Source organism: Colossoma macropomum, unplaced genomic scaffold (assembly GCF_904425465.1).
Source record: "Colossoma macropomum unplaced genomic scaffold, Colossoma_macropomum, whole genome shotgun sequence".
Taxonomy (NCBI): Eukaryota; Metazoa; Chordata; class Actinopteri; order Characiformes; family Serrasalmidae; genus Colossoma; species Colossoma macropomum.
The window spans coordinates 21,617,261-21,689,349 of record NW_023494810.1 but is presented as its reverse complement, the minus strand read 5'-3'; the positions used below and the strand labels follow the sequence as shown (position 1 = coordinate 21,689,349).

Genomic DNA, 72,089 nt, shown 5'->3' with positions numbered 1-72,089 from the left:
CTCACCATCAATTTGTTCTCTTGTTTTAAGAGATTGTAAATATGCATTTAATTTCATTATTCGTATAGTATAATGCATAGCATAGTATATATGTATATTATATGTAATTATATACGTTATGTACATACAGTCTCATAAATTAGGGTTCCTAAAAGCGTTCTATTCCATAGAATATTTTTGTAAATGAGATGTACGAGTATAGAGAACCTTTTTAAAGTAACCCCCACATAACGTAAAGCCTCTCTAGGAATTCAGGTTTTTTCCTAGAACCACACATCCAAGCAAGACCCAGTACAGTCATATGCAAAAGTTTGGGCACGCGTAGTCAAATTATATGTTTTGTTGATTTTCTAAGTACACATCCTCTTGACTGAAGGGTGTTCAACCTTATTCACTTATTCCTATGTTCATGTTTTAGACAGTATATGTATTATAGTATATATCATTGCAAATGCTTTGTACATATATTATTATAAGAGCATTAAGGCTGTTAAGTTGCTATGATAATTGATCATACTACTAGTTCTGCCGACATCATACGTTATTTTGTTCTTTGTACTTGAATATTTATGCTAAGCAGAGTCTGGTATTCACTGTTATTTCCTCAATCATCTCTTTATGTCAGTCTTACAGTAAATTTAGTTGTCTCTCTTTCTGTGATTTGATCTATAGTTCTGGTCCTGGTACTGTATACCGAGCTGGACCTTCACTGTCCCTGACCCCAAAAAATGAGTTAGCCTCTCCGGAGGCTGGAAATCCCTAATGGATGTGTCTGGCCTCATAGCTCACATGCTGATTCTGATGAGCTTCCGTTTGGAACCTCTAATGAAGCACACAGGCTTATTTATGGTTACTGATGCCGCAGTAGCTATTTGAGCCTCGTGCAATACACGGCGAAGGGGGTTTTTCACCATTCGGCTTTGGCACGACTCGTACCCTCTCCATCTTCACGTTGTCAGGGATCAGTGTTTGCTAAGTGCTTGTGGAAGTTTCATTGCTCATCTGAGAATCGGTTCGAATTTTCGCACATAATCAAGTGTTCAGGATCAGGTGTCAGATTTGCATGCTGGTGGTCACTCCCATAAAATATCCTAAATGTTTGTCTCAAGTTAAATACTGGCTTACGCTTATGCTAAGCTGTGTACTTAGATGCAGTGCATTCATCTTAACTGCTCTTCTTAGTTAAGGGTCATACTTAAACGTTTTACAGCACACGATCACTTGCGCGTCCATGAAACACACGGTTTCCATAGAAAACAAATTTAAACCAGAGACGTTATAAAGGAGGAGACCGGTCACTGTATAAAATATGAAGAGGAAAACTCCTAATGCTCAACATGACATCTGTTTACACTCAATAGAATGAGTCAGTCAGCTTGCAGTTTCAGCAGCAAGTAGGAAAAGCCCCCCTTCCTTGTGGACATGCAGAACAACCTGCAGAAAACACTTTTGTGCATTTGAGCAAAACATCAAAGTATTTGTGCTGTTTTTGTCAGATTTTATCAGTGTTTTCAAATATGTATTTGAAATGTTGATGGCTTACGGCTTCAGTTTTATACCTCTCTCCCGATTCAAAGAGATAGGAGCCTGGTCTTTTATGACTGGAAACTAACTGCTCGGCATCGTTGCCAAGATGGCCATTGAGTGGACAGACTTTTCTATAGTGACTTTGTTTAAACCCATAATGTGAAGAAAGCTTTATGTAGGCCTTTGCTTTACATTAGCCAACATGAAGTAATGTATGAACCCTGCTACATAACATTGACATAACCATAATCATAAACATGGAAGATATCATATGTTATCTTGAGAATTTGTTATAATAGTAATGTTAGTAAAACAGTGTCATGCTGCCATTACTGTTTATTCCAGTTAGCTGTTAACATTATGATGTCTGTCATGACAATTACCGGTAATTACTGACCATAAGCCGACAACTATTAATGAGTGTATAAATAATATGACAACTCATGATGGCATATGATGTCAATTTTATGTAGCAGGGTTCAAGTTACATTCCACCCATTAATTTAATGGAATCTCCTTGATGAATGGTTTTGTGTCCACAACTTCGAGAACAAATTGTGCGTACAAAACTTCAGCTCATACAAATTTACATCATTGTTAACTATAGCAATGTTTTAAATATTTTGTTCTGACTGGTTATAGATTAATACATAAACAAGAGGCAACATGGCACACAGGCGGTCAAGAGGCTGAAATGGATGGAATAATTATCTTCACTTTTGTGTTTTTACTATTTATGGTTGGCAAGGTAGCTGGCTTGGTAACTGGATCAAAGTTGCCGGTTTTGCAAGACAATGCAAACTGCAATTTTGTGACTTTAAGTTGTTTTATTTTACTACATTTAAAACTTAAATAATGAAGCCTAAACTTTATGTATGAAACTCAATTTGCCTTTCAGGTTTATTTTCATTTTCTGGTTAAGTATTTCCCTAAAATTCTTACATACTGTAATTCTTACATAATCCAATCATTGAGATGTAAACAAAGTAATTCAGAGCGGTTTGATGTGAAATGGTGCACTGTAGAGAAACGTACCAATTCTGACTTCTTTACAATGGTGGTGATAGCAACTAGGGATCAAAATGTCTAATATATATATATATATATATATATATATATATATATATATATATATATATATATATATATATAATACTTTATTTACTATGTTAAAATAGTGGTAAATCTGAAAAAACTAGTTTTCTTTGGGGACTATTTTGCCCTACAACACCCTGCATGTACCCCTCCACTATGAATGTGTTTTAGAAAATGTTTTAGGCCAAAATCCTATCTCCGTGTAAAGAAATTTTTAGGCATCGGTCAGTGTATTGGTAATCATTTCATGTAATAACTTTCTGTGAGGGAGCTTTAACAGGCATTAAACTTTTCAGTTGTCTGGTTCCCATCACCACCAACTTTGAATAATTCTGCCTCGCAAGTTTTTCTAGGACAGAGCATTTCACATCAGACCACTCTGAATGACTTTGTTCACATCTTAACCATTTAATTAGGTAGAGTTATTGAAAAATTAGTAGAGTAGAGATGTTACTGCCCCTCAACCAACCACCCAAGGCCGCACCTCAACTGACGCCTTCTGCCCATCATGCTTCGTCCACGGGTCTGAATGGAGGGCACTAGCGGCCCTCTCACTGCAGTAACCCAAGCTCGCCAGGCCTGGCAGGATTAGGAGGCTGTGCAGTTGGCTGTCAGGTTAAAATGTGATGGATGGCCACTGATGGCTGAAGGAGCACAATGGGGCCTCTGTGGCTGCAAGCTGGATGCAGCACTATGTCACACTCACTTCACCCGGCCTCCTTTTAACCCCATTGTCAGCACAAGCCTAGACCAAGATTGCAGTGTGACAGCCGCACGCACCCCAACACACACTCACATACACACTTACATCAGCAGAACCTTTGGAGGAGGAAAGAACTTCCTCAGCATTTTGGAGAGGTCGTCCATCTGCTGGACTGTGTTACAACCAAGTCTTAACGTTTTCTCTGTTGTGCTCACTCTGCCATGTGTTTAGTGTTTAGACTGAACAGTCATTCAGTGAGAAGTGATTCTGAAGTGGTTTCTAGGATATTATGCTGCACTCTTCATTTTATAATATTTTCATTAATTATACCCACCTGTTTAAAGTTGAGGAATGGCTTTACTTGTCCCCTTTACAGTTCACCATGCAGTGGATGTGTTTATAGGATGATGTATAATATTTCTACTTTAAGTTGTAGTTATTTAGTTCAAATTTACTTATTTTTATCTGTACTTTTTTAGCTCTACTTTATTTTTACATATACTTATATTTTACCTCTACTCTGTATACCTACCAACCAATTTATTATTATCTATCTATCTATCTATCTATCTATCTATCTATCTATCTATCTATCTATCTATCTATCTATCTATCTATCTATCTGTGTTTGTCTGCCTATCTATCTATCTATCTATCTATCTATCTATCTATCTATCTATCTATCTATCTATCTATCTATCTATCTATCTATCTGTGTTTGTCTGCCCATCTATCTGTCTATCTATCTATCTATCTATCTATCTATCTATCTATCTATCTATCTATCTATCTATCTATCTATCTATCTATCTATCTATCTGTGTTTGTCTGCCCATCTATCTATCTATCTATCTATCTATCTATCTATCTATCTATCTATCTATCTATCTATCTATCTATCTGTGTTTGTCTGCCTATCTATCTATCTATCTATCTATCTATCTATCTATCTATCTATCTATCTATCTATCTGTGTTTGTCTGCCTATCTGTCTGTCTATCTATCTATCTATCTATCTATCTATCTATCTATCTATCTATCTATCTATCTATCTATCTATCTATCTATCTGTGTTTGTCTGCCCATCTGTCTGCCTATCTATCTATCTATCTATCTATCTATCTATCTATCTATCTATCTATCTATCTATCTATCTATCTATCTATCTATCTATCTATCTATCTATCTATCTGTGTTTGTCTGCCTATCTGTCTGCCTATCTATCTATCTATCTATCTATCTATCTATCTATCTATCTATCTATCTATCTATCTATGTCTGTCTGTCTGTCTGTCTGTTTGTCCATGTTTGTCTGCCTATCTATCTGTCTGTCTGTCTATCTATCTATCTATCTATCTATCTATCTATCTATCTATCTATCTATCTGTCTTTGTCTGCCCATCTGTCTGCCTATCTATCTATCTATCTATCTATCTATCTATCTATCTATCTATCTATCTATCTATCTATCTATCTATCTATCTGTGTTTGTCTGCCTATCTGTCTGTCTATCTATCTATCTATCTATCTATCTATCTATCTATCTATCTATCTATCTATCTATCTATCTATCTATCTATCTATCTATCTATCTGTCTGTCTGTCTGTCTATCTATCTATCTATCTGTGTTTGTCTGCCTATCTATCTATCTATCTATCTATCTATCTATCTATCTATCTATCTATCTATCTATCTATGTCTGTCTGTCTGTCTGTCTGTTTGTCCATGTTTGTCTGCCTATCTATCTGTCTGTCTGTCTATCTATCTATCTATCTATCTATCTATCTATCTATCTATCTATCTATCTATCTATCTATCTATCTATCTATCTATCTATCTGTGTTTGTCTGCCCATCTGTCTGCCTATCTGTCTGTCTATCTGTCTGTCTATGTATCTATCTATCTATCTATCTATCTATCTATCTATCTATCTATCTATCTATCTATCTATCTGTGTTTGTCTGTCTGTCTGTCTGTTTGTCCATGTTTGTCTGCCTATCTATCTGTCTGTCTGTCTATCTATCTATCTGTGTTTGTCTGCCCATCTGTCTGCCTATCTATCTATCTATCTATCTATCTATCTATCTATCTATCTATCTATCTATCTGTGTTTGTCTGCCTATCTGTCTGTCTATCTATCTATCTATCTATCTATCTATCTATCTATCTATCTATCTATCTATCTATCTATCTATCTATCTGTGTTTGTCTGCCTATCTGTCTGTCTGTCTGTCTGTCTGTCTATCTATCTATCTATCTATCTATCTATCTATCTATCTATCTATGTCTGTCTGTCTGTTTGTCCATGTTTGTCTGCCTATCTATCTGTCTGTCTGTCTATCTATCTATCTGTGTTTGTCGGCCTATCTGTCTGTCTGTCTATCTATCTATCTATCTATCTATCTATCTATCTATCTATCTATCTATCTATCTATCTGTGTTTGTCTGCCTATCTGTCTATCTATCTATCTATCTATCTATCTATCTATCTATCTATCTATCTATCTATCTATCTGTGTTTGTCTGCCTATCTGTCTGTCTATCTATCTATCTATCTATCTATCTATCTATCTATCTATCTATCTATCTATCTATCTATCTATCTATCTATCTGTGTTTGTCTGCCTATCTATCTATCTATCTATCTATCTATCTATCTATCTATCTATCTATCTATCTATCTGTGTTTGTCTGCCTATCTGTCTGTCTGTCTGTCTGTCTATCTATCTATCTATCTATCTATCTATCTATCTATCTATCTATCTATCTGTGTTTGTCTGCCTATCTGTCTGTCTGTCTATCTATCTATCTATCTATCTATCTATCTATCTATGTCTGTCTGTCTGTCTGTTTGTCCATGTTTGTCTGCCTATCTATCTGTCTGTCTGTCTATCTGTCTATCTGTCTATCTATCTATCTATCTATCTATCTATCTATCTATCTATCTATCTATCTATCTATCTATCTATCTGTCTGTCTGTCTATCTATCTATCTATCTATCTATCTATCTATCTATCTATCTATCTATCTGTGTTTGTCTGCCTATCTGTCTGTCTGTCTGTCTGTCTATCTATCTATCTATCTATCTATCTATCTATCTATCTATCTATCTATCTATCTATCTATCTATCTATCTATCTATCTATCTGTGTTTGTCTGCCTATCTGTCTGTCTGTCTGTCTATCTATCTATCTATCTATCTATCTATCTATCTATCTATCTATCTATCTATCTATGTTTGTCTGCCTATCTGTCTGTCTGCCTATCTATCTATCTATCTATCTATCTATCTATCTATCTATCTATCTATCTATCTATCTATCTATCTATCTATCTATCTGTGTCTATCTATCTGTGTTTGTCTGCCTATCTCTCTGTCTGTCTGTCTATCTATCTATCTATCTATCTATCTATCTATCTATCTATCTATCTATCTATCTGTGTTTGTCTGCCTATCTGTCTGTCTGTCTGTCTATCTATCTATCTATCTATCTATCTATCTATCTATCTATCTATCTATCTATGTCTGTCTGTCTGTCTGTTTGTCCATGTTTGTCTGCCTATCTATCTGTCTGTCAGTCTATCTGTCTGTCTGTCTATCTATCTATCTATCTATCTATCTATCTATCTATCTATCTATCTATCTATCTATCTATCTGTGTTTGTCTGCCTATCTGTCTGTCTGTCTGTCTGTCTATCTATCTATCTATCTATCTATCTATCTATCTATCTATCTATCTATCTATCTATCTATCTATCTATCTATCTATCTGTGTTTGTCTGCCTATCTGTCTGTCTGTCTGTCTATCTATCTATCTATCTATCTATCTATCTATCTATCTATCTATCTATCTATCTATCTATCTATCTGTGTTTGTCTGCCTATCTGTCTGTCTGCCTATCTATCTATCTATCTATCTATCTATCTATCTATCTATCTATCTATCTATCTATCTATCTATCTACCTGTCTGCCTGCCTATCTATCTATCTATCTATCTATCTAATCAAAGAGCATGCTCTCCAGGTCAAGTGTCTTTGCCTAATGACGTGCTTTGATTCAGCAGGATCACTGAGTCACTCCTGAATGGGACAGATGATAGGAGTATATTGGGTGATTGGGTTTTAGGTGTGAAGCGACATGCTGTGCTGTGCTGCCACTGTGAAACAGTGCTTTACTCTTCCTCAGTGACAAGCAGCAGCACATTGCATGACAGCTGCTGCTGGGAGGAGGGGGAATTGGCCTCTTGCGAAGAAATGCCCAGAACGTGGCCGCATTAGCCACGGAATGTTCACTCTCCTCTCATGCTTGGCTCATGGGCCCCTAGAAAAAAAAGATTAAGGCCCCCGTTATTGCTTGGGCCGAGAGTGTCCCGTGCCTGTAGTGACTGCGACAGATGCTCAGCCCCTCCGTGGTTTAGAGATGGCCTGCTGCAGATTCACCACTCTGACGGGCCGCTTTTTGAGCTCATCTGCTATGGCTACTCAGCAGGTCGGACCGAGCATGTGGTGAAAGTGATTTGTATTGTGCCTCTCTGTGTTTGTTTGTATTGAACATTTTCAATCTTTCAGTTTGATTTTTTTTATCTCTTTTTGCCTTTATGTAATGTCTGGCCCTGTTTCATCAAAAACACTGTAGCATTAATCCCCTTAAACTCTAATCTTAATCTCAAAGTTTAGTCCAGTAAAGTAAGACAAATAATTCCTATTAATCCTATAAATTAATACGTAACATATGCAATTATGGGAGCAAGGAACTGAAGCCTGGACCTGCCAATGGGTACTTTTATGTGGGTTAAAAAAGTAGTTAAAAAAGCAGTGTAAAGCTAATGTTGCTAACAAAAAAATGGAAGTGAATGGTCACCAACTAGCATCATGCAAAATGCCGTGATGCTAATTGGTGGCAACCACGTTCCAATCATTATTAGCCATGTTATCATGTTTGATTGCGCTATTCCTATAAGATCATCTGTATGTATCTGTTAGAGAGTGATCAGAGTGATGCTTGCTCTGTCATTTCATTTTTTTTGTTGCACTCTGACATGAATGATGCTTACACATTAACACACACACCTATTTGTTATTTAGTCTATGTTTGAGAATACCCAGTTTTTTTACCCTCTTTCATCTCTTCTCTTTAATGAGAAAAGCCATTTCATGCATATTTCATAACACAAAAATAGAAATCAGATCCATTGCGGTTTATAGTTACTGGGTGCATCATTAAGATTCCAGAGCCTTTAGAATATATCCTGAAGCGCTCATGTTCACCATATTTGAAGGTAGGATGATGCAACCTGTGAGTAAGCAGCGGGTATTCCAGAGCTGTTATAATGTGAATCTCCCACTTTGCATTCTGGTCTGTCAGCACTGTGTTGCTAATGACTTGGTGGCAATCTGGTGCATTTACGTTCACAGATTTAGACCTTCTCTGGCTTTACTGACTGATTCAGCTCATCACTAGGTTCTTTTATTTTAGATCAAGCCTCCATTGGTTAAATATGCCCTTGCCAACTCCCCTGCTAGAAAACCCATCTTAGACCATCACCGGCAAAACCAGCATATGTTGTGTTTTGGGTGCAAAACCAGCACCAGACCAGCATAAATCAGCATAGTCCAGCTTAAACCATCATAAAACGCATGCTGGTATGTGCTGTTTTGTTCAGTAGGGTGGGAAGCGCAGACCACCTACACTTTTAGTCACTCGCAAGATAACAAAGCACATTTTTCAGTAGCAACACACTTGTCCTTGACTAGCCTATCCTCAGTGAGCTGATTCGCTCAAGCAAAGTTTGTGATGCAAGCTGTTCTTTTGAGAGGTCCAAGCATTGTGTATATAAAGTTTGTGAATATTACCTTCTCTGGTTTTAAGCTTCAGGTTTAGAATGAGAAAATACTCTGATTTGTTGTTTATTGCTTATCTTACTAACTAGTCAGCAACACTGTTGCTAGTTGTTTGGCCCTTATCTTGCTAACTAGCTAGTACGTAATATATAACAGATTTTGCTACATAAAGCCCAGTTTGAACACAGCAAAGCTGAATGTTTTGAAAAAAAAAAAAGTATTTTTTGCTCTGTCCTATAAAAAGTCAGTTGGCAGCGGTTTCTGGGCAAGTTCTTTTACTACCAAGTTCTACATTAATATTGTAGTGTCAGTGCAGAAGAAGAACCAAGGAACGCCATTTCCATCCAAGGAAATGCTCTTTTATTTAAACCAACAAAAGAGGCAAAACTGAGCACTACGAAGAAAAAGGAAACAGGTCAACAAAGTATAAACACAGCACAAAGACGGTAAAGAACACGATTTAACAAAACCAAAATGTAACACAACTTCAACTTACAAACAGCAGCATTTAAAACATTACATTTCAAACAAAAATAAAAACTGAACTAAAGACTGCGGAGAGATGCACGGCATTCTGGGAGTCGTTGCTGTGTTCGGTGGTGGTGCCACAATATTGACTCAATCTCTCCCTCCATAGAGTCATCTAAAAAATTTCACATGAGCTAATACAGTACTGAAACCCTTAGGATGCTGTCTGGGAAATTGTGAGACTAAGTTGATGAGCACATGTTAACACCAGTATTTAAAAGGGTGGCAGGACTTCATTGAACAGATTCTAATTACCAAACTGTTTTCTACTGTTTACTACACCATTGTCTTTAACTGGTCATTTCTTTTATGGACGTCATTTGGATACACCCAATTCAGTCATTCTTCCGAATGACCAGAGGCACCTGGGTACTTATACTACTCAGAAGGTCTTCTGAGAAGGCTTTTAAGTCTGGAATAAACAGTAGACTGTGCAGGGTCCTGCGATACCACAGTCACTGGGTCCTTTTATCAGCTAATAATCCCCTACAACAAACAGAATGGAAGGCATGCACATATGCAGCTGTCTGTGTCTTAGTGCAAGTGGTGTCATGTTAAGTCACAAGAATGATCCCAGCTCCCCGCGCGCCCTGCCTGCCTCACCCCGCACTGGCATGCTACTTACTGTTAGCTAAATGCTGCTATCCAAGCAACCACAAACAAATCGGCCATTTTGGGCCTGAGAAAAGGCCTGCTCATGCTTTTCCTGTGGTAGGACTGTATGTACCTGTAAAGGCTATATGTAGAAATGTGTACATATATCATATGCATGTATGTACGTATGTAAAAACAATAGGCCCAAATAATGGAAAAACATTTTTTTAAATAAAGGAGTATTAAGCAATATGTAAACACTGTAAAGTTACAAAATGTACCAGTCAATAAAGACCATATATGGAGAATAAAGTGCTAAAGTGGTACTTCATGGACTTCATGTGGCGTCAGATATACCAACAACTTAAAAAAGAACATTTTCCTCTACCAGCACCCCAATTATCTATTCCTTACAAATCCAAGAACACATCATTGAGACTCCTCTTTCAGTGAATAGTTTTAGTTACACTCTAAAAGGAGCAGGTACAGGATCCATCTATGCATCACATTAAGTCTGAAATATGGCCACCCTGTGGTCTTTCACAGCTCATTTGCAGAGGCTGTACTTACTGTCAACCACCCATCACTATATGAGTGGGCCGTAATGGCCAACGTCCATGTGGAAAGCTCGTTAAAGGGACTCTTGACACTGTGAGGTCCAGTGCTAGAGGACAGCTGACGGACCCCCATAGCAGCCCATTAGCTTGGAGGAAAAAAAGTGCCTCAGCGTTTTCTGTTGTTTACAATAGGCCAGGCAGCTAACGTTAGGCCACCTAAGGCTATATGGCCAGAGCTGCTGGAGTCAAATCCTGAGGCTGGTAACATGACAAAAAAGACTGTGAATAGACAGACATAGTATTTTATTTATCCCTGAACATTTTTGCTCCCAAATCATTTGAAAAATTGAATAAAACTACATCAAATTAGGGGTAGTTAAATCTACATTATACAAATAATTACTGTACACATTAAATTAGTTTAACAAAGAGAATGATTCCAAACTTACAACTGAAACATAGTCATTTCACTTTTGCTTGAGTTTGCTGCTAATTTAGGCTAATTTTTAATAACCATTCACCGTTCACAACTTTCAACCTCAGCTGTCTGACTGGTTAACTAATCTTAGCTAAATATCTACTGTGTTTTTTAAATGCTTCTTTTTATTTTTTTCATTTTAGAAGAACATGTATGACAGCTCATACAATTCAAACCAAAGCTGTTGCTTAGGTCTGTGTTTTAGTGTGAGTGCCTGTTAGCTAGCTAATTTAGCTAAGCTACCATTGAAGGTAAGCTAATGCGTTAGCTTAGCCAACAAACCAAGTGAAACCTTAAGCACTGGGCCTTCTTAAAGTAATTCAAAGTAATTACTCAATTGTTTGTCAATAAACAGCTTAATGTTACTTGAGTAGTTTTCTGTATTAATAATTTTACCTATGTTAAAGTGAATTATCACTATAGTAGAAGTCCTCTTACTTAAGCCAGAATTTGAAGTGCTCTCTTCACGCTCATTGACAAGCCTTTTTTCTTTGACCACACAATGACCACCATTTCTTTTTTGAGCGACCTGTATTCATGACTGGATGAACTGAACTCAGATCCATGAATAGATCTATGAATCTATGAACAGGGTCTGGAATCTGCTTTTAATTTTTTTTTCTTACAGTGTAGCTAAGTATAGTGTGAGGAATTCACATTCGACATTACAGAGACATGTCGCCATCCTGCCCTGGCTTTCAAGGGACGTTTTTCATTCTCAGCAGTGACACTGAATTCCAACTCAGGCATATTTCGAATGGTTGGAAATCAATATAGTTATGAATTCACACATCTGGGACTTGTGCTCATATTCATAAGCATGCCGTCCACTTTACAGTAGGGGTGAGGCCCGGGGGGCAGTGTCCGATTGTTTTGCGGAAACTATGGTTGCGATGGCCCAGATTTTGTTTGTCGTCCAAGTCCAAATTCCGGTTGGGACATTGACGAAAGCTGAGCCTCCTCCCAGGCTTTACCGGCTGAACAAAAATACGGCCTGCGAGCTTCTCTCCTTGCCTCTTCTGTGTTTAAATCTGGCCTCCGGCTCCACTGACCTTCTCCCATGTCAGCAAGTGGGACAAATTTAGTGCTCCAGTTTCTGGAGCGACCAAATAGTCTGACAACATTGAAATGGGGGTGAGAATGTTCACGCTTCTGGAGATATGGTTACTGACTCGAGGAGACAGGAACTGAATCGAATGTAAACAGCTCAGGGCCACTGACCTCCAGGAATGCAGTATCATTTTGCACACTCATAAACACAAAGGTTCCTAAATGGTTCTTGGCTTGTATGTATGGTTCTAGGAAAACGCTGGTATAGGTCTATTATAATATCTAGAGCTAGGGCCAAGTCCTACTCCTGAAGATCTACCCTACTACAAAGTTTGCTTCCAACTCTAATTTAACACACCTGTGTCTACTGTTCACATGTTCTTGGTCCTCTGTGATAAGTTGGATCAGTTGTGTGAGATTAAGGTTGTAACTAAACACTACAGGAGGTTCTTTAACCTCTTTCTGTGGGTCGCCATTCTGTCCGAAGAGTTTTGCCATAACTCTATTCAGATTAACAAGGACGCTGCTGGCTCTCTCTTTGTGAAATGTTGTGACTCTGTGTTGAGCTGCTAGTGAGCAATGAGGAGCAAAAGAACCCCCTGTTATGAAAACAGTTCACACCTCCTCACTGGTTGTGCTGAGATAAAACAGACAGCACAACTGCATCATTCCTCATATCAAAAAGATCTGTGCAACTGTGATAATAAAAAAATAGCATTTAAATACAATAAAAAACACGTTCCTAAATGATTATTTGCTGAAAGGCTCTGTAGAGAAATAAAAGTGGTTCTTCTATGGTACTCGCTCCAAGAAACCCTTTTAGGCACTTTTATTATAAGGACATTAATAGATTTATTGTTGATGTATTTTCTCATAAGATTCTAAAAGCTTGTCTGGGAGTAGCATGTGGCTGGGTGTTTTCCTGGACGGTTGGAATGGCATAGAATGGCAGTCATGTTGTAGCTGTGCTGACATGTCTGTGGCATGTTCATACCAGCACTGTGGCGTCTGCTACGTCACCATTCGGCTACTAATCTGTTATTCCACTCTTGCCTGGGTCAGTGGGTTTTAAATAACTGACCATGCCCTGAACTGCATGAAGGATACTCATACTGTAATACCCATGCAACAGTGTCATTCCAAAATATGTTCAAAGACCACCTGAGCATGTTCATGTACCATTTCTCATGAACTGACTATGCTTTCATATAGAGGAGCTAAAATTCTGAACTTTGCCATGTGATCTAGAGGAAAGCACTTAAACTAGGCTATGTTTGAAATTCTGCCCTGTTCACCAGCGCTGGAGGAGCGCAGTCACCCGTTTCAATGCCGGTTTAAAAAGCCCTTGTCCACTTGGCCTCGTCATTTCCTCTGAAGGGAATCCTGACGCTATCTCAAGGGGAGTTCCATTACTTTCTCTCTTAGCTCAAGTGAAATGTGTTCAATGAGCCCTTAGAGAGGGATCAAGTGAACACAAGGGTCAACCTGACGCATTTCCTTTTCAAACATGTTCGTAATCACAGACAAAGCTATTTATAAGCCATAGCAGTAAACTACTTTAAAATGCTTAAAATTTAAATCCATAACATTTCATTTGCTGGGCTTTTTTTGCAGACTACTCTGTCTGTTATACCTAACTGCTGATAAAACTGCATCACTTTACTCTGCTAGCTTGCCATTTAGCATGCTGAAGGCTAGTTGGCTAACATCTTGCATAGCAAAGTTTTCATGGCAAATGCATTTCTGAATGGTGAGTCAAAATAGGCAAGGGTATGTTATTTGATAAACTGTTAATAGCTAACTTTTTATCATCTACAACAGGGATGCCAACTCTCATGCATCAGCCATAAAACTCACACATCTCAGTGTAATCTCACGGTCTCAGTCCACATTTCTCACACACTTTCACAAAATGACCCACAATGCATCTGAACACTGCAAAGTTACCTTCTGCTGCTTAGTTTTCACTGTAATCATTTAAACTTGGAAATCAACAATGGAGTTTAAATAATTAAAACAAAGAACAGTTATAACAAATAAAATGAAGAAGTCTTCAAAACTCTGCACTATTTCTAGGTCACTACTCAAATTTAAAAATGTATGAAACTGACCCTGTTAAAGCCTTTGTACAAAAGGTTGAAACACATGTTCAGACGACTCTCAGGTGGATTTGATCTACTCATCAGAGGCTTTAGAACAAACTTATGGAGTCCAAGCCAGCTTGAGTGCATGCTGTCACTAAAGCAAATGGGGACACACCAAATACTAAGAAATTCTGAAATTTATGTAAACATTCAAAGGTTCTACTTTTCACTGAAATGTTGTAACACTGATAATATAATTTGTAATGAAAAATGTCATTCAGTTAGGGACTGACTGCAAAATAGAAGCATTTTCACCAGTGGTCTTAGACTTTTGGACCCCATTGTATATTCTATATTCTCTGTGATTGGGCTGTATTCTGCCCTCATTATAGTAGGTTGATCAGTTCAGGGGAGAGCTAACAACAAATTATCAGTGCTGAACGAGAACACAACTTATCAGCTTTTGGATTAATACTGCGTTGCTAAATTTGAACAGGCTAATCTACACCTGCTCTATGAGACAACAAACATTAGATCAGGGCTGTACCATTTGCTGGGCAGCCACTAATATAACCCATAAATTTAGACTGTAATGTTAACTTGTGTTTATATGTGTGTAAGGTTTATACACATTAGCCCTCGGTAACCAGCTCAAAACATTACCTGATCTCCTTGTTGGGAGCCATTTTGTAGTGGTGTCAGAAAACATTGTGGAAAACATCCAGTTCTCTTATAATCCCACAATGCATTGCAATATGTCATGTGCAAACAAAAAGAAAAAAAGCATTGCAGACTACTGCCTCAGAGTGATGAGCAAACTAGCGTACATTTGCTTGAATGAAGTGACCTCCTACTCGATTCCTTGCCTACCCCAGCCACATTGTTTTGTGTGCAAGACTGAAAAAGAAGTAATACTTCTTTGTAAGTATTAAGTATGAATAAGTGATTGCACAGCACTACAGGCTCTACCTTAACAGGTAGAAGTGTTAAGATGGGAGCAGAGTCATTCACAGTGGTTTGATGTGAAATGGTACATTGTAGAGAAACAGCCAACTCTGGTGGTGATAGGAGCCAGGAGTCATGATTTTCACAATACAAATGCAGCCATTTTATTGACATTGCAAAATGACCAGTTTTTAGATAATGCTGATAATGGTAACATAGAGGTGATGGGTACAATGTTCTGTATTGTTTTGTATATGTCCTGTACTTCTCTGCCATGAATGGATTGTTAAAATATATTTTAGGCCAAAACTTTATACATATCTGTAACCATTTCATATAACAGCTTTATGTGAAGGAGGTTTTAGAGACATTAAATGCTTTGGATATCTGGTTCCTTTCACAAACACTATGAACAATTTTAACTGAATTTCTCTAAAATTTCATATCAAACTATGCTGAATAACTTTGTTTGCATCTTAAAAATGTAACTACACAGAAATTTTATATAACCCTCTAACAAGTCCCTGGATCCTCCTGATTAATTGAGCTTCACATGAACAAATAAGACTAACATTACATTTACTAAAACTCAGGGTCTGAGTTTCTTGAATGTTTAAATGCCTTTTTATCTTTATGTATTTTCTGCATATTACTATCTGTTGTATGTTCTACTCATAAAATACCAGCAATTTCATGAATGTATGCAACTGGGAATGTGCTAGCTATCTAGGCAGTCGAGTGAAGAAATAGGCAGTATAGAGTTCATATTTTATCAGCCATATATGCTTAGATATTTTTAAAAAATCACTTTGTGGGGTCTCTTGATGGTGTATACCACTGATAGCAAAAAACAGCCCTGCTACTGTCAGTATAAGCATATCTGGCATCTCTTGGTGGTCTTTGATTACATTTACAACTATTACTGACAGACTAGAAGAAAGGTTTTTCGCTGAACAGGGCAGAGTGGCAATTAGCAATAAAGTAATGTGTTTTGGCAGTAATGCGAGGTGGGCTAGAGAGAGAGTCTGTTACCATACTTGGAGAACGGAGGGCAGGTGGCTGAGCAGGCCCTGTCGTGAGGAAGAGCAGAGAGGACAGCTGGGCCTGTCAAACAATGACTTATTCTTCACCATTCAACTGCTCAGCACTGTACGACACGCACCCAGCCACACTGATACTGTATCAACAAGCCGTATGTGTGTATGAGTGTGCCTGCATGCGTCTGTGTGATGAAATCAACCAGTTTATGACATTTCTAGCCATGTCGGAATACGTATGTTTACAAAGAAGGAGAGTGCAGAATGTTTTTGGAATGCTACTGAAATAACACCCCCCTAAAAAACATGTAAACCAGTAATATCCAGCTACAGCCTCGCAGACCAAGCCACAGGCAGGGTAAGGCCTCAGTTTGGGAGGAAGACAATATCAGCCAACTAGCAAGCTAGCTAAAGTGCTGGTGGGGTAGCTTACATTAACGTTATAAATAAACTAAGATTAGTAAATAAAATGGTCAGGGTTAGGTTTATGCTTAGTTACTCTCCCAAGCATGTTCACTAATGTAAATCAGTCCTTTAAAATGGTTAATGACAGCATTAGCCAGCTAACACACACCAGAAAAGTGCTTAAATTACCCAAACTTTATGCCGTTTTAGACATAATATATAACTGCAGCACAGCTTGTCTGAAACATTTTATTTGTACTAACGAAACTTTGCCCATTAATGTGAGCTACTGGTTTAGGTAGCTCGCTAGCTTGTTGGCTAAAAGCAAGAGCTTTTTCTGCCAGCTTCACAACAACTGAGTACTTGAAATTTTCCAACTCAAAATCTCCTTCTTCCTTCCTAAGCGCGTTCATGAAATCTGTTTGAGGTCAGAAAAAATGGACATTTACAGTACACTTGCGCTTGTCTGGCTGCTGTGTGCATTTAAAAAGCTTAGCATTTGCATTTGAATTAAAGAACGGTTTGGTTAGTGCTTCATATATTTTAAAAGCGGATATGGACAATTGCAATTCACTATTAATTGAACGCTGAAAACATCTTAAACACACCAGAGTAATATATTTCCACACAGCAGATGCTGAAATGAGATCTGCTAGTTTTGCTTTTAGCTTCATTTACAGTCTTGATGATAAAAGCTTTAACTGAAGCCCAATGCCAGCACAGTTCACTGATTTTCCTGCTCAAACACACCAATTACATCTGACTATTAAAGGAGAATTTCACCATTTTTTCTGCATAATTCAATTGTTGAGGTGTAAAAAAAGTCATTTAGGGTGGTTAGATGTGAAATGGTGCATTGTATGGAAACTTAGTGACCCTGATTTCCTTACAGTGGTGGTGATCGGAACCAAGGGTCACAATGTCTTCAACGGAAAATACAGACATTTTATTTACTATCCAAAATGACCTGTTAACCTACATGTGTCTTCTGAGCTTTATATGTAATGTCGATAATGGTAAAATACAGTAATATAAGTTTTCTTTGGAAACTATTTTGTCTTACGACACCCTGTATGTAAAAAATATGTTTTAGGCTGAAGCACTTTCTCAAAATGATCATAAACAACATCTCAGACATCAGGCAGCTTAATCATAACCATTTCATGTAACAATGTTCTGTAAGGAAACTTTTAGACCAGGGGTGTTCAAGCTTATCCACAAAGGGCTGGTGTTGCTACAGGCTGTCAAACAAGCAGGAGCACACTTTACTCCACTTGTTTTATCAGTTGATCTACAAACACGCATGCTCCTGCTTTGATGGCTGAAAAACCTGCAGCCACATGGGCCCTCTGTGGATAACACTGGATAAGCCTGTTTTAGAGGCATTAAACTCAGACGTCTGCCTCCAATAACTAAGGCTGTAAATAGTTATTACTCTGTAATTTCTCTAGAATGGAGCATTTCACATAAAACCACACTGATCGACTTTGTTTACATCTTAATAATTTAAGTAAAAATTTGTTAAATTCCTCCTTGAAGGCCACAATTTACTATATTGAGGCCACAATGTACTATAATTGAGGTCACAATGTACTATACTAAGGCCACAAATTGCTACATTGAGGCCGCAACATGTGATCTAAACTACAACAAATCATCACTTCAGACCACTCAGAACACGTTCTGTGGCAACATCATATCTATCTAACGCCGTTGGGGGACATGAATAGGTTAAACGTTGTTGCTCTCCAGTCCAGCAGATGGCGCTAAGTCCTCGTTCAGGGACGCCAAAAGAAGAGGACGAAGAAAAAGAAGGGATTAGCGAATCCAAACATTTGTTGTGGCCGTGTTGGCGGATTATTTTGCTGTATAATAACTGTTACGGCAAAAACATGACAAACTTGCAGTCATTAAGCGTTTTCGTGACAGAACGGTTAACGTTGGCTGCTCAGGAGATTTTCAAAGCAGTCGAAGTGACCGTTACAGAGTACCACGAAGAGATTTCCCGCTCAAGACAAGAAAATGAGCTCCTAAAAAGGAGGCTGCTGGAGGCCGGCATCGATTTTTACTCAGGTGAGTCAGTTAAAGCTGGTTTACTGACATGTTCAGACTGAGTAGGGAAATTAACTAAGGGGAAAAGGTCATGAGACGTTTGCACTTTCTGTTTCTGAGCTAGCGTTAGCTGTGGAACAACAGGCTGAACAAAAGAAATAAGATGGACCCTTATCACAAATCGTGCTAACTGCGGCGGTGCTGTAGTAGTATTGTACTGACTGTACAACAAGTTTTCATACGTGTGGAATCATATCCGAGTCGTTTATGAAGGCTATAGAGTGTCTATGGTTAAATAAGAGTTGGACTTTGGCCATTCAATAGCCTGCCGGAGTTAATGAGATTAAATATGGCGTTTCTGTTTGTGTACTACCAGAGTCAGTTAAAGGGGAGCCTGGCCACTTCCTAGTTACGCTAGAGGGCACCTGCGAGCGAGTCCTAAATCATTGGGAGTGAATGGAGCTGAAAACAAAATATCACTTTTTAGCCTTTATGCTGGTTAGTCCTTTAATTTTGGAAAGTCAAAAGATGTATTCTGTTAAAAAAAAATCAAAGAAAATTGAACAGTATCATTCCGTTTTTCTACATAATTACCACGCTAGAATTACTGATACTGAGCGCTGATTGGTTGGTGAGCTGATTGACGTTAGTTCATTGGCTGAGTAAAGCCAGAGAATTGAATAAAGGGGAGAATAACTCTGTCATGTCTTCAGGGTTTTTCAAATGCTAAAGGGCACAAATCCAAAATTAATGGGTAAATATGGAGCATTTGAGTAAAACCATAGTTTGTAAATGCTTAAACATTTTTATCTAGAAGAATGCATGCATTTTATGAACACAACAGCAGAAAACATTTTAACATTTCTATTTTTAAAATGTGTTTGAACTCCTGTTATAGGAATTTATGATATTGCCTCATGTACGATCATGATGAGCTGCTCTGCTCACCAAAATCAGCCTTTCTTAGCAGAATGCTAGCATCCTACTGCTCAAAACACGTTTGCTGTAGAAAAAAAGGAATATGCAGGTAAGGTTTCTTTTGCTTTTTAGTGAAATGCATCATTCTGCTTTCCAAACTTAAAGGAAGGTCTTAGACAAGTGGTGAGAAACGTATTTAACTTTTCGTTTTTAGCCACGTAAACGTTCTGGTTCCGTAAGTAAAACTCCTTTTCATCATTGCCAAAGGGAATTGGAAACATTAACTGCCCATCGTAGACTTACCATTAGCTTCGTGAGTTGTCGGTATATGATCCTTTTGAAGCCCAAAGCCTGTCTGATTTGATTTGAAAATCACATTTTACTCCCCATTACTCATGAAGAAATACACTACTCATAGTCCTTAAAGCTAATTCCTTGGACAGTTTAACTGTGCTTTGGTGCTAATCACTTTAGAGGGCTCTTTAGCACTCAGAAACACTTAAAATCATTAATAATACTATTACAGTGTTATTACGAATTGTACAGATAAATAATTCGTGCCATGTTATTCAGTTTACTGACTTCAGTAACTTTGTAATTACATGCTGTCATAAATTGGACTCCTTGTCTGACATTTGATTTATTCATGCAAAGACTACAGCTTATTGTACAAAGGTCAAAAGGTCAGTCTGAACAAAACCCTGTGAACATCTTTGTTAAAGGTCCCTGTAATCATAACATATGGAGACTTATTGACAAATTCTGACCCACTTTCACTTAGTTCCTTAATGCCAAAAGGGCCCTTTATGGCATACATATTAAAGGGTTAAATATGGAGAACCAAACCACTTTGCAAATACAACTATGACAAATTTTACCATTAGTCATATGTTTTTGACATCTATGTTGACAGTCTTTTACATGTTGAACAAAACTCAATAGCTCATTACATATGAAACGAAATATGTGTCGTGTTTAAAGTCCACTGCTCGAGACTTCTGGCAAAAGGCCTATTGATAAGCTCTGACTTCCTTGCATTTTTGTCCTCTCTCTGTAAATCAGGCCCAAACTGCATTAGGCCTTGTTAGGCCTAGTTGGCTAAAATTGCATGAAGGCTTTTTAAGCTGATGCGTGCCTGAACCCGCTTGTTGCTGCTCGTGACTGTTTTTTGTTTTATTAGTAGTAGTAGTTGTAATAAATAGTATTACTAATATTATATGTTTGCTTTCGTCTTTTGTCTCAGCTTATTAAAATGATTTTTTATCCATTTTTTCAATTGTACTTAACACCTAAATTTTTGTTCAAAGACTAGAAATTATGTGACATAAATTGTACAATCTGTAACACTTGAATGACAAATTAATGCATGATTTCCTGTTTCTTTTTGTGATATACAAGTAAAATTGTCTGCTGTTCCAGTTTATTTCCTATTATAACATTGCATAACTTTATGCATCATCATTCTGTACATGTTAAACTTATGGTTTAGCTTTACAGTAAATGGGCACTTCCACTCTCTGTTTCTCTGTGTTACACTGATTTGTCTGAGATAAATAAAGGTTCTCAAATAGAACTTTTTCATTGTCTGTTGTGCCAGTTGCAAAAATCACAACCCCTGAAATCATCAGTCATTTGAGTGTGGGTACATGGATATCGCAGTTTCCTTCAGTTGTTGATACGTTAACATATTAACACGTTTTGAGCTTCTAGAAAGTTAAAATACTTAAGATTACAATAGAATATGTGAAAATGAAAAACTTTGGCCCAATCCCATTTCATCCCTTGCCCCTACCACTTAGCCCTTAGCCCTCGTTTTGCACATTCATGTCTAGGGGTAGGGTGTCCCGATTTTTGTTGAGATAGAGGGATAGGGCGAAGTGTTAGGGCTACATGGCCCTCCAAACTGAGGCTTTTCAGAGGCACAATCCAAACAGAGTGATATGAGAAAAAAACACTGGCAACCAAAGAAACCCACAAATGTAAATGTTTTCTCCATTTTGTTGTTTTAATGTATTATGGTCCTTTTCTTCAGAACAAGCACAGAAAATCGCTAATAGTGTGTTAATGTCTCAGTAGTTAGCTAGCTAATTTTCCTGTTCCAGTCCAGCAGTATTGACGCCTGAAGTGCCAGAACGTAACTGCCGCTCCATTTAAGGTGGAACAGAAAAATTTGAACGAGACGCTGGCGAGTAGCTGATTTCAGCCTCATATCACCAAAGAATTAGGGGAGAGCGATTATAAATAATTATTAATAATAATAAGTAATGTGCACAATACTCGCATTCCCACTCTTTGAAAGCATATGATTCCCTAAATGTAACTAAAGCCCAGCAGCGAGGCTTTACCCTCACTGCAGCATGGCAGGGTCGACTACAGAGCACCGCTATTACCTGTTAATGAAGTAATGTTCTTCTTTATTAGAGGGTTGTCCTATTTCATAAGGGAAGATTTCCACCACTATCCATTGTAACTCAGTTCCAAGGGGCAAGGTGACACTCGAAAACAAGGGGTAGGGGTTGGGATTTAGGAAATAAGATTAGGCCTTTGACAGTTGCAGCCCTGACGATAACTAAAATAATGTTATTTTTCAGAACTACAGCCTAGCCTGTCTGTCGTACAAGAAAGTGAGGCCAGTGTTGGGCAGCCAGTTTGTGGTGAGCCATGGAACCAGCAGAACGAGAAGATCCAGGTGAAGCTGGAGCTCAGCGCTGCACAGGAGGAGACCCAAGATTCTCAGCTCCAAATAGCCATGGCTAAAGAACCCATATCCCCAAAACCGTGCCTACAAAATGAACAGAAAATAGAAGAAATGTTCCATGTACAAACCACAGACGGCAGTACGGATACTTTACTCCCTGCTGGTCCTTTCATGCAGATTAAAGAAGAACCCAGTGAGCTAGTGCCTGATTTGAGATTAGAGACTTTCTGTGAATCCCAGACCAGCATTTCTGCCGATCCAAGCAGTGCTGTTGCCTCTAGTCATTGTAGCAGCTTTGAAGAGGAGCTGGACAGCCACAGACTATCGTCAGTGCACAAGAGCGTGCGATCTAAGGCAAGTTACTACATTCACGTCTCTTCGAGAGTCATGCAATCCTAAGGCTGACCATCGTTGAGGTTCATAAAAGGTTGAAAAAACGTAACGTGCTCTGTTGTGGGTCAGCTTGCCTTTCCTATTTGATACATCTACTGGAGTGTGTAAAACTACAGTGCTGTTATATTTGTTAGAGCTTTAATCGGGTTTGGGTTACTGTAACAACAAATCTTCAGATCATTGATAATCACAAAAAAGAATAGTATAATTATCAGCTATCCAGCCAACTTAATTTAAGCTTTAGCGTCAATGATTATCAATCTGTGCTTTCGTGCAACATCGCAAAAGTTTTTAGACTGGATAAACTTCAGGCTACATAAGCTAATGTGGTGTTCTCATGCTGACCTTGTGGACCTTGCTGCCAAAAACATGAGTGACCCAAATGTGTTTAATTTATTAATAGAAGATCGGAAGCATAAAGTAGGGCGAAAAACTAAAGTGGGGTAAATGCAGGCCAAAGGCTATGAAAAACACAAACATGACATTTTAACCTGACAAATATTTGAGAGATGTTGTCCAAGCCTGGCCAAACCTGACTGTACTTGTTGCGCCTTGTTATGTTTGGACACACAATTCATGCTACATATGAATGCATGTATATAAAAAAGCCAATGAATCTTGATGCCTGTTGAAGGTATTGGTCCAGGATGACAAGCTGACAAGTATCTTTGATTGCTTGAGGTGGATGGAGCTTATTTTGCAAACGGTGCCCTACACTGGACCTGCTGAATTTTCACATTTCAACTGTTCATTTACTCTAGTCTGGGAATGAGTCTAAATATTTGACTGCTTTTGTGCCCTCACGCACATCTTAGTTTTGTATTTGACCACTGACCTCAGCTCAACATTGCCATTATAATCTTCCAGCTAACATTTTCCTTGTCCAGTCACAGCCAATATGAATGTATGATGTCATCACTACAAGTGCACATTTCAGTGTTGTGCCTCTGCTGTGGGGCCTCTGGAAAGCACACATTTATTAATGTATTATGCTCTACTCAACACAACCTTGACAGTTATGGGAGTCATAAACCTTTTAAAAATGTTTATAAAATGTAAATTCAAAGCCCTGTTAACATGATTTCAAATGTTTCTTTTTTTTTATTAGTAAAGATATGCCACGGAATAAGCATTTAAATTATTTTGAATATTGTACTGTTTAAGTAATTGTAATATAAATTTTGTTAAATTAGTGTTATTCAATAAATATGAATATATGAATAAATAATACAATTTGACAGTAGATAAAAGTTCCAAGTTTGCTGCTGCTGCTCACAACTGTATGGGTGTGCAGATTCAGCCCTACGCATTTGAGCCTTCCCTGCAGGAACATAAACCACTTCACTTCAGTTGCTTTCTGACTGGTCAGTAAAAAGTGCAAGACAGCGAATAAGCTGTCTAATAGTCATTTTATCTATCTAATTAAATTTGACATCTAATGTTCGGGAACTTGTATCCGTGACCCACTCAAGTGTCACATCGCGACCAGTATTTGAACACTGAGCACTAGAAGATCTGTAATATCTGTTATATCTGTAACCTATAGCTAGCTAGCTAACTACTGGACCTGAAATGGAGGTCACACAAGCTCCTGTTATGAGTCGGCATGGTCGTATGACAGACACAGCAGAAAAATGTCTTGTGTACCTGTGACAGTTATTATATAATCATCATTAATATAATATTATATAATCACCTGATCCCAGAAATATATATTACCTTTCACGATCAGATGTTTATGTTGCAACAAACAGCATTTAATTTGCTGTTTTTAATCAGTTGGTTTAGGGCAAATACATACAAAAAGAAGAAGGCAGAAATGACTTCATGATTCTTATGAAAGCACTTCTGTCTTGGCGTTAACACCTTTAGAGGACAGCAGTAAGTAACGTTTGTTTGTTTGAGCTAATCACCAGTTGGGAGCTGCCAAATATCGACAGCTAGGAAACAAAACAGGTAATCATTCAGTTTGGGCACTTTAGGACTTTATTTAATTGTTGCATACAGTGAAAAAAATGACAAATTATTATTCAAAATTCTTTACATGCCATTTAATTAGCAGCTAAATTTTCATGAACATGACAGCCCTAGTCCCAGGGAACCTACATATATGATTGTTTTGTAGCATCATGTGGATACACAATATGCATGTACAAAGTACTCCCTACTTTATTTGGTATTCTAGTGTCTGGGAAATGTCTGTATATGTCTTTGTGTGGAAAGCAAATACTGCTGGTTTGATGCTAACATAATGTTGCAAATCCTACAGAGCTGCTAGTGGAACTAGCATTATTGTAACTTAAATTAGCATGTGTATCTACGATTGTTGCTCCACCATATTAGAAAATATTACAACTTGCTTACAAGTTACAGGTTATTACCCTTTAAAAGTTCAATAAAAAAACAAGTATCTTTAGTTGCTAAGAAGCTGCAAGATAATGGAAAAAAATCACAATTATATATCACAATTATTCAGGATATTTTTCAATACATATTTCAATACAATATTTTGACGGTGTACTAGCAGTACCACATTTAAAAACAAAAACTGCCATCAAAACTATGAACACTGCACTCTACTTAAACAGACCTATTTATGCTCTCATTGTAATGAAGCAAACGCTTGTTTAGGGTTTTTTTTTTTCTTTTAAGTACTGACGGTTTCTACAATATGCTCAGAAAAACATATGTATCACAATAAGAAAATGTATCACAATACGGTTAAAGTGTTGTCATATTGCCCAAAAGACGTGCTGGTATCCTATAACTGGATATGTCACAGTATTAATCACACAGTGCTTTCTAAGTGCTGGCTAGCATGCTTTCTATTGCATTTATGTCTAAACATTTATGACTACCAGCCAGAAAAAAAATTAATAATGCACAGTAATGTCATTGTAGTCCCTTTAAAATACCATCACTGCATTTTAGTCAAACACACTGCAGTTTTACCAGAGATTTTTAGATACCACAGCAGCTTTATTTTCACAAGCTCCAGGATTCTGATCATGTGGTACAGTTCCTACTCTGAGCGGATCAGAGACGCAGCTTGTTGCTGACACATAATGGAAAATCTCCTTAACAAGCTAGCAGAAATTAGCCTTAGAAAGGTTTAAGCATTTTTATGTTATGATCAAGCACAGGACATGCTAATTTTATGGTGGTACATTACAGGTAGAAGTAGTGTGTTCCATGCTTTTTGTTGGAGGTGCTTCACAGCTTATGGTAAAGGTCTCAGTTCTTAAAGGCAGAGTCCTACTGCAAATAGCCCTGAGAAGATTGCTGCAGCTGTGTGAACTGTGTGTGAGAGCAGAGAGTACAGCATCTTTTTAACCATGTTGTCGTACAACTTTTTTCGCTTAACTGTTGTTGGTGAATGAAGATGTGTCCATTCAGATGAGATTCTATATCACATTTTTCAAACTGCTCAAAAAATGTTTTACACCAGAGCATGTGCTAATTTCAGCTGCATTAGTCTCAGTGTCTGGTGCTGTGTCATTAACCTTTTTTTCTGGCTGGTAGTCACATATTTTTAGACATAATTGCAGTAGAAAGCATGTTAGCTAGAATAAGGCAGACATTATTGCTTCAAATTAGAGCTCTAATACAGATGATTAGGAATGGTGTGTCAAATTTTGCGATTCTCAGAGCCTTAGTGACCTCTCCCTCTTGACTGGATCTGCAGTCCATTTCTATTGTAAACGTGTGCTATATTGATCATTGCTGCTTGTATTTCTAGGCTAGGAGATACTATTGCTGACCAAAAATAAACAGTACAGTAGCAGATTTTCTGGATGTTTGTATCATTGTCAGCTAACAATTACATAACATTTTAATGCACATGATAAGGAGCAGTAAGCTTAAAATTACATTGCCAACTTTTATTGTTCTGTTTTAACTAACAATGAAAAAACAAGATAATTGCTGTCGGAAATTTTGTGGAAAAATCATTCTTACCATTATTATTCAATGTTTGTACTCTTTTGGACAATCATTGCCCAGTCAACTTCATTGATTGCCTTTTTACAAGTTTTTTTATTTTTCTGATGGTACTTTTCTAACAAGGTCAGTGACGAGTCATATTGGTACACGTACACAACTGTGCCCATTTAAGCTATCAGCTTTTCATTTATTTTGTCCAGTCACAATTAACCTATTTTTAAATGCTTTTTTTCAAATTGTTAAATGGACACTTATTTATCATGTCTGTGAATAGTAGCCTTCAACTATTAATAATACATTGATGATAATATCTTGACTGCTAAGCTAAATATTGCTTGGGAGCACTTTGGGAGAGGACACAAACTGGTTGAGGGGCATAGTGGTTGTCCAGGATGGCCTCAACTTCATATTGCTTGCCCATATTCCTGGTTCTCCAAGCTTGTGCCACTGTGTATAATTCTGATCGAGTGGCATAGCAGGCTAGACTTGGCTCTGTTGGGGTTTTTGCCTTCTGCGCCACTCCAGGTGCAGGCCTGTCCTGTGGGTTTCCACCCAGTTTCATATCTTCAGCACCATTGGTTTGGGCTCTAAAAGCCAATTTTGAATCTGACTGGTTGTAAGACAGATATGTCTGAAGTATGAAACACGTTCGATTTCTTGGATGCAGTTGGACATTGAATGCTGAAAGTAAAAAAGGTAAGTTTAACTTCTTTTCGGAAAAGACACTATTGCTTGATTTGCAGGAAAGCTCAGTAATGTATTACTAATATTATTTATTTATTTATTTTTTAGGATGTGCTATCTGTGTAAATTTCAACATGTAGGCTAGCTACTGTTGTATGTAAAAGTTTGGGCAGCACTGACATGAAAAGATGTAAACGCAACCTCTGCATCAAAGTATTAAAAAAAAACATATCAGTAGATGTTAAAGCTCACTGACTTTATATTTGATCCTCTTTAAACCTTGGGATAACAATCATGTCAAAGCACTTCCAGCTCACAATTTCTATAGAAGAAAATGTCACTATGATATGGCATGGCAGTTAAGGGGAACCGTGAAAATTGAGGCACGATCTGGAAGACTAAAGGCCTCAGCATACTTCTTGCGAAACAAAATTCTCGAGGGTTGTGCGAAGCCGAAAGTGCTTTCGCAAGCTTACAAGCTTGCATACTTTCTGCGGTTTTGTTTTATGATAAGTTTCATGACTGCTGGAAAATGATTCTTTGACAGTTCTAACTATGGTGACGTTTGAGTTCAGAATACTGCCACCATTTAAGGTGCAATGGGAAAATTCGAACAAGAAATTGGTAAATAGAAAGCCAACTTCAGCCTCGTCGTCTTGTGAACCTAAATATAAGATAACCTGTATGTTTTGGTGCTCAGTACTAGTTAGTACTACCGAATAATAGACTTAATATCTTACATTTAGGAGGTATTCATTGTTTATTTAATAAATGCGCGTTTCACAGTGAAATGTGTGTCTGCCAAAGCCGAAGCTCCTCAAAGTCGTCAGCTGCCATATGTGCGACACGGGCAACGAAGCCTCCGTGCGACGTCTGCGGTGGTTTGTTTTCTCCACAATTACATCATATTGTTCACTTAAGCCAGGTGAACTTCGTCTCCGCAAGAAGTATGCTGAGGGCTTAAGACAACTCTCTGATACAATTGCTCATATGCTGCCTACAAAGGTGAAGCAAAACCACACTGACGATAAAGGACCTGCAGGAAGGTTTAGCTCTTGAGTCGTGGGGCAGTGCTTTGTGCACAAATGTTATCTGAAATTATCAGAGAGAAACCTTTCATGTGACTGCATCACAAAAGTAAACATCTAAAATATGCAAAACATCTAGATAATCCATAAGGCATTTTTGAAACAGCCACTGTGGACTGCTGAAGTAAAAATGAAACTCTCTGGCCACAAGCACCAAAAGTGCATTAGGAGAAAAAATATGTAAGTTGGCCCAAACTTTTGCATACAGCTGCATACTGAAATGCTTACCCTTGCTTATGTTTTAAGTCAGCTAACTGGCCAGCTAACTTTTTCACTGTATGAAGAGAATTAGCTTGCCATTTTATGTAACTACAACATCAAATATCTGCTTTGAGAGTAATTGTTTGACCTTTTTTTCTGTTTTCAGATGCGTCGTAGAAAGAGACGAAGACTAGAGGTATATAGACGCTAAGCATATACACTATCGATTATTACCCTCAGATGCATATGTGGGTTAGCTTGTAAACTACTTTAAGAGCATTGTGTCTACTCGTCATTGCCTTCAGAGCAGCTTTATGTATAGTGAAACAGTAGTTATGAAGCTAAATGTTACTCTTTGGGCAAGGTAATACCTTATGAAATAGAGGATACGTATTAGCTTCATACCTGATTTTAATCATGATCATTTTTCTCAGGTTCTACCCAGTAAAAGTGTGGAAGCAATTTCTGAACATCAAGCTGAGGTATGTTCTTCACCTGCCTCAAAGGCCTTGTTTCCACTGCAGGGCCGAATGGTTCTGGGAGTTACGTTTCAAAAGCATTTCCACCTGGACACGTTTCAAACGCTTACAAACGCCGTTTTCTCACTGAGGTTTGCTAACCATTCTCAGGATTGCAGAACCATTTAATGAAGCAGCTATTTGCTGATTGGTTCTGTGTTAACGTCTGTATTGTTTAACCGCATGCTTTGTTATATCAGACCCAAAAACGATCAAATACGTTCAGTTCACTCACACGAAAGCAATGGACAGTTTTACATCCAGTTAAATTCAGTAAATGTTAATCTTCAATTGAACAACAACTACGGCTTGTTAAATGGTGTTGCTAACTAGGAGAGAGGAGCTGGTTAGCATTAGATTAGCTAGCATGTTACCAGTTCAGCTTGCAATACAACACGTTTTATTATGATAACAGAAGCTACACAGATGCATGCTATGATAATATTGACTCAAATCTAAGGAAGTTAAGTGAATGGCTATTGTTCGAGCAACAGAAAGGTGAAATTAAACCTGTTCCGCAGTGTTTGGATCTGTAGCCTCCTAGCAAAGCTAATGCTATCCAGCTAGTGGTTTACAGATTCAATGCCATGGTGCAGGTTTGATTCTGGCTAACTGTTGCTCTGCTGTCACAAGTATGGACAATAAAAACTGACATATGGGAAAACAAAGTTGAATGATGGGTGCTGGATGGACAAAGTTGGAAACCAATCTGTTCTCTAGTGTTTTAGACTGTAGCCACACAAATCTGCAGTGCCACCCACTGCAGTGCTGGCTTGGTTTTAGATTACTGATGCTTAAAAAACTTTATTTACAGAATAAAGACTCAGAAGTGACAGAAAAGCTAAATTGTCCTGTGGTGTGTTGAGCTGTACCCTGCTGGGCTAAGCTGATGCTATCACAAATAGCCAACTGCAGGTGCCACCCACCACAGTAGAGACTCGGTTTCAGCCAACTGATGCTCAAATAACACCCGTTTAAAGGACATGAGAGCACAACGTTGAGTGTGTTTAACCTGTCGGCAGTTAGCCAATCTATTGTGTAGTTTTTCTTTAGTATTTCCTGGATTTAGCAGCACAGCAGATACGAAAAGAAACTGTAACTGGTCTCATAAGTCCACACTCACATGGAACAGCACAGTACGGTTCTGAGAACTGTTTGGCTCTACAGTGGAAAAAAGGCCAAAGTGAATGACTTCTACGTTATTCTACGTTAACATTTACTTATTATTGCTAGTTATGCACTTGCGTATGCTGAAACACTGCTCCATATGGATATGTTTAAAGCAGGATGAATTTATACACTGTACACATATATAATATACATTATGTATAGTAAAATGCACACTGTCAGCTTTTTTATGTTACTTGTATGTGAATACATATTTCTACTTGCTAACATATTGGGCATGAAGTTAACATGTTGTTAATGCAATTTTACAGTCCAGTATAGATGGAGCCATCCCTGTGTGTACTGCCAAAAAAACCTTTGTGGTGGAATCCCTCCTCAAATCATGTAACTTCAGAGAGAAACGGAGGTAGTTTTAATCGTTTGACCCTTGTTTTTATGTTCCACACAATACATGTTTTGACGGTTTCCATATCGTTCACAGATATCACGTCAGCTTGGAAGAAATTAAGCGTCGAGTTGGCCCCCCTGAGTTTATGTCCTTAAATGCACTAGTGTCATATCTTCGGACTGCAAAATCCAATAAAAAGTCACTGAGAAAAGAGTTAATCGACCTAGGTGTTGTCCCACCCCAAGTTACTCGCCTCACTTCCCTGTGTTCTAAATTAACAGAAGGTATGTATTGCTTGCTTTTTGATACTTCATATGACTGCCTTAAGGTTGTGAGATTGTTAGACTCACGTTAGACTGTTTACATTAAAGCAGAATTCCACAGATTTTCCAGTCTCTGCATAATTCCATCATTGACATGTAAACAAAGTCATTCAGAGTGTTTTTAATTTGAAATGGTTCCTTGTAGAGATACCTGCTTGAATTTCTTTACAGTGGCTGCGATAGAAACCAGGTTTCACAACATTTGCAATGCAAATTAAGCCTTTTTATTTACTATCCAAAAGTTTATATGCAAAATTGATAATGGTAAAAAAGTGGTGTATCTGAAACTATCATTTTCTTTGGGGACTATTGGGGACATAAACCTCTTCACCATGAATTGCTTTTTAAAGGTTTTAGGCCAAAATGTTATGTATCTAAGGCATTAGACATCCCAAGACAGTGTAGTAACAACCTTTTGTAACCATTATATAATAACTTATTCTCTTTACAAATCTGTCACCATTACTGTGAACAGTTCTGTAAATCTGAATTTGTCTAATAATGTTTCTCCATACAGATGAAGCTCAAGACCTGGCAGTGGACTTAGGAAAGCTTGCTAGTAGGCATATTGATTTTAAATCTGCCACTGAACATCAGATATCATTTGAAGACACGGCAACAGAATTGACGAGAGCAAAGTCTTTTCGGTTTGTAGAACTATTTTCATGTAAGAAATGGGAAGCAGTGAGTCATTGTTGCAAGAGTTCTTTTTTTGCACAAAGTAAATTTAGATAACAGCATTTAAACTGCCTTAACAACTCACCAGCAACAGTAAACAAGCCATCATTTAGTTAGTTGCAAATGGGGGTAAAGAGAGCGGAAATTCTGCATATACTGTTTTTTGATAAATGAAATGGTCCATCTGTGAGGATATTGGTCTATTATATTCTAGTAATTATTTCTACTGTGCTGCAGACTAATTAATAAGACATTAATGCAAATAGTTTGTGCAATACTTTGAATACATTTCTTTTTGATTTCAAGAACTTTGTGAGCTACTAGTACATTAGCATCTAAATACAGACTTTTTTTTTTTTAATGTCCCCCTTTTTTGTGAAATATACCTTGAAAAGTACTGCTACTTCCTTAGCAGATATGTATATTAAAAATGTTCAAATATGTTGTGCTAGTGTGTTTTGTCTTCACAATTTATTGGCTGTCTTTTGTAATAGTTTTTCATGCATTTTTTTCCTTTTTCCTCACAGGGAGTTCTTGGAACAAACTAAAAAAGCCTTGGCTCCATTCATGAATAGATATGATACAGTGACTCATGGTCTGGGTCCAAAGACATTTGATGTCAGTGTCCAGATCATAGAAGCGTACATGACACAAGTAATAAAACGGCTCACAGAAGATCTGGAAAACTAATGTGCAATACAGTTCAAAATGAGAGTCTTTTACAAAAACCTTTCTGTTAATTTCATTTGTTCATGGTTGTGTAGTAAGTGGCTGAGCTACCAGAAAGCGTAACCAGGAGAGCTTAAATTAAACAAAGAAAATAAAGTGTCCCCCCGTGTATTAAAAAAAAAAACACTGAATCCTTGTTGTTTCATTTTAAGCCTTTATACTATACAAAATGTTTTCACTGATTGATTGCCACAATCCAGTGTCACAGTAAAATTATTTGCCACAGGAAATATGTGCTGTTTGTCATCATTTGTGTCTCAGTTCATACATGAAAAATGACCTGCAGAATCAGCCTGTTTTAAAATTTAGATTCAGTTTATGTAAATCTTTAATAATGCAAAACATTTTTAGTGATGACTTGTATCCTGTACACCATCTGCTTAAATCAGTAATCAGTTTTCTTTTGCTTTAATATGTATCTGGATTGCCACTGAATTTGTGTGCTCACTTGATATCAGTTGTTTTTAGTTGCACTTGACTTGTTGAGGCTTTTAAGTAACATTTCAAACTTTCGTATTCTCCTAAACCCTCATCTCTCCCAAGCTACTTTGTAAACCAAGAGCATTTTGGGAAGTGATTTTTAATGCTGCTGTTGTTATTGCTTTGTTGTTGTTATAACAATAATAGTAATAATAATAGTAATAATAATAATAATAATAATTTATTGCTTATTATTTTTATTTATAAATTTGCTTGCTCAAAAAAGTAGTAAAAAAATCACAATTTTCAGCTTTGTTAGTTCAAGTTCTGTACATATCAAATAAATGCTGCTGTCACATCAAGACAGAACACCGTTGGTACCAAAAATACTAACCAGAATTCATTATTTTCCAGTAATATGGCTCAGCCCCATTGTTTAATTGACTCTTGTTGGAATAGCCCCATGAGAAACTGCACTTTAAATCTTGCTGTCCAGAATGTACAAAATAGTGAAAAGAATGTTTTGGCAAACATGAACAAAATTTCCACTGCACAGATGGCATGAACAGGTGTTGTCATTGTTTCATGCTACGTAAGGTGAGGGTGTTTTGTTTGTTTTTTTTGTGTTTTTTTGTTTTTTTTTCTCTCATACTTAAAATGTATGTTAAAAACTGTTATATGTATGTATATATGTGTATATACACATACACTTTTTTTAAGTATCTTGTAACTAAGTGCAGATAGCTAACCCTAGACCAATCAGAAGCAACCAAACACCCATTTGCTGTGTACATGACAACTGGCAGTCTGGAGCACTATGTTTAACATCCAGCCATGAAAAATAGTTACGTTCACCTTCTTGGACAAAAAAAACAGGCCTTGTTCTTAATTTATTGAAAATGATTGCAGTTAGATATTTTCGTTCAGCGCTGGGGGTAGTAGTCGTGTTGAAACACTACTCCATAAGGATAAGCTTAAACACAATTAAGGCAGTAATGAGTCATCTGTTTAGTCATTAGACGTTTACATGTGAAGAACATACCTCAGCTTGCAGTCTCCTTGATGTTCAGAACGTGTCCCCACACTTTCACTGGATGGAACCTGAGAAAAACCATGGTAAGAATTGTGTACAGATATGAAAAACATTTACTTTTTAAAGGTACAATCCTGCTTTAATATTGCTCTGAAGTCCACAATACATAATACAATCTCAGGGTAGTGACCTAATGTTACTCTAAGAGTAGTTCACTGGCTAACCTACACATGCGTCTCTGAAGGTAATTAATACCTTATATCCCTAAGTTTATTATTATTAGTCTAGGTTTCCTTCTATGACCCATTTAAAAATAGGAATAAAGTTCTTCATATAATTATGGCAAAGCCAGTAGTGCTGTCATATTTAAAAGCAAGCTACTACTGTTTTATAGCTAAATAACTAGCTGACCAAGTTAGCTGATTTAACGCACAAGCCACAAATGTAGGCTTTCTATATATCTAGGCTACGTGTTGCACTTCACACTGATGGCCTATTTTTTAAAAAGTAAGGCTACCTGCTTTAGTGGTCTTTTCTCAAAGAGTGAATTAGGCAGTTTTTATTATTATTTTTCCAAATGTAAATTAAACTTGGTCACACACACTTTTATCCATTAATGTCTGAGCTTTTATACTTCTAACATATGTCTTAAAATTGGTGAAAACAACAACTGAAATGGGCAGATACCCACTGGGCAAAGCCTGAGGACAGAAAACGCTACAAGCTTTCAGTCTAGCTTGCTAGTGTTTTAGGATCATGCCTGGCTCAGTTCTTAAATAAGTGTGATTTTTAGTTTTTCACACTGAACATGTCCGTTTTGTAGTCATCTAAGTTTAGATGAGCTCCAGATTTTATCAGTATCTGAGCATAATGAATTGTGGCATATTGCTTAAAACTTTAGCATGTATAGCAGATGTTACATTAAAGCCAGCCAAGAGGAATAGTCTGAAATATATTTGTTAGCTGATTATATCTCAAAATATGTAGTATACGGTATAGTAGCTTCTAATATGTGTGGCCTGAGAAAGTAGTGAAGAAAACATGTATAATGGTTTACACTTTCTTTGTATTAAGTTAATGTTTTTTTAATTACAATTTAGTCTTTGGTTCAGCAGCAGCACAGAACACAAAAAGTTTTCTCTTTTTGTTGTCCACCTTCCCTAACAGAGTGCCACTCACTTTTGCCCTCAACAAGTGATCGTAACAAATACTGTGCTCAGGTTAACAGCAGCTTATTGACCTCAGGCTGTTACCATATAGACTAAATCATCCACATAGGTGATCTCAGGTTGTTACCTTGTGTGTCTGCTTTAAGGCAGTGTAGCTGGCTTTTAAAATTATGATAATCTCTGGCGGTACACTCACTGCCCACATTATTAGTTACAACTACTTTGTTTCTTTATATTGCCTGTTTTACCAAGTCAGCTTACAATACTGGTGCATTTTGTAGTTTGATAATTACAGATTGTAGTCTGTCTGTTTCTCTGCATAGTTTTTAGTGCTACCATTTACCCAGTTTATCAATGCTGTGCTGAGAACGACCCACCACCCAGTTAATACCTGCTCACTGGGTCCTAACCATTGATAAACAGAGTAAACAAATGCTAACAAATTATGCACAGAAACAGATGATCTACAATCTTTAATTGTAGGGTTACAGAATGTATCTACAAAGCAAATGGACATGATAAAATGGACAGTGAGTGTAGATATAGTATAGGATTAGCTAATAAAGTGGCCAGTGACTGTATATTATTATTAAGTCAGCATAGCTGAGCAGGGTTAAAAGTGTATAGTGCAGTGGGTCTGCCATAGCAGGAGTCAGTAAACAGTGGTATAGGTCACAGATTCCCAACCCTGTTCCTAGAATACCCCTGCCCTGTATATTTTCCTGTTTTCCTGGCTTCTAACCCTGCCCACCTCAAGTCATGAAAGGCTTGTTAATGACCTGATTACTTGATTCAGGTGTGTTGGGAGTGGTGGAAACACTAAAATGTGCCTGGCAGGGGGTACTCCAGGACCAGGGTTGACTGTTGTATGTGGTAACTATTGTAGTGAGCATCTGTAACCCACAATGAATGGAAATGTGCCTGTTTCCAAAATGTCTCTGGAGATAATACGGTTGTAAGTATCTAATGGAAATTAACCTGGCTTACTAGTCATCATATGTAAGGTAAATTGCTAACTAGCTCTGTTTGTTGCAGATTATGCTAGGAAAACGTAAAATTAAAAAGGATAATGTCCTCCTTCACCCACCCCAAAAAACGAGCACAAGTAAGTCCTCTTCTTGTTAGTCAATCTTTTATTATTCCTCCATGAAATATGTAAATTGACTAATAATTTTTATTCTTATTTTAGGATTGCAAGCTGTGAAGCCATTTGAGGAGGAAGAAGAGAGGAGAGGAAGAAGCACAGCAGACAATGAAAAAGGAGGAGAGAGAGTGTATAAAGTTCTAGGAAGGTTGACTGTCCAAGGAAAATACTATTTAGTTAATGGTGAAGAAGTGAAGAGGCGAGTGAAAGGAGAGAATATGTCTGCCAATGTCTTCAGGGCTTTAATTAGGGTTGGTATTGTAATGTATTTAATTGTATGCATTTAAATGTTCTGGTATAAAAAAAGTGATCATCGTGATGTTTCAGTAAGATTGTGATTGTTCTGGAAAGTTTTGCTTTCAAAATCCAGTTAACTCGCAGTATGTTTCCATAGGTTGGGAGACGACACCTTCCCACAGATTTCTTGCAGCAGCCCAAAAAGGCCAAAACCAAGATCACAATATTCAGTGCTCTGACAGAGGGAGAGGCCGAAGATCTTGCTGAGGGTTTTGGGATAGCTTTAGTGAGGCATGTACCTAAGGACAAAGTCTTGGAAGGAGTTCCAAAGGAGGATATACCAGCTACATAGTAAGTCTTGTTCAGTGTAGGTAATACTGGGCTTTATCTTGGTCAATATCAATATAAGGTGCTCTTGATTGTTAATTTTGCCATTTTCATAAATACATCAACCTATTTAAACATGTCCAAGAATTTCTGTCCTCCCTGTCATTTTGGGATAACTGCCCCTGCAGGAAGGTAGATCTCCAGGACCAGGGTTGATGACCACTGCTGTAACTTGTACGCGTGATTCCTGCAGTAATATAGATTAGTAGTAATCACAGAGCCACTGTGCCACCCAAGTAAACAGAAAGCAATTTTGTGTGACAGGATATCAGAAATAGAGAAAGTAAATTGATGAATGAGTTGATTATCTTATTTACTCATTTAGTCATTTGTTCATTTATTTGCTTGCAGCCGGACTGTCCAAAGAATGAGACGGAACTTCCAAAGCCTGGGTGCAGAGTCTGTTTTTGACTTGACAACACATCGTTTTGGACCAGCAGCAGTCGAAGTTTTTTTTTCCTTCTTGGAGGAAAGCATGCATTAAACGTTATGTTGAAGTTCGGGGCTAATAAATATTTTGTTTACTACAGAGAATTTTGTCCTTTAGTGTTACTTCCTCATCCTCAGTTTCATGTAGGAGTAATATGAACACAACATTGATCATCTAGTGAAGTATTCTGATTCCAATTATTTATTTAAAATACCATAAATCAGAATTTCAGACTTTAGAGAAAAACTAGATAGTATAAAACTCCCTTGATATCAGCATAGCACTATCAACATTAGATCTTCATATAGTGCGACTACTATCATTGTTTTCTTAAGTTGTTTCATTAGTATGAGGAAAACAGTATTAACAAAAATAAGTAATCGTTCATTGGTACACTGCTTTGGCGCCCTACCTAGCCAGTCATCCATTGACACCCTGCATTGGTACACTGTGTAGCCTTCATGCTTTATTGTTATTTAGGAATTTCTCTCTAGTCCTTAATTATGTAATTATGACTGTATTAATTTCCTTAATACAGCCTTTAACTTTATAAGCATACACTGGGAGACATCTATGAAGAAGAACATCTGACCCTTTAAAGCAGTTTGTATGTTGTTCCAGTTTGATTCTTTTCATTCTTGAAGCATCTCACTTGAGAGCGACTTTTTACTGTTTGACAGTCTCTTGTTGCAGATTTAACGTTAACTTGCCAGGAAACCAACTGCGCTGCTTATAAATGCGAATAACGCATCGTTGCTAGGTGACCTGCGGTCTGCATGGCAATTCTCAGTCGTTGCGAAACAGGGCTTTCGCGCAATGTTGCACATGTCCCGTCTTGAAGATATCTCACTGACACAGCGACCCCCCCGCCACCACTGCTCATTTTATCGCACATGAGTGGCAGCAGCGTCTAATGTGCTCCAAAGGCAGTGAATGAGAGCCTTCTAGTTCACTTGCCACATCACTTCCATTTGTTTTATTAATAAAAGATATTGGAAGTAAATTCATTATGGATCATTACAAATACTTTGCTTTAAAACTACCAAGTCCTCACACAGTGAGAAAATAGAAATGATGTATAGAAAAAAAAAGATGCATTGATAATCATTTTATAATCGCATCGCAGCCCTCTGAATCGTGAGGTGCTTAGAGATTCCCACCCCTAGAATACAGTATCTTGGCTCTTTGTTGAAAGCATTCTCCAGTGCCAGTTCAAGCAAGTTCTTTTTCATTGCTCAGAACTGGAACACCATCCCAGTTTGCACAAAGAGAAAACATACTGGTTGTCAGTATGATTTGCCAGGATGATGACATACATTAATTAATATTGGCTGTTCTTGAACAAGGAAAGTGTTGGTCTGAGGTTGATGGTCACATACAAAATCAGTAGATTATAATTGACTGTTGAGAAACAGTTTTCCTTGTTGGTTTCCTTAAGTGTCATACTATACATGATTAATTGTATCAAAAAAGTTTTTGTTTTTCTGTAATATTTCATCAAAATATATTGACTTGCCCTCTTTTTGAAATGTCTTTCGATTTTTGTCTGCGTTGTCTGTATTCTCCAATTTGTATGTTTCAGTTTTTCGTATTCGTCCTTGCGTTATTTCCTTTATTTATATTTGAAAAACATGTGGTTAGATTGCATGAGACTGCATGAGACTTTCAGCAGCTCATGAAATGGAGGTGGCAGTGGGGGAAACCTCTGTGGTAAAAAATAAATAAATAAATATATAGTGAGGTGAGGTAATTACCTGAATGTATCTTGGTCTTATTGAAGGGATTGTCTTAATATTAATTGTTACATTAGAGTGATACCGTTAGCATTAACCATAGTGGAAAATTGTCAAAGCTAGCTAGCTAGAGAATTAGTCACTCACACAGTGAATAAGACAGATAGGGTTTGGAATCTCATTAATGTATAACAGTTCACGTTTAGAATTCGTTGTGTAGCAAATGAGCTCACAAGCTAAGTGATTGCTGACTTGTTCAGTACTGTTTCTTAATATTACCAAGCCAGGCAACATAAATGGTGCCATGAAATCCCAGTGGATTTAAGGCCAGCTTTGTTTAGCAGTTCTTACTTTGAAGAAAGGGTTTAAAAGTCTGCTTGTTTTTGTCTGACTTGAAAAACCACAGGCCCTTTTCGTGACTAGCTATTCACTGTAGTTTTCAAGCATATTAGCAGAGTAACCAAGTCAGTTTAGGTTCATGACCAAATGAATGAATGGTCCTTTGTCTTACCGCTCCCTGGGCCATATGATTCAAAGAAGAACTTTGATCTCCTGGAGTGTAGCAGTATGGCTACAGATAAGGCTGTTACTTGCCCCAACTTTCTGATTGTCCTTATTTCTGAGAATTCTGTGAAAGCTGGGACGCACTAGTTCTATTTTTATTTAAAAGAAATGAGAACACTGTCTTCTCTGTATTCAGAGAAGAAACCTGCTAAACATGTTCCTGAGCTTGGTATTTTTGAAATTCAGATCAGTGCTTATAGCGATACAGTGTGCAAAGCATTAGATGACACTGATGATTATACTCCTCTGAAATTTTACCGCAGAGGTGGAAGATTACTCTTCCCTCTCAAACACCAGCCGTTATGGAGACCATCTTATCTCAGATTAAGACCACCCTTCCGTCATTATCCGAGGAGCTTCTTCAATTGTTAGTGCAACGGCTGGACGTCATTGGAGTTGCTAGCGTTGAGGACCTCAGCCTGGTAACAGCCGATGATTTGGACGGAATTCTGCGGCCGATGCAATGTAGAAGACTGATCCAGGCTTTTAAAACAGGTAATCATCAGGTGATCATCTTGCTTTATTATGTAATGAATGTCTGATTAGAACTTTATATACTGTAACATGAATAGAATAAAAACTTTTGTTATCTATGTTTATAGCATGCTTTGTGTGCAAGATTTTTTTTTAAAATTGTAAGAAATAAGGCAAAAGCCAGAAGGTGCTTTATTTTCTTTTTTTGTAATCAGCAGTTTATTAAATCCATCTACAAATACTTTGTCTGGAAAAGGATTGAAAGTTGTATTCTATTATAACCCTTTTTCCCTTTTCACAGGACCATTTAACAATGTACAGATACCTGTGGAACCATCAGCCATTGCACGATCATCAGGAGAAATCACAGGGCATTTTCAGATTCCCTGGGACAAATTTCCCCCAGAACTTATAAAAGCCATGAAGGAGCAAACGCGCCCACGTCCGTCATTAAGACGAGAAATGGTCCGTATCATTATTAATGATTTGCTTGCCGTAGAGCAGAAGAGGCCGGGACGGGGCGTTCTTCGGCAGATCGCTCAAGAACTCGTTCAAAAATATCCCAAGTCTTTCTGTGATGTATGTGGAGATAACATTGTTGGCACAGGATTCGACTCCTTAATGCTTCAGATGGAGAACAGAGTGGATAACTGTAGCAGGCATGTGACAGTAAGATCAAAGAGACCAGCAGAAGGTGATGCTAGTGCCAAGAAACCCAAACGGTATGATCGATATGGTTGTGTGTAGTGGCAACCAGATCTTCCAGCCACTGAAGATGCGCCAAGTCAGACTGACAAGAAGATAGAGCTACAAAATTCGTATGCAAAGAAGAAGCTTCCAGAGACCTGTGTCAAAAAGCTAATGGCTGAAACTTATTACAGCCAACGCCTCTCAATTAACATTGACAGTAAAACAGTTAGCGAGTTGAAAAGCGAATGGCCCTACTTGTTTGAAGCGACTCATTTCTTTGATCACACTGAAAGACTGCTTGGCATCCCTGTTCAAAAAAAGCTGGCGGAGGAACTGTCAAAAAAGGGAAGAACAATAGTGAACTTTTTAATGCAAACAAAAGCGACTCAGTTTGCAGTAATTGAGGAAATACTCAAAGACCCACTGGAACTGCTCTCCAGCATTGGCAGGTACCTTGGTGATAATACTGAGGTGCTGCTGATCCAGAAAGGGGTAATTATTTTTTATTAAACTTTTATATAGTTCATATATTAGCATTCTTGAAAATATAAAAAATGCATCAATTTTAGAATCAACAGTTGCTTTTTTGCTTGTTTTGTTTTGTTCTTGTTTTATATTATATGCATATTTTATTTTGTGTTTAAGGGTCTCAACCCTGCCACACTGAGCTTGCCAAGCACTCCATGTGTCATCATCCTTGGTAAGAAACCTATGATTTTCATATTTTTCCAATAGCATATGTTGAAGAACAGTTGTTCTCAGTCTTTTGGACCAATAAACTATTGGCAGTTTAGCAGTTAGCAGTTGTACCCATATTCATTGGATGTTTCAGGAACACCTACAGTCGTATGCAAAAGTAAGGGTGCCCCTGATTACATGTTCTATTGCTTCATTCTTAAGAAGAAATTTCTTCTTAAAACCCACTCATGCTGTTTTCACAAAGATTCTGACATTCACCAGTGTTTTCTCTTTGGAATTTGTTCTTAGATATAAACAGAATCTATGCACACTTGAGCGCAAAAGCAATTCAGCGGTTTAGGACAATTGAATATGAACAAATACTACCCAGATAAGCTGGATCATGGAAAGATCAGTTAGCTCCTAACCAGCAGCGAACACGTTTTTGTACAGAAAGGACTGTTTTATTCTGCTTTAAAGGTTCAAAAACAATTTGGAGTGCACTTTAGACGAGACAAGTGAGTCAAACATAACAGAGACAAAGACAAGACTGAGAATGCTACATCACTATAATGGACAACTTTTGCATGTTTTAATACATTTTTTTTCCCCAAACATGTTAAACTCAGCTAATACACCGAACATTTGCAGAAAAATACAGTATTTAAGTTTGTTCTCTGTAGAGGATGTCAACTTGCTTTCTTTTAGAAATCATAATATATAATTTGACCAGGAGTGCCCAAGCTTTTGCTTATGAATGTAGGTGCACTTCATAGGTGTACAATTACTGACTGGAGTTCATCTGTTTCTGTGCCTGATTTGTCAGCCCACCTCTGCCCTGTTCATCAGTAGACCACCGTAGGACCTCTGCTAACCAGATATTATTTTGGTGGTGGACCACTCTTAGCACAGCAGTGATCCTGACATGGTAGCGTATGACTGTGGTGCAAGTGTATCGGGCACAGCAGTGTTGCCTGAGTTTTTACACCTCAGTGTCACTGCTAAGTTGAGAAAAAGTATCCAGCTGATGGTAGTCCTGTGGTCAGAAACTGATGAAGGGCTAGAGATTGACAAACATCCAATTGGGCATAGATAGGGGCTGATGAATTGTGCCACAACTGACAGTCTACAGTCAGTAATTGTAAAAGTGTGTGTACATGGTAGGTGTACCTAGCAAGCTGGAAACCATGTATAAATTGTGTTTCAGGTAATAAACGCTTTCAGATGGCAGTGGACCAGACAGTTGTCAGTGATCATCTGTGCTGCCCATTGACAGCATTGAGCTATCTGTTTAGTCTCTTCTACGTTCTCAATATTCGATACCCAAAGGACGCAGCATTGTCACTGGAGTTTATTCAGAGGTTAGTGTTGTGTAAGGACTGTTTGAACAAATGTATTGATCTTTTTTAAATTTTAATTTCAAACAAATCGTCAATCATTTGTATGTCTGGGGAAAAAAGGGTCATACTTTGTATATTTCTATGCAACAGAAGTCTCCTGGGGATCAATCCTGGACGAGGGACCAAAGTGGAAAGGAAAGGAAAAAAGCAGCACAAGATACACCCTAAGCTGTTAAAGTTCCTCTCTGAACTGAGTGACTATCAAAACCCATGGACAATCTAACAGTCACTCTTGGTCAATAAGGTTAGCAAACTGCATGCAGACAATAAGATCAAAAACAAATCCAAGTGCTTAGGTTCTTTCCTTGGTTGTGGCATCTGGATATAAGCGTTTTGTACATTCATTATGCAAGAAGAATGTTTAATAATGTCATTATATACAAAAGAAAAAAATATGGAAAATTTACATTTTTTGTTTGTTCTACAGGAAGATTGTCTACAAAGGTCTGCAAGAACTTCACAGTGACCTCCCCAACATTCTACTGTAACATGTTTATGAACACGATCCTTTATGGCTTAAGCATCATTAATAAGGGGGCAATAGGTGGACTTTGGCCTCTAAAAAGATTGTGCAGTAAGCATGCTGTGCTATTAGACAACCGTTTTGTGTTCCACCAAGAGTGCTCCTCTTCAGTCTGCCGAATTGCTGGAGGGCTATCTAATGAAACCTTAAGCCTTATGCCCATGTGCGCAAGGAGCAGTAGATAAAATCATTGGAGAGGGTTCAGTGGCTCACCAGACAGATGCCAGCGAAAGGGTAGAGGCCATGTCTCATGTTGTTTTGCTGCACCAAAGATGGGCATGTTACCATTTTTTTTTCTTTTCTCTTCACATTCCCAGATTTTTAAATGGTACTTAAGCAGTAATACTTGATTTAGTCATTTCTGTTTTAGGCATATGTGAGTTAACATTCTACCAGTTAAACTTGAGTTGCCAACTTGCACTGTACAAAATGGCCATTAAATAAATGTTATTCATTTTTCAGCATTGAGGGAATAAAGCACATATTTAACAAAACCTTATACTGAAGCCTCAACAACTACATATAATATTAACTTTTTTTAGTGTTTAGTATGTCCACTCTTTGCCTTTATTACAGCTTTCAGTATTTTCGGGAGACTTGCTTTTAGAAATCTACAGGGATATTTTTCCAAAACTCCAAAGTTCAATCTTAGAAGTTAGTTGCATTTTCTGCTTCTCACGGTCTAAGATATCCAAACAAATTCAGTGATGTTGAGGTCTTGACTGGGATGGCCAGTCAGTTGTTCTGAGAACATCAGCAGCTTCTTTGATTGATTTGCAAATTTTTTCTTTTTTTTCTATTTCCTTTTCTCAGTATCAACTGCTTATTCATGGATAGAAACACCTCTGGATGTTTTCAGATCTGATGTAAGAGTGGAGCTTGATTTTCTCCTCTCTCTCAAAGATGAAAGCTTTAAGTACTGTTTATCTGATTGTGACAGTTTTTATGCTCTACCAGGTCTTTCATGGTTATTGGGAATCTCATTTTCTCTACATCTTGTTGTTTGAACTCTAGTTTTAGAAACTCTTAGTGTCTTAACTTTCCACTTCCTTATGTAAGTGGATTATGTTGTCTGATCTCTTCAGAAATATCTCCTGAAAAATGAATAATGTGTACTTAATGGCTTGTTGTTTACTTCTTGTACTTGTTTGGCGTTCACTGGGGAAGATGTGATCAAAGACATTTACAAAGAACACAAAGTGGCAAACATTTATCAGGGAAAAAAGGTGACAATTACTGTATCTGAGGGGATAAATACAGCGTTTACAGTCTGTACACCTATATGGAAGTTTGTTTATAATGAAAAAAAAAATTGTGCTTTGCAGGATTTGTCAGTGTGTCATGGTCATGAGGTTAATTTTTTATGGTCACCTTGCTTTTACTTTATTGTTGGAAGTGTATTTTTTTTTTTTTACTTTAATTACACTGTATTATTTTATAGACCTTTATTTCAACTATGGTAGACATAAAACCTTTGTTAGCTTTTGTATGCTTGCTTTTGATCTAATTAAATTAAGCTGTTTAGCAATCTCTACTTTGCACTCTGATGCCTCTTCTCTAACAATGTTTTTAACAGCCTATTCCACTGAGTTTAGCAGAATATTGATTCATCAAAAGGTTCATATAAAATAAAGGGATTGTCGGTTTACACCTAAAAATGCACATTACATTTTCACTGCTATCATTGGTTTCTAATATTTATATAAAATACTTTGTTTGAATCTGTAGTGGGCTTAGACGGTGGCAATCCTGAAAGTACTGGAGCTGAAACTGGGCGGCACAGACCGCCCCCAGCACATGTTCAGCGCGTGATCTGAGCACATGCATTTGTGTCTGTAAAAGGAGGGGGGGAGGGGCTGGACTCTTTATTACCAACCTGTGGGTCTGTTCCAATTCAACATCATCTGCTCAGAGTGAAACTCATCAATAAACTATAAATGACCAATTACCATAATCAATTACCTGCATTATAAACAGCTCATAGTAAATCTCCAAATTAAACTAAAAGGAAAGAATTAGTTCAAAAGTACTTTGTGTGTCTCTGATGAAGACAAGGCCTGCTTTGCTGGCTTTTAAAGTTCTAGCACTCAGTTTAAATTAAAGAGTAGAGAAAATAAAAAAAAGGCTGGATTACGCTGACCAGACATTTGCTATATCTTTATTTTCATAATAACAAGCCACTAAATGCCACCATCCAAGTTCTTGTAGCCCACAGGCCCTCTAGTCTCACAATTTCTGAAAAATGTCTGAACTGAACACCTCTTTTTGGTCTTTACATGCAAAAAACTCCAAAAAATATAGGAGGTGATTTTTACACGTGGCATGTGTGACGGTCTCATGTAAATAGTGTGTAATTGACAAATACAAAAGCATCTTATGCTTTAATTATTTGAGCTTGAGTCTTTACTTTTGTTTTGCTTTATTCAAAAGGAATTATGCAACTAGTTTATCAACATAGGAAGTTATGCAATGAAATACATTTACGTTCAACTTACATTCTTTATCAACAGGTTCAAGTTTGCACTTCTTTTTATTTTGATATCAAGTAACAATAAAAAATCTGCAAAATGTAAAGACTGTATTCACACCTGTAACGTCTTAAGGTGAACTCCAGTAAAAATGGACCTGAATTGTTTTGGACTATTTGGACTAGTAATAGTGTGCAACTGCAACACTACTGCAACAAGTCGTTACTGTCCTTTCTGTTCCATAATATGTTGGAGATTCAGACCAACTTTCTCAGTTTCAGTGTTTGTCCTGTATGACAAATGTAAATGTAATCTTTTTTTTCTTTCACCACAGCTTCCATTGATGGGTAGAGCAAGAGTTGCCCGTCACAAGAGATGCAATAATTACGATACAGTGGGACAGGATAAAGACCTCACCCAGTGGAGAGAAAGGTATGTTTTAATTTTTAAAAATTTGTTTAACCCTTTAACTGTCCACTCATTTACTTAGTTTACTTTCATATTGGACAGCACTTTGGAAAGGAGAAACCTGCGAAAAGTAGATCTGGCCGTGTGATGCATGAATCGCCATATTAAAATAAGGGATGAGATAAAAAATAATACAGAAATAGTACTCTGTATTTGTCTCAAATGCTTTAGAAGGTATCATTCCCGGCATGGACAGCTTCTTATATTAATGAATTCATGAAAGTGTGCGTGTGATGATATTTGAATCAACATCTTTTTTTACATGTATTTAAAGTTTAGCTTTTTAGGTTAACACTTTGTAAGTTGCCTAAATTGCACAATCATGCAGTAGGTAGTTGCATAAGTTTTCGGTACAAATTAAGAACTGTTCTTTAACTGTAAGCTGTTTATGTGCCCTGCACCAAGCTTGAGTACTGGTGGATTGAATGATTACACCTTGACCAACAGATTACGACACTTTATTGACGTATCAGTTACAGTTCCAATTCAACCCTGTAATAAAAGTGGTAGTAAAGCATTCATGCTTTACTTATAAATTAAATTGAAATGGCTTCAACTCAGATAAAGAAATGTTAATGCTATGTGCAATTTAGAGATTATATTAGTGGCTTACACGTTGATGTAACACCTGCTGTGGACATCTTACATGCACCGAAAATGGGTCTGACAGGGCTTTAAATATTAAAGCTATTGAAATATTATTGCTTTTAGGTGAAGTGTTTTGTTACAATATTGTAGTTTGTCATTTTACTTTATGGTGGTTGGAATTCAATTGTCATTAAACCTCATACCCCTATAATGACTTTGTAGTAAAACGTTACATTATGTAGTGATTTTTAGTGGTTCGTGAGCCAACATAGTCCAACATTTGGCCAAATGACATGTAGTTACAATGAGAGAGACCTCATCAAAATAGAAACCAGAACACTGTCACAGTACAAGAAGAAAGAATGTAGATATTTTGATCAAGTTTTAGATGTTTGATATCAAACTCTTTAGTAAGGTCTCTTTTAAACTGTTCTTATTTATTTATTTTTTTAATTTACCTCTTGTCCTTTTCTCAGTATCAGAATGCGAGTATATGGTGTTGAACTCCCAGAAAATGCATTTGGCCTTAGTAAATCACATTTTGTGTGGCTCAACTTGGATCTTAGATCTTGAAACCTTTCCAGCATTTTATTTCTAAAATGTTCCAGTAGTGCATTCATTCATTCATTGTTTAAATCACTCCTTCATTCATTTATCATTCTCATTTCAGTGTCTGGTACTTTTGGCTGTATTTGTAAAAATGTATTACTTCAACCAATAGTTAACAGAGTGATTCATCATTTGCATGCTTTGTCCATGCCACTACATTCTTCATTCATACCATTTATCCACACTTTCACAGACAAGCATGACATTGTATTCTGTTTTGCTTGCTTAGAGTTGGGTTGAATGCTCTCGTTTGTTTTTGGACAGTCTGCACTGGCCTGTTGCCTCCTATGATTAGATCCTACCTTGTTTCCTGTAGTTAGAGTCAACCACTACCTACGCAAGGTTACCGTTATAGGACAGCTTTTTTTTAGCCACACACTTGGCTTCCTATTTTCCTCACAGTGATTTGATGCAACAGTGATTCATTAGGTTAGAAGTAGACAGCAGGAAGCATTTCAAACCCTACATCTTTCTTTAAAATGTTTAAACCCATGAAAGTGCTTTAAACATGTCCAAGAATGTTCTGAAGTATAGGAGTTGCTATCAAACATATCATGTGAAGGCAAGGCATCCTTTTATGAGGCACAGCACTGGGCAGTTTGTGATCAGTGGTGCATAGCATATTTAAGTTGATAAAGCCTATGAATTAAAAAATACAGCTGTGTCCATGGATGTCTCAAGATGCATGGTTGATATGTTTTGGTAAGGGTTGTTTTCTTTGTATTTTTATTAATATTTGTGAAAAACAAAAGCGAAGAAACAAAACAACAAAAGAAACCTGTGATTACATCAAGAAGAGTAAAATATGAAATATTCTCTGTGTAAAAAGCAATAATGAATAAAACAATATTGTGTCCAAGCAAAGCATGATTTTGACTGGACACTGAGAGCACAATGCTCAGTCATGCCTTTCAGGGAAATGGCAGAGCATCAATTTACAGGCAGCGACTGAATACTAGAAAAGTAGGACAGCAGATGTTTCCAGAAACGATAATATTTATGTGATCCTCTGATTGCATATTTAATATGTTCCAAATGTAAAGGCAGCTTCTTGAACCCATTGACCCTCTAGGTGACCCTCCAATTTCCAAGTAATCTGAGTTGTATCAGACCCACTTGTGTGCAGGAGGTGCTATTGTTTGCTCTTTGCAATGCACTGTTCCATACTTTCTTAAGTTTTACTCCGAACTCCAATCAACCTTTTTATACTGTTTACTGTTTATGTACCGTAATATGAACATATGGAAATGATGAGGGAAAAATGCTGCAGTGTAAAGGCAGGGTGTAATTTAGCTGGGTGGAAAATACAATTTTTGCATATTGGGCTTTGAATAAAGAGATTCTGGCAAGTGCAGATTTAACTGAGCCCAGATTTTTAACTGAGCGGTTGTCATGCACCATCTGGACTCCTACTTTTTAGATCAGCTGTGGGGTCAGAAACTGAGAACCGAATTCTTTAATACAGTCATATGCAAAATACACCCCTGTTCACATGACTGGAAACAATGTTTTGTTGATTTCTGCAGTGAATATTAGTTAAAATATTGTCTATAGGGAACCAACTTAAAAATGGCATTTTTCTGCAACTATTTATTTTTATCTATTTATCTACAGCTTGATACATGCTACCCTGCCACTCAAGATAACTTTCTATGAATCTCTCTCTATGTTTTTGAGTTTCAGCGCACACACACACACACACACACACACGCACGCACACACACACACGCACACACACACACGCACACACACACACACACACACACACGCACACACGCATCTTCTAAGCCGCTTATCCTTCTGGGTCATTTCACTACAGCTACAAAGTATCAGTATCAGTATTGAGGATGTTTTAGTAACAGCAGAATATCATTACTATTAATTTTTTCTTTTTTACCCTTACCCCTTGTTTTCGACTGTCACCCTACCCCCTTGGAACTGAGTTACAAGGGGTAGTGGTTGAAAGCTTGCCTGGGACAACCCTCAAATAAAAAAAAACAACAAAAAAAAACACATTGCTTCATTAACAGGCTACTAGCGGTGCTCTGTAGGCGACCCAGCCCATCTTCAGTGATATAAGACAATTATTTATTATCCCCCACCGCTAATCCTTTGGTGATACAAAGCTGAAGTCAGCTATTCACCAGCTTCTTGTTCAGATTTTCCTGTTCCACCTTAAATGGAGCAGCAGTTACATTCTGGTGCTTCAGGCGTCAATACTTCTGGACTATTTAAGGTGGAATGGGAAAGTTAATTAGCTAGCTACCGAGACATTAGCATGCTATTAGCGATTTTTTTTATGCTTGTTACGAAGAAAACAACCATAATACATTAAAACGACATTAAGATAATGCATTAAGATAATGCAATTTTTAACGGAGAAAATACTTACATTTGTGGATTTCTTTGGTTGCTTGTGCAGCCATCCTGCCGGTTTTTCTGTTTTTTTCTGTTTGGAGTGAGCCTCTGAAAAACCTCCGTTTGGAGGGAATGCGCAAAACTAAGGGCTAAGTGGCAGGGCTGAAATGGGATCGGGCCTAAGTGAAGTGGAGCTCAAGGTGTGTTTTAAGAGCTATCAGCATAAATGCATGCGTCTCTCTCATGTTTTTTAATGTTGTTGTTGTTTTGTTTTTTTTAAAAACATTCAAAAACTCACCTTTTCTTTTTGTTGCCATGTAATATCATAACCTTGGTAATTGGAAGAAAGTAGTCAGGTCTGGCTGTTGGGGCCACTCCCTCAGATAATGAGGACAGTGAACTTGACACTAGTGAAATTGAGCAAATAACATGGCCTGAACTTTTGGCAAGAAAATATCTATCTGCACATTGTTTGAAAGATGCACGCACACATTAAAGCAAGAAAGCACACAATGTAGGAACTGTGTAATACAAGCCCAACTCCAAAAAAAGAAATTTATAAAATCTACCTTGACCTAGATTAGCATAAAAACGGTACAAAGACAAGATTTATAGGGATGCATTGACACTATTTCTGACTGAGTATGAGTACATGTTTTTGAGTCCGATATCATAATGAATTACCTACATAGAATTAAGTAGTTTTTAGTGTAAATGAGTATTTTAACAATTAAATAATTCAAATCTAGCTGATTTTAAATTATGTGCATATTAATGTTTGTAGTTTTTTAATTTATTCATTCCATTCTGTCCATTTATTATTTTTTCACCTTTTTGCAAGCCTATGTGACATTCAGCATAAAATCACCTATTGAATTTGTGGCTAAAATGACCAGCAACTTCGGATCTGACTGACCACTGTGTCAGAAACAGTTCTCTGAGAGCAGACCCTCATTCACTTTTAGCTTGAGGGCGTTTTCACACCTGAAAGTCTGGGCCAAGGTAAGACCCAGGGTTTATATTTTTATTACAGAGAAGTGTTTCTGTATACGTTTGATCTGGTTAGTTTCGGTTTCTCGTTGCAATTTTGCGAGCGCACTAAGAACTTTGCGTGACAAAGCTATGTCCTGCCATCATCTATGTAGGCTGCGTCTCCCTATACTTAACATTGATTGGTTTATAGAGGAGCGCACGTCTGATGATGGCATGTAATCAATCCGGTGGGTAGCCTTTTCCATTTGAATGGAGAAACATGAATACCTTTCCTCTCTCATCTCTCTCATCCTCTCAGAAAATAAGGTAGAAGTTTCGGCATTTTCATGCATTTTTTCAAGCTGACTTTTGGCTTATTTGTCGGACCGAGCTACAACTACAATCAAATATTTGGTCTCCTCCTCTCCCCATGTACTACCACAGCTCATTTTACTTCTTTTTCGGTTCTTTTTCTTATTCTGTTGTTTATTGGGTTCCCGGACCAAGACCACCCCTGATCGAACTTGAACAGGTGATCATGCTTGGGTATAAAAGGAGCATCCAGACATGACTTAGTGCTTTATAAGCAAGGAAAATAACCATCCTCAGCAAGGATTTTGTTTATTTCACCATCGGCAGTGCATAATGTCATCAAAAGACTCCAGAGGAATCTTGGGCAAAGGAAAAATAACAAATGAATGCCCAAGACCTTCGATCCTTCAGGTAGCACTACATAAATAAACGGCAAGCGGACTGTCGCCTGTAGATTTTGCGCCATGTTCTGTTGGCACTAGTTGGCTCCAGTAAGAGTGGTTTTGGTCAGTTCAGCAATTTGAATCAGTGTCTGCAGCCGGTGGTAAGACAGTTCACTGATTGACTTGTAAGCCTAGCAAATCAGTGCACGAGTAGAGAAGCAAAAAGTGCAAGCAAACGATAATCTTGAGAGGTCACACAAAACATATTCATTTTTCAATGTCTGTGCAAGTAGCTTTTCAAGTGCAAGTTTCACCACCCAGGATAGGCATTTTAGCCATTTTTGCTTTGTTAAAACAAACAGTATGTGAATATCCTATTTCCAGTTACAGTATTGTTTAAATTAGAAATAACCCTGGACACACAAGCTCTTAATTTTCACAGAGTGAACACAGTAACATACAGCACAGTAGGGATGAACCGATCAGTGTTTTTGGGGCCTGTGTCAATCGCTGATCGCCTTTCAGCACTATTGGCCAATAGCGTTTTGTGATCGAAGGCAGGGCTGCAGAAAGATTGTTTATACTTGAACTCAACAGTAAAACAAATACACTCCTCCCTTCCGTGGTCCTTCAGAAACTCTGCCCCTGAATTCATGGATGGATTCTTTTTTTTTTTCCTTCAGTCTTTGTGGCCATAAAACAAACATTGTATGGACAAATGCCATGACGTAACGTTAGAGCGAACAATGACTTTTGTAGTCCTGCAGCATAAGCTAAACTGAGATTAGCACTCAGATGCTAACGTGCTAACAGACATTAATCCTCAAAGCTTTCATAACAAACAATGTTAATTATAGCTCTGAACACTCAAACAGCAAATTTACAGCAAAACTGGGCCAAATATGTAATAATATACTTCAGGAAAAATTAGTGAAATAGATGTGATGAGGCTGAAGTTGGCTTCCTGTTCTCCAGCTTGTTGTTCAGATTTATCCATTCCGCCTTAAATGGTGCATCAGTTACATTCTGGCACCTGAGGCGAAATATGGCTCATATGTTGTACATCACCGATCAGCTCTCAGAATCGGCTAAGGTAGAGAAATATTTGGGCTGAAGAAAGGCTGATACCGATACATAGCTTGATTGATCCATCCATCTCTAAAGCACAGGATGCTGTTGGATGTGGCTGGTTTTTGTTAACCTGACTTTTTAGTTTTCTGTTTTCTGTTTCATGTATATCCATTTATTAGACTCCTTGAGTCCTCCTCTGAGTTTTCCTGAGTTATGTTAGCGTCCAGCTAACAGTGATGTCCTTTTGCTTCCCTGCCCTAAGTTTAGCTTGAACCTAAATATTTGTAAGCCATTCAAACAACATTTACTTTGTACGTTGCAGTTTTACAGTGAATCTCCAGTAAACGTTTCAGGCCTAACTTTGAATATTACTTGTATCTGGTCAGCCTAGACCTTTGCATGTTTTCTAGTTTTTCATTTTTTAATTCATTTATTTAAAATACAGATTACTGCCACAGTTTCACATCACATCATGTATGTACATGTTCCATGTAGGCTATAATTTTTCCAGTGTTTGAATGCCAATTTTCACAGAAATCATAAAGCGATAGGTGGTCAGTAATCGCTCTTAGTTGGCCTAGTTTATTTACCGTCGGCTCGGTCTGTGCTCTTACAACACAGGGCAAGGTTGAAATAGAAAAGGAGGGGATGGATTTGGTAGAATTCTCTGCCAAAACTGGGAGAATTTGGAGGATTTGGTAGTGGTGACATGCTGGTTCCTCTACAGGCAAGACTGTGATGGGAATGAATTGAGAAGAAATGAGCACATGAGGCTGTACGCCTTCAAATCCCAGATGGAGCAAGGCCTGTGCAAGAGCAGCAGGGGACGCCCTGCTTCAGTCCCAATCCCAGACATTCGGATGGACTGCACATCACACTGGCCGGCCATGACTGGCAAGAAAGGAAGATGCAGAGTTCCTGGGTGCAAAGGCATTCCAAGGGTTTTGTGCATGAAATGTAACGCACACCTTTGTTTCACCAGGCAAAGCAACTGTTTTCTGAAATTTCACACAGAATACTGCTGAATGCTGAGCTGGACTTTGTACAGCAAGTCATACCTAATGACGCTTATTTTAACTTATTTCCTTATTCTGTTTTTGCTGTTAGTTATAGGGTCCTGCATGAATTCAGTATTGACTGTTAAGTGAAGAACAGTGTTGATCATTTCGACTGACAGATTTTTGCACTTTTGTTTCCTCTCTTGATTTTATATTGGGTGGGATTACATTGGAAGAAATTGACATTTTTCCCAAACCACCCCATACAAACCATAGTGTATTTCGTTTAATCTAAATGACCACCACTATGCTAGCTAGCTAGCATTTTCTACATTTTGTAGACTGTACCATTTGCAATTTTATTAAATAACTGCATCCCTTCATTTGTCACCTTTTTGTGGCGATACAGAGTCGAAGGCCGTGGACAAATCCAATGCTGCTTTAATGATTTGTCACCTATGGTGGCCGCCTATTCACAGGACTATAATTTAGCAAATGCTAATGGTGTTTTACACCTCTTTTAAAGTGTCCTTCAACTATTTGGTTGAACTTGAGACAATTACATTGTGTTTTCCACACATTTTGTGATGTTTTGTGATTTTTGTAATTTATTTTGCATGTACTGATGAAATAAATTATTAAGAAATGTATACGTTTTCTCTGTGATTTCAGAACGCCTGTGGCACAGTGTTGCCCCGAGGCAACAAACTGTTTAACATTGTATCCTAAATGAGGGAAAAAGGGATTATTTTCAACCCCAAAATATGTGTACTGGAGTGTTTCTTTTCCTAAACAATACATTTAACGTTCACAAAGTTTAATACATTCTGTCTCTTCAGTTTAGTCTGAAGCATGCCTAAATGTCAATGTAAACTTGTTGCTTAATTGCCTGTATAGCCCTGAACCATTAATTCCTCAGTGTATAATCAAAGTTAGAAGTAGTACTATTAGTAAACATTGTTATTCTAATAAATTCTTATAATCAGAATGGAATTTTTCCTGCTCAGGAAAGTTTATTGATTAACTGTTATGTACACTTTGTAATTTCCAAGCAACGTACTTGAAATGTAATTGAAATTTAATGTAAACGTAAAAATGAACCTGAATGGACTCGGGAGTGTCGCAGGATACAAAGTACCATTCTTATTGGCTAGTAATTAGAGAGGAGAGCAGCCTGTCAATTGTGTCATCAGCAAAACATGAAGAGGAAGCTGTGAGCTCCATCTCCCACATGTAAGATATAATTCTCATTTCATTTATTCATTACTTTTTGTGAAAGTGAATGAAACTTGTTGTGGCTGTATATACATATTTCCTTAACGACTTTGTTATAAATTGTCCATTGACGGTCTTTGTGGTGCCATTTGTGGACTATTTCACACATAATCTATACAGATATTCTCTTATTATTTGATTATATCACTGTATGTGATTAATTATTATTTATTTTATAGATTTCAGTTTTCACACCAAATTTGGGGCTGCTCGCATCAGCTCAAAATTTCAGGGCTGGGTCAAGGAGCATCTAATAGACTACAGCTTAACCCACAGTCTTCAAAGCTCCAAATTCTAGGTAAATAATAAGAGCTTCTGTACAACTTTGTGCATGCCTTACTTACTTACTATCTTTAAACATGACAATGAATAAACATTAGTTGAGAGATAAGAGGTGTCAATTTCGGTCCTGAAGGGCCAAAAACATTCCAGCACAGTTTTATGATTTCCAACTCACACACCTTATTAAACATAATTACCATGTTTAGTTGCAGCGTTAGAACAATGTGCTGGACGCCAAACCCTCCAGGACCGGCATCCATGACCCCTGGATAGTGTTTGTGTGCTGTTAAAGTACTTTATGCTCTTAGATTCATTCATTACATATAATTTCTGTTTTATCTGTTTTTACAAACTGTGTTCCAGGATGCAGATTCATGTATTGACAGTCCAGAAATGCAGTCTAAATAAAGAAGACTGAAAAAGGTAATCAAAAGCAATAAAATATTACCTTTTTATTATAGTAGGGGAGAGCAGTGCACAACCTAAAACACATGTTGGTTTTTGGTAAACATTAAAAAAATGTGCAAGATTAATAATTTTTATCTAAATGCACATGCACATCTGCACTGAAAAAGAAAACCTATACATTGTTTCCAGCAACAATTTAGCCAGTAGCATGAGTGCAACTGTTGCAATTTATCTTATAGGTGCAGCGTCTAGTTATAACAGTCTAGGTTGTTTGAAGCAAATCAGTTTTCGCTGGTAAATTTACTTTTGACCTCAAAGTAAAAGAGGAAATATCAGAATGATTAAATTGAAATATAAACGTATTTACATTAAATCTGTGCATAAACACGTCAACAGAATCATTCAGCTTTCACAGTGAGTTGTTTGTATGCTTTAAAACAGTGCTATATTGCAGCCACCCAGAAGGTGGTTAAAATAATATAGATGTGAATCTTGCGAAGTCAAAAAAGGCTTATGATTGGAAAAAAGTACCTTTCATGGTACAAAAACCATGAAATTGTTAATGGTTAATCTTGGGAAATGTTGGTCAGATTGTTGTGAAAATTTACAGATGATTGTGCTTTGGGAATACAAGAAGGTGACCAAAAGCAACTTACAAAATATCCATGTTACATTTTATGTTAGGTTGTGCCCTTTGCTCCCCTCTGTTTTAACATACCATATGTATATGGTGTAAGGCTCTAATCTTCATTGCTCACAGTGATAGGATCTGTGCAAAGAGCACCATTAATAGGGTTATCAGAGTGGACAGCATGAGCCCGTTTTGCTATGTTGAAATGCCATGCAAGGCAAAAATAAGAAGTATATAGAAGACTAAAATAACTCACTAGGAATGCTAGGAAATGGCTTGCCTTGTTATGCTACCCTTTGTGACATCACCTTTTCTTTTTCTACATAAATGTCACCGTTTGCACACTAAGTTGTAAGTAACTGTGGAACAGTCACCTTTTTTGTTTTCCTTTTGTAGGACTGAGAACGACTGCTATGCTAAATGACCCCGCAGATTACTGATGATGAAGGCCAAGATTATGAATTTGAGATGGCATGGTGATAAATAAATCCCTGTTAAGAGGAGAAAGACATTAAGCAATGTTGCTGAGTAAATTACGTCAGCCCACACTTTAAATCTCATGCTTATGTTTTTTGTACACTTCACAAATGCAAAGAGAAACTCGAATTAGCATGATGTTCATTCTAAACATCTTCGGACCATCATTATTTTCTGAAACTAAGCAATCAAACTGTGTGTCCTTTGTTTACTTTTCATGTTTGCATGCTGGAAAAATATGAACGCTTGTTAGTCAAATGCATTTCAGGTGGTGTGTAAAATGCAAATCAGCTCATAACACTATTTTCCTGCTTGCTGATGGTGTTCTTTAATTCCGTTGTTCCGTTGCCACCTCGAAAAATGCAGTTTTTAATGGTGAACAATTTTGAATTTTCAACTTTGGCAGTCCACATTTTGCTTTAATTTGTAATGTGTCATGGACACTACAAAACTTTAAAAATCTCAGAATCGCTGCACTTCTGACACGCATTTTAACACTTGCGACCCTGCTGTTTGTCGATGTTACGGTGTGCATGAACAATACATGAGCAACCACAGACTGAATACAGACCAAGAGAGATCTGTGATAAATCTCTTTTGACCCCAAAATCTCTGTCTCTCAGAAATAAGCATGAGAATTTTCCACGATTGTGCCAAACTGAAGTTGGAGAAACTTAATGTGTGTTTGCACTAATTTGTGCAGAAGATAGGATCATTTTCAAGCAAGGATTCGAAGGACTGTTTTCAAGGTCCACAAAGAGGCGTTCACCAGCACAGAGGAGAAAGTAGTCATGAATGTTCAAGTCTAACTGTTGCAGACTGCCTCACTCCCTGACCATTTTCTTGCACTCTCAGTGGGTCAGCTAATTGCTACTATTTGTTGTTGAGGTGCTAACAATACATGATTCATCTGTGAACATTTCACACCACTAACAACAGTGCCACTTACAGCAAAGAGTACTAGCATTAAGGAAGCATGTTTTCATTAATTTTATTAATTAAAATGTAAATATTATCTGATACTGGTGTACTAGTCTGGAAAATATCATATTCAATTTGATTCATTCTGCCCAGCACTACACACTCAAATGCACATGTGCACATCAAGGATCAGTATCTTTTTCCATATCCTAAATCTTGTTTTGAATAACACAGAAATTACACTTCAACACATCATTCCTTAAGCGTGTGTGTGTAATTACTGGTGGGCTTTGAAAAGTCTCTGTGGCTCTTTATTCCCCTGTAATCACACACACCCACAGTCCAAACCACCTGAGACTCCTCAACCCTCTCCCAGCTTCTGCTGGTGTTTAGACTTGTGTTTAGGCTCACTGAGGTCAGAGGTTAATTGCTGTCAGACCTGGCGGTACGCACGCAGTGCTACTGCAGCAACAGTGTAAAAACTCCATGTAGGCTTACAGACTCTACAATTGTGGCTGCACAATATAATGCTTACTAATCATTGAAATATTAGCTTTTGCAATAATACATCCTGACTAGGGCTTGAACAATATATTGGTTTCCCGATAATATCTGCTGATGTTGAGGCCCCACAGACAGGGGTAGACAGATTTGCACTGGCCACTTGAGCCACAAAGTCAATGAAACTTGTGTTGTGTCAAAATGAAGAACTTGTGACCAGAATAATGGAAACACAGAGAAAAAAGGAATGAATTTTTAAAAAAGACCTCACATTTAATTGCCTATTTACTATAATATGAACCTACATACCAAACTGGTTATTGGCTACCAGAGACTTACCTTTTGCAGTACTAGGAGTGTAGATGACTGGGGTAAATAGTTCCAGACTGCAATTTTCTCAATGCTTTTTCAACCTTGTTTTCTTTTCCATTGTCAAGTTTGCTGTTTATCTAGCTCACTATAGCTTTTCTGGAGTGTATGCTAGGGACTGGAATAGCTCAGTGAAGTTTCTGCAATCTACAGAAACTGTTTAGCAGTGATGCAGCGTTTACATGTTTGTGCTTAAAAGAAGCGTCATCATTTTGTGCCTTATTGCATAGTCGGTTTAAAACTGCAAAGTTATGTAGTTGATGGTAGCATGCAGCTTTGCAAATATTGCCATGGTCATAGGGGTTGCCAAAGGAGAGATTTGATGCTCACTTTTATTTGTTTAACATGGGGAAACAAAGGGACAACGTTGCAAGAACTCAGCTCCTTTGGCTTCGTCTTGTATTATAAGACAATTTTTATTGGCATTGGAAGATTTTTTTGGATGTCCTTTTGAGCAGTCACATAACTGGGGGCAGTGCCTGCCTTAGCTATGTTCCTGCAGCAGTTGGCAAAAAATAGACTTGAAGTTTTAAATTGCACATCATGCTCACATTGCTGCTGCTTCTTGCATTGTAAAAGGTTACAGAGATTGGCACAGAACTGTACTGCAGGCCTCAGTGGTGCGCTGCAGAAACAATATGGTTTCTTCCTTCTAGTTTAAAATGCACTTTACTTAGCTGTGTTCTTACTAATCAAGATTAAAATAAAAGGTAGGAAAATGCATGGTTGTGGAGTCATAAGCGTCATATCCAAAAAAGGATTTTTTTTTGTATATTGCTGTACAGTAGAATGTTTGTAGCTAATGTCTATGAGGACAGTTGTCTCACAGAGATGTTCTTTTACATGTACAAAACACCCCCAAACCTTAATGCCTGGTGCCACTTGCTGGCTACTTAGGTCTGACAGGCAGTGTACCTGGACCTGTGCTTGTCCAATAAACATCTGTTATTACATTCTATATTGCAGAGTAGGAATGCAGTACACTTGCCAGTGTGGTAAGACATTTTCTTAATTTCTGTAAAATTTGTGCTCTCTTCAGAGTCCCATCGTTTCATTCGGTCACATCATAACCTGTCAAAAAACAATCGTATAGTTTTACTTAAGGTTGCAGAGAAAAATTTGTGTAAATACTGATAAGAAATTAACCATTGCTGAACTGTCGTTTTAAATATGAAGAGTGGCTGTTAAAGGGTTAAAATTTGCCAAAACTGCTCTCATCATTTTGAAGTAAATGTATGTGTTTGCAACCCCTTTTGCTAAATTTCACTCAATGTCAATTTTAGACATCTTATGAAAAGGTCTCGTGGAATAAGCAAGCTAATAAAAGTCGGAAGAGAAAGGAAAATGGAGCAGAAGATTGAAAATCAGAGAGTGCTTAAAAAAAAGGACAGACTTCCAGGCATAGTGCAGGTGGATGAAGCACAAAGCCTGCCAACACGTAAGTAAATAAGTAGATGTAGTCTTGTGGGGCCAGAAGTGATATTGTAACGAGAACGTCTAGGTACAGCTCTGAGAAATTTTGGGCTAAATGTTGGTGGGAATGAAGATTTGTTAGGGAGGGAAGAATCGAACTAAAATTTCAAAATCAGTCCAACGCCTTGTTGAAGGCAGAGCTCTAAGTAGGGGGCGATAGACTGTTCATCAACATTGAAGCACAACAAGCCTGTTAGTCCGTGGATGTAAAAGCATTGTAAAAAGCATGGCTGAAACCATGGAGCACATTACATGCAGTAAAAACAAATTTAGTTTGGTTAGGTAACGATTGTGGTTTGCTAGATAGCTTGTTTTGCTTGTGTTATCAGTTGTACTTCAGACTTTAAAGGAGCACAATCTAGATGAATTTGGGGGTGGGTTTCAGAGAGAATGTTAAATTCTTAGTGGCAGATTCCAGCACTACAAGTTGTCTTTGTATGTATTCTCTTTATAAGATCATGTTTGGCCCTGTGAGATGAAAGCAGATGCAGATATATACATTCTGGCTAAGTATGAAATGAAGATTTTACTGTTGTCTTTTCCTTTGCTGTGATTTAGAGTTCCAAGCAAGCCAGAGGAACAGGAGTGAGGAGGTCAGAAAGCATGACCAGGAGTCCTTGGAAATGTACACAAGCCAACCTCAAGCTCTTAGCCTTGTGGGACCTAATACCTGTGTGGTGTGTGGGAGGACTTTTAGCTCTCGAGGACTGCTGAAAATTCATCTGCGCGTTCATTCAGGGGAGAAACCTTATCACTGCCCGTTTTGTGACAAAAACTTCAGACAGTCGAGTCACCTCAGTGTACATGTCAGAATCCATACTGGAGAAAAACCTTACAGCTGTCTCACTTGTGGAAAGAGGTTCAGTGACAGAAGTGCATGTAACAGGCATGTTAGGGCTCATCTTGAAAATGATAATCCCTAAAGGATTAGATTGGTTGAGACACATTTGCTTGAGATCACTTGTTTTTGTTTTAGAACTTCAGAACTTGTACACTCCCTACTGTTACTGATTTTGTTTTAAATGCTTTTAAGATTTTGGGACCTATAGAGACCTTAGCATTTTAATCTAGACTTAAATGTAATGTCAAATAGCTATAAGAACTTAACTGTGTAATTTTGAACTCATGGTACTTGCTGTCAAGTTAATAATATATAAAGACTTTTTCCACTCAAAGATGCACCTTGTCTTTCAGGTAAGAAGTAAGGCTATGCATTCAGACTAATTTTGATATTTGTGTGTCTGTATGAGGTAAATGTATATCCAGTTAACTGTGGAGAAGGAAATAAACAATGCCAAAAAAGAAAAAAAAAACGATTATGACAGAAATTAATGTAGGGCTTGCTTTTTTATTTAAAATCAGCAAAGGTTTTCATGTCGTATAAGAAACATGACAGAGACCGGCTCAAACGAGCAAATGAGCTAGAAATACAGCTCACCAGTAACACTGGATGCTGGTGCAGACTCGTTATTTTCTACAGGTGTTTCCCTCTTTAGTGGACGATGTGCCAACATATTAGGTTGTCAGAGAAACATATTTTAATGGTTTGTAGCCCTAACATCAGCCTAGCCTATTTAGCATTAAAAGCCCCGCTTTCTCTGCCATCTTAGTCACATCTTTAACAGTTCTTGGCATGTAAAGGAACTTGTCCTTTGTAAAGTAGTACTCTCAGGGCCATAACTAGGATGAAAATTTCAGTGAGGTCCATTTTGAAGAAAAGAAAAAAAACTGCTGAATGTATATATATATAACAACTATCAGTTTCTTATTTAGTTTTTTTTAACCAAATCATTGCTTCTTTTTTGACCATTTGTAATTATGTACCTTTTCCCTTCCTTTATTTTTTTCCCATCCCTCTAGTCTTCCAGAAACTGCTGTTACTGTTCCATAAACACCAGTTGTCCTATTTAATTTAATTTAATTAATTATATAACTATTTATTTACCCGTTCATTTTCAGCTTTCTATTTTGCTTTCTTTCTTCTCTGTCCTCACCGATTACTGAAAAAACATACGTTAAAAATGCTTTATAAAAGTCTGTCTCTACCAAACCCCAACTAATAGGAAGGAAAATACTCATACAGTTAATCAGACATAATTCACCTAAATGTACCTGCTGATTTCTGAATTACATTACATGATACTGTGCCATCGAAAAGCTGGTTAACAGTGAACTGTTTCATGCCGGTGTTGTAGTACGAGTAGGTAACGCAGTACAACTTTGAACTGCCATTAGTTTATCATATATATGGCCAACCACAGAGCAGCTACAGGAACTACACTAAAGCATGCTGATTTAGATAGCAATGTTATGAGCACTGCAAATAAAAAACATGTTCTGGGAGATGAATTTTACAATCATAATTTATTAACCCTCATAAATTCTCACATTTTATCATAGCCATGTTGTATGTTAGCCTAGAGAATGTGTGCTGTATACCTGTAACATTATATGTCAATATGGTAAAGTTCTGGGTAGCTTGAGCGTAGCATTTTGTACAGAGAAAAACAGAGCGGGAAGTAAAGTCTGTGGCCGAACCACTGCTGTGCTGAGGTCAGCTAAGAGCCAGTCACTGCTGTTTATGTAATCTTGTCGCTATTTCCACGCCAAATCTTATAAAACCCTTTCAAAAGCTATATAGGACTTTGGTATCTTTATGCCAGTTATGAACATGACAGGCGCAAATAACCAACTGAAGGCTTGAGGCATTTACACATAGCAGTTGTTGCTAAGCAGTGATTGGAGGGCTGAAGAAAATAAGGCTGAGCGTGGCTTAGAGTGTAATAGTTTGATTGGCTATAGCACAGTGACAGCCCTCACAAAAAAAAATAAATCAGTGTCACAAATCAAATCTTAAAAGCAGCATAATAAATATTATTGTCTGATTTCATTAGATAGCCCTGAGTTGTTGGTCTCTAAATTTTGTCTGTCTTCCTTTGATAAAATGTAACAAATACCCTAGTAGTGATTTCAGCATTCGAAAAATGGCACCTCAAACTCATGCACATCCATAGTAAGGAACACTGGTGGGCTCTTAGCATGATTTCATTTTTGTAAAGTTTGATGTCTTCAACCCGCTTTATTCATTTTTGACCATGTTGACTTTTGGGATGCCTGCGCATAAAAAATTTTTAAACTGCATCTTTTTAGAACTACAATTTGTTCCACCTCTTAAGACTTAAATTTAGCAAGTCAGTCACTGACATTTGTAAAACTACTGCTTTTATTGTTCTTTGTTCTCTGAAACACTTTTTGTCTTTTATTTTTTATGCTTAAGTTTTTTATATATATATACTTCTTGTTCTTCTCTTTTTGTATGTTTGTTTTAAATAGAACTGCATACGCATTGTATGTGACCAACTACCCTTAGGGGTGCGTAGATTGTTGAACATGTATCACACTTTTTCCATTTTGCATTATAAATGTATAGCGTGGGTTGTGGTGTTGAGAAATAATTCAGAATCAGCTTAGTTTGAGTTAAATTAAATAGTCAACTAGCTTGCTTTTACTGGGAAAGTAATATAGGCGTCTAAGACTACTGCACTACACTGCTTGGTACTCTGATCCTGGACCTACACTTCTAGTTTACGAAAGTGAAGACTTATCGTATATTTTGAGGCTATAAAAATGCTATACTTCATGATGTTCCATGTAAAATACTGATCTGAACTCGTACAGGAGAGAAAGTTTACCACTTCCCAGAGTGTTTTAAAAGTTTGACAGGGATAGTAACAAGGTGCAAAAATCATCTGTTTTTATTTTATTTATTATTTTATCTTTTTGGCATAAAATGTGACAGCGTTCTCGTCATTTTAGTTGAATTCAATTTGATTTTATTTCCTTTTATTGTAAAGTGACACTGCTTTTTTACATAGAAAATAAAAATGTTTACTTGCATTTACAGTACCTTATTTCTTAATGTCCTTACAGTTTGAAGTCTGTTAAAATCTTTTTTTTCAGTCAGTGCAGTCACTGCTTTATTCTTTTAAGAGTAAAAAGGAAAATCATTTTTTTTTACAAAATGTTAGTTAAACAGATTAAAACATGCAAACCTTCAGGTTGTTTTCTTCTAATCGAGAAAGGACAAAAATAAAATTTATAAAACAATATAATAATTGTGTTTCTCATCACATTTTTTTATGGAGTAAGTAGTGATTTTCTTATTAACATCAAGTAGTCCAGCATTAAAGGGTCATTTGTGTATCCCATAAGCCTTTGCTTAGTTCTGTGTGGTTTAAAAACTTGTTCTAGCTTTAATGTCCATGAACTAATAGAATCCAAAATCCCCCATGATCAAGGGACACAATACCATGTACCCTGCCCGAGAGAGGGTTACCAAGACCTACCTCTGGAGCCAGGCCTAGAGTAGGGTGCCCTGCTGAGCGCCTGGTGGCCAGGCAGCCCATGTAACCCAGCTAGGCTCAGCCTGAAAAGGCAATGTGGTGACCATGTGGGCCTAACACTCACAAGGTCCAGTGTGGGGGACCAGTGCAGTGCTGTATAGGCAGTGGCAGGTACCAGGGATGTCCTTGACATGAGCCCTTGTGGTGGAAACTGGCTCTTGACACATGGAGTTCAACCTCACTGCAGTGGAAGGAGCCAGAGCTTGTGCAGGAGGGTGACAGGTACCAACTAGATATAGTTGGGCTCACCTCCACTCACAGTGTCTGCTCTGGAACCAAACTCCTTGGTAGGGGTCGGTCCCTCTCCTACTTAGGAGCTGCACAGGGTGAGAGGTGCTAGGCGGGTGCGGGGATACTCACAATCCCTGGCTGGCTGCCGTGCAGTTGGAGTTGTCCCTGTGGACAAGAAGGTGGCCTCATTGCTAATTAAAATCACAAAGAGGAAACTCTGACTGTTACATGTGCTTATGCACCAAACAGCGGTTGGGAGTATTCAACCTACTTGGAGGAAGTGGGTGAGTTTCTGGAAAGGGCCCCACCTTCAGGCTTCATAGTTTTGCTGGGAGACTTAAATGTTTATGTAGGCAATGACTGTAAAACCTGAAAGGAGGTGATAAGGAAGAATGGCCGCCTGATCTAAACTAAAATGGTGAATTGTTATTGGATTCTGTGCTAGTCATGGATTCTTCATGACAAACACCACGTTCGAACACAAGGATGTTCATAAGGGTACTTGGTACCAGAGCTCCTTGGGTCAAAGGTCAATGATCGACTTGTCATTTCAGTTGACTTGGGGCCATATGTCCTGGACACTCGGGTAAACAGAAGTGCTGAGCTGGTGACCGATCACCATCTGGTGGTGAGTTGGATCAGATGGCAGGGAAGGTCTAGTGGTCAGACCTGGTAGCCCCAAGTGAATAGTGAGGGTGTACTGAGAACCACTGGCAGAGGCCCCTGTTTGGAATAATTTTAACTCCCACCTCCAGGAGAACTTTTCTCATGTGCTAGATGAGGTAGGGGACATGGAGTCTGGAGCAGTTAGAGTGGCCTTGCTCAAGCTGTACTCAGCAGGGGTGGAGAAACTGACTTTGAAGGATATTGTTGGTCGATGGAAGGAGCACTTTGAGAAACTTCTAAACCCAAGAGACCTGCCTCCCTAATGGGAGTCAGGGCCAGATTCTTCTGGGGTGTCAGACTCCCTTTGCATAGTGGAGGTCACTGAGGTAGTTGGCAAGCTCCTCGGTGGCAAGGCAATGGGGATGGATGAGTGGATGACTGGCCCAGAAATGCTTAAGGCTGTGGATGTTGTGGGGCTGTCATGGCAGACGGGCCTCTGCAATGTTGCGTGGACCTCGGGAACAGTACCCTTGGGCTGGCAGACCTGGGTGGTGGTCCCTATTTTTAAGTAAGTGGACCGGAGAGTGTGTGCCATTTACTGGGGTATCACACTGCTCAGCCTCCCTGGGAAAGTTTATGAGAAGTTTCTGGAAAGAAGACTCTGACCGATAGTCAAACCTCACAATGATATGGAGCCATGCAGATCTGTCTCAGCCATGGAACAATGGACCAGCTTTTCACCCTCACGCAGATTGTTGCGGGAGCATGGGAGTTTGCCAACCCAGTCTACATGTGTTTTGTGAACTTGGAGGCTTACATTTGTTTTTCCTGAGAGATTCTGTGGGAGGTCCTCCGGAATGATGGGGTGCCGGGGCCACTACTCTTGGCCATTCAGTCTCTATACTTCCAGAATGAGAGTTGTGTCCATATACTTGGCATTAAGTCAAACTCATTCAGTGAGAGTGTTACATGCAGCACAAGTGGAGTGCCCAACCACAGGAGACAACAGTGGTGACAACTATAGGGGGGCTTCTGTGATGAGAGTGAGAGAGTTGTGGAAAAAGACTGTGTCTTGGCAAAAGTGAAAAACAATGGCTATGGGCGATGTTGGAGGAATATTTGGATGTTTTCGCCGCACATGAAGGAGACTGCACAGACACCAACTTTGTCCAGCACCACATCAACACCAATGCGGTTGCATCTGTTTGCCTATGCCTTCATCGACTTCTCTTGGCAAAGCAACACATCAAGGAGCAGAAGGCAAAAGAAATGGCACTCGATAGGGTTACTGAGTAGTCTCTAGTCAGCATCGGTTGTGTTGGTTAAGAACAAATATGGATGGTAGCTGATTGTTCTGTGTGGATTATTATCCTCTTAACACTGTTACCTAGTTAGATGCATGTTCACTGCCCTGCAGTGACTGTGTCCTTGTCTGATCTGTGTAGCGGGTCTTGAAACGCTCATGTCAGAGCTCATGCCAGAGGCTAAGAAAAAAAGTGATATTTGTTCTTGGGGTTAGGTAGCTCAGAGTACTTTCATACCATTCAGACTTAGTAATGCTCCTCCTACCTTTTAGAGACTGATAGAAATGATCCTGGCTGGCCTGCCGAAAAACCACTATATAGTGTATTAGGATGACCTGCTTGTCCACATGCCTGGGGTTAACGTACCTGGGGGAAGTCTGAGCTGCCATCCAAGCTGCCAACCTGAGGCTAGACCCCAGCCTCTGCAGCCTCTTCCAGGACAAGTTGAGATCATCCAGCAGTGGCCTGTTCCGCACAGCCTCAAGCAGTTGCTGAGCTTTCTAGGTTTGGTGGTGTGTCTACAAACGTTTTGTGCAGGTATTTGCTGACATTTGCTTTCCACCATCTTAGTGCCAAAGGAGTGATCTTCCAATGGTGTGACACAGCAGAGATGGCTTTCTGGTACCTCAGAACAACACCACCCACCCCCCCCCTACTCCTGACCACTTCAGTGCTGCCTTTCCCAGAGCGGCGAAGCCCTTGGCTTGTCGACATGAAAGGCGGCAGCAACGAAAGAGCAGTGCTGACGCAGCTTCAAGGTGAAGAAGAGTGATTGCTTGCTTTCAACAGATGCCGCCTCAGAACACCCAAACGGAACAACCGTTAGCCATGGAAGCCAGACTCAGACATTTCAAGCCTTATCTCTATGGCATGGAATTCTCCCTTAACAGAGACTACACACCGTTGACCTGGCCGATGCAGTTTAAAGAGCCACAGAGACAAAATGCATGTTGGATAGCCATGCTGCAGAGATACCAATTCTCAATCCATCACCCGGCAGAGTGATAGCACTGTAAGATATTGGAGGATATGTGGGTGCAACAGGAGGACTGCGCCACAGTGGAGACAATGCCTTAGCTGCGAGGAGCTGTGACAGGCTCAGGAGAGTAACATGGAGCTGGTAAGAGTTCAGAGCGGACATTACCACTAGCTTTCTCACTCTCAGTGGTACTGTATGGCAGAATGACATGGATTGTTATATTGATGCTGGGAGGCTTTGACCCTGGGTACTGCAATATGATAGTAGTTGATGCCACAGAGTATGAAGAAGAGAGGGCATTGAGGACTGGGTATGAGGTTAAGGGTTGGCCACATTGGGGTTACTGAGACTAAGGCTGAGTTGCATGAGGGTATCTGCCTAGGTGTCAAGTGCATGAGGAGATGTTTGTGCATTGCAGAGTTGCTGGCACTTGCAAGAAAGTATGAGTTCAGCAGGCCCATTGCCCTCCGGTTGTTGCAGTCTTGTGAACCAATGCAAAGAGTAGCAGTCAACAATATGGGCCTCTTCCCAGCCACCAACTCTGGAAGTCACTATGTTCTTGTGGCCATGGACTGCTTTACAAAATTGGTAGAGGCATATACAGTCCTGGACCAACATATGACAGAAAAGGTCATGGAAGAATTCTGAGACAAAAAATATACTCCTGGTGCAGGGGGCATTCTACTCAGTGGTGCAGGAAAGTAGGGGCTTCAAATTGGCAGCATTGATGTTTGGTAGTGAGCTACAGAACCTGTGGACCTTGGGGACGCCACATCATTAACCACACTTAACGAACCATTCAGTAATTGCTTAAACTGAAATTGCAGTAACTCTGAGTTAATTCACAGTCTAATCATAAAGAAACTTCTCTTCTCCTGTGATTTGTCCCAGTGGATAAAGTTTCTAGAATTTGAATTAAAGTTAGAAATGCTATCATAACTCTGTGGTTGTGAAAACAACCAGCATGGGTAGCAGTTCATGGTAGAATTGAGTCAATTTTACTTTATCAGATTGATTTTTTTTTTTCCCCCAGAGATGAAAAATATTCATTGTTTCAAATAGCAGCCTAGAAACTGCCCAGGTGTATTTTAATTGCAAATTGAATTTTAACTCATTTGCGGCACTACCTGAGTGGTAATGGAATCGATCGCAACACTTGTTAAAGTGGTGAAATTTTGCTCTTACATTTGTGTTACATCACTTACATCATCTTCAAATAATGTTTACTGATGCTTTTCTCTCTGCTTGTAGGCATTTGTTTACCCAGAGGCTTTTGGATGAAGGAAGACCACGTTGCAAGAGTTACCATCCTCAGACTAAGATCAACAGTCAAAACATTGGAAAAAATCAGTGTCTGGTGTGTGGAAAGTGTTTCAGCTCGTCAACATACTTGAAGGTTCATCAGAGGGTTCATTCTGGAGAGCGGCCTTACCAGTGTCATTTTTGCGGTAACAATTTCAAACGTAACGGCCACCTTCAAACACATCTGAGGATCCATACAGGAGAGAAGCCCTTCTTCTGTCCAAAGTGTGGAAGACGATTCAAAGACCAAAGTGTGAAGAACAAGCATGTAAAACGGTGCAAAGTTGCCAATTTGAAAGGATATGTAATGAAGGTTACCAGCTAGATTTTTTTTAGTTGTCCAGAGACTTTGATGCTTAAATTTCTTCAACTCAGACTTTCTTAACATGCTATGCCATTGTCAGGAATATACAATATGTTGTGTATAATTCAACATATAAATACAATTTAGCATATATTATAGCAATTCTGATCATTTTTGTATGTGTAATAGACAATAACAGTGGGTTAATAGACATATGCCTACCACATGCCGTAGGCCATTTTATCAGAAACACCTACTATATAGATGCATTTTGCAGGACTATAGTTACTGACTAGCCCATCTGTTACTGCACAGTTTATCAGTAATCCTCTATCCCAACCATCAATAGAAAGGGACCACCATATAACAATTGCTGAACATTCTCAGGATGACAGTCATACTGACGTGGTAGTATTTGCTCCGTGTATATATATATGTGTGTGTGTGTGTGTGTGTGTGTGTGTGTGTGTGTGTGTGTGTGTGTGTGTGTCTGTATGTGCGCTTATGTGAGTGCATTACTCCAGATGTTAAAAGAGCCCAGACTGGAGAAATCTGGGGATGGGTTTTAGAGAGTGTGTACCCTTATTAGCAGCAGTACAGCATCAAAAGTTTAACAAGGTGTCCCCAAACATATATACTCGTTCCTCAATACCACACCTGGCCCCATAAGACTCTGTGTTTTTAAAACCTCACTGTCACTGCTGAGTTACGAATAGTCCACCAAACCAAAAATATCCGTCCCCCAGTGGTCCTTTGATCAGAACATGCTTGAAGATGACTAACAAAAACTGTGTTAAAAAATGGAAAAAGATGAGCTACAGTCTACAGTACACCTACAAAATGTACCATCAAAATAGGTGTTTCTAATAAAGAATAATCTTTATCATTTTTGTTGTTCTCTCTCTGTATGATTGTTTTTTGACAAGATTGCACAAATGATTTTATGTAATGTAATCAACTGCCCTTAGGGCTGCATTTGCAAGAACTGTTAAATATTACCACATTTTTGCCATTGTGTATTATAAATGTACAGTATGGGTTGCAATTTAAAGAATAATTTATAGTCAGCCCAGTTTGAGTTGCTGAATTGTTTGCTTTTTGTGGGAAAAAGATTGATGCTTCAAGGCGCTTGAACCTATTGCATTACACTGCTTTGAATTCTGGTCCTATGCTTCTAGTCTGCAAAAGTTAATATTCATTTAAGAGTTTTTTTCTGAACTATAAATATGCTATACTTCAAGATCATGATATTTTGTTTCGAACTTGTACAGGGGAGAAACTTTACCCCTGCTGAGAGTGTGGGAAGAGTTTGGCTGGGATAATAAGTCCAAGAAGAGTATGTTTTTGTTTTATTTATATATCTTGTTTGCATTATGTTGGCAAATTTTCATAATTTTTAATTTGATTCAATTTGATTTCATTTGCTGTTGTTATTGTAAAAAGTGGCACCTTTTCATTCATTGAAAATAAAGATACAGTACCTTATTCTTGATGTCCTGGCAGTTTCGTACCACAGGGTCATCTTCAACAGCTGTACTGCATAAACAGAGTCCTGAGATGGAAAAAAATGTAATCGCAGTTCCTGATGCTGTTATCGCTGTTCCTGTTGCTCAGTAGCTGTAAAGACACTGAATCTTGAAGATTATAATACCAGGTTGTCTCAGTTTATAAAGTTTAATTGCTTCACATGAAATGAACATTAACACATGTCATATTTAACCTTGTTTAAAAAAAAGGCAATGTTTAAAGTGACACCTTGGCCAAAATGAAAAATGATCACTATTGTAAATATGTCTGCTTGAGTGAAAAGTTCAAAGACTCATCAAATCCCCTTCTGATGATGTATAGTGAAGGTGGGAGGAACTTTTGAAAAACTACAACTACTCCGGGGTGAAATTTTGGGGGAGTTTAAATAATTTTTTCTTTTGCTACCTGGCAAATGCAGAGAGAAGCCAGCGAGCTAACATTTATGCTAGGAAGCTGAATATGTAATTGCAGCTCTGGTCTTCAAACCACCACTGCCATATAGAGAATGGATTACTCGAACATCAGAAATGCATCATCACATGAGGAGTACAGCCAGCTAAAAGCTAAAGATAAGGTATCTGGCTATCTAGATACTTTACCTCTGTTTGGATTCTTTTATCTTGCTGAAATGGTTAAAAACTGGTGTCCATTTGTGCTGAATAAAGATAACATCGCTGTTTTCTTTGTGGCTTTATTCAACAAGTGGGGTTAGAGTGACACGAATGTTACTTTGGCTGTATTTGTTATATATTATAATATAGTGATTGATATAGTATAGGGCGCAGTAACGCTGCCCACTGTCTGGGCAAGCACACTAGAATAATAAGAGTCCTTGGGCAAGACTCCTAACACTATATTCACCTATCTGTAACATGATCAAACTACAAGTCATTCTAGATAAGTATGGTTTAAATGTAATTCACATTTTTTAAGCCTGTGAATCAGTCAGGATTGGTTGACACCACAGGGATTCCAAATGGTTGTATGATGTGTTTGCGAATATGTTGGGTATTGTAGTGAGAGTAACTGAAGAACAAAAACATGAAAATGATAAAAAGTCATGATTATCTGTCCAACCGGTGAATCTTCACTACAGAATACTGCATAACACAAGAAATGACATTTAACATATATACATACTTTAAAAAAAATAATAATTTTTTTCAAATAAAAGTTGAAATCTGCACTGCCCATATTGTTCTGGCTGGAATTCAAAGCTACAATCCTTTTTCCAAAAGTCAGTTTAATTTCCCAGTACAGCTGGCCTAAATGACCCAGATGACTCTGGCTCTGTGGGTGCTGTTTGAGCCTAAGGGGCTTTTGAAGCACATGTAGCTGTGTCATGACCATGAGGCTCGATAATAGATACTCTTCTACTCAACCACTGACTCGAAACTGA

The 72,089-nt window shown here is 38.1% G+C and overlaps 3 protein-coding genes and 1 long non-coding RNA gene across 5 annotated transcripts; all 4 read left to right on the top strand.

Moving 5' to 3' along the window:
- Positions 1-18,626: 18,626 nt before the first annotated feature.
- si:ch211-86h15.1 (uncharacterized protein LOC558435 homolog) lies at positions 18,627-61,392 on the top strand. Its single transcript, XM_036559992.1, has 5 exons — positions 18,627-18,921; positions 22,410-22,870; positions 46,273-46,370; positions 59,845-59,999; positions 60,593-61,392. Exons 1-5 carry the CDS (start codon positions 18,741-18,743, stop codon positions 60,955-60,957), a joined length of 1,260 nt encoding a protein of 419 aa, XP_036415885.1. The 5' UTR covers positions 18,627-18,740; the 3' UTR covers positions 60,958-61,392.
- LOC118799901 (transcription factor AP-2-delta-like) lies at positions 26,776-33,604 on the top strand. The gene is made up of 6 exons (XM_036559996.1): positions 26,776-29,020; positions 29,259-29,306; positions 30,782-30,876; positions 30,952-31,142; positions 31,699-31,828; positions 32,387-33,604. The coding sequence occupies exons 1-6, from the start codon at positions 28,991-28,993 to the stop codon at positions 32,547-32,549; spliced, it is 657 nt and encodes a 218-aa protein (XP_036415889.1). The 5' UTR covers positions 26,776-28,990; the 3' UTR covers positions 32,550-33,604.
- LOC118799900 lies at positions 39,969-43,984 on the top strand. 2 transcript variants are annotated; one of them, XM_036559994.1, is made up of 5 exons: positions 39,969-41,361; positions 41,515-41,569; positions 42,755-42,908; positions 43,038-43,191; positions 43,379-43,984. In XM_036559994.1, exons 1-4 carry the CDS (start codon positions 41,041-41,043, stop codon positions 43,168-43,170), a joined length of 663 nt encoding a protein of 220 aa, XP_036415887.1. In that variant the 5' UTR covers positions 39,969-41,040; the 3' UTR covers positions 43,171-43,191; positions 43,379-43,984. The 2 variants fall into 2 exon arrangements, with proteins under 2 accessions (XP_036415887.1, XP_036415886.1); XM_036559993.1 differs by having other exon boundaries at positions 43,375-43,984.
- Positions 49,849-59,818, top strand: LOC118799902. The gene is made up of 3 exons (XR_005006143.1): positions 49,849-55,270; positions 55,618-55,677; positions 56,690-59,818. It is a non-coding gene; the product is annotated as an uncharacterized LOC118799902 (long non-coding RNA).
- Positions 61,393-72,089: the final 10,697 nt, after the last annotated feature.

Bases quoted from the DNA above. Each gene is read 5' to 3' on its own strand.
- si:ch211-86h15.1 (XM_036559992.1), top strand. From the start codon at position 18,741: ATGACAAACTTGCAGTCATTAAGCGTTTTCGTGACAGAACGGTTAACG. The intron at 18,922-22,409 runs GTGAGTCAGTTA...GTTATTTTTCAG, and splicing joins CGGCATCGATTTTTACTCAG to AACTACAGCCTAGCCTGTCT. The intron at 46,371-59,844 runs GTATGTTTTAAT...TGTCAATTTTAG, and splicing joins CTCACCCAGTGGAGAGAAAG to ACATCTTATGAAAAGGTCTC.
- LOC118799901 (XM_036559996.1), top strand. From the start codon at position 28,991: ATGCGTCGTAGAAAGAGACGAAGACTAGAG. The intron at 29,021-29,258 runs GTATATAGACGC...CATTTTTCTCAG, and splicing joins GAAAGAGACGAAGACTAGAG to GTTCTACCCAGTAAAAGTGT. The intron at 29,307-30,781 runs GTATGTTCTTCA...GCAATTTTACAG, and splicing joins TTTCTGAACATCAAGCTGAG to TCCAGTATAGATGGAGCCAT.
- LOC118799900 (XM_036559994.1), top strand. From the start codon at position 41,041: ATGGCTGAAACTTATTACAGCCAACGCCTCTCAATTAACATTGACAGT. The intron at 41,362-41,514 runs GTAATTATTTTT...TTTGTGTTTAAG, and splicing joins TGCTGCTGATCCAGAAAGGG to GGTCTCAACCCTGCCACACT. The intron at 42,909-43,037 runs GTTAGTGTTGTG...TCTATGCAACAG, and splicing joins TCACTGGAGTTTATTCAGAG to AAGTCTCCTGGGGATCAATC.